This window comes from Desmodus rotundus, chromosome X (assembly GCF_022682495.2).
Source record: "Desmodus rotundus isolate HL8 chromosome X, HLdesRot8A.1, whole genome shotgun sequence".
Taxonomy (NCBI): Eukaryota; Metazoa; Chordata; class Mammalia; order Chiroptera; family Phyllostomidae; genus Desmodus; species Desmodus rotundus.
Genome location: NC_071400.1, coordinates 38,988,238 through 39,060,326, shown reverse-complemented (window position 1 = coordinate 39,060,326; position 72,089 = coordinate 38,988,238).

The following is a 72,089-nucleotide window of genomic DNA, read 5'->3' as shown; positions in this document are numbered from 1 at the left end:
GACAACTCAGGTATGTTCTCTGCTTGGGAAGTGAACCAGTGACCTTTTACGTTTGCAGGATGTTGCCAAACCCACTGAACCATACCAGTCAGGGATACTTTTTAATTTTTGAAAACATATTATAATAGATTTTATTTAGTTAGTTTTAGAGAGAGGGGAAGGGAGGGAGAAAGAGGAGGAGAGAAACAGCAATGTGAGAGAGATAAAGCAATTGGTTGCCTCTCATATGCCCCCAACGGGAGACCTGGCGCACAACTCAGGCATGTACCCTGACCAGAATTGAATGAGTGACCATTTGGTTCACAGACCAGCACACAATCTACTGAGCCACATGAGCCAAGGCTGATTTTTTAAAAATAAAATTGCTTAAACACATATTGCACTGCTGTATAAGATAATATGTCTTATTCTATAAGTATTTTTCTACTTTTATTTTTATTTTTACTTTTTAATCTTTATTGAAAACTAAGACACAAACACATACATTAGTTTAGGCCTATACAGGGTCAGGATTAACAATATCCAAAGACCTCACTAGGTCTCTAGAGGTCTTTGACCTCAACAACTTGTTTAATTGGGTCTTCAGGAGAAAACACATGCATGGAGCTGTTGTCTACTATAATAACAATACTTTTTTTTGGATGACTTCTTGAAGAACCTTACTGAAGGTTATTTGGAGGAGGTATCACTCTTTTCATAAATATGTCCATGTGGCTTGCTTGGCTTGTTGTTGTTGTTTTATCATAGATTTACTTATAAGCAAATAATATACCAGGAACATTCCTCAATATTAATAAAAAATTTTCAGTGTTGGAGTCCATGTTTTCAAAATTTTAAGGAGCTTGTGAGGTCTGTTAAAGATTCTTCTGAACATTTTTCTGTGAATTTTATTTGTTTTTTTTTTCATCTCCTGCAGTTTTCTTTTGCTTCTTCTTCAGCTATGTGTTTCTCTTCCAGTTCTTTTTTATTTTTTAATTTTTGTTTTTTAATTTTTATTTTTTGTGTTGCTTTTTTTATTGTTGTTCAAGTACAGTTTTCTGCATTTTCTATGCACCCCTCCCCACCATCCCAGCCCTCCCTGCCTCCCTTGCCTGTTTCTACCCCCCTCGTTATTATCCATGTGTCCTCTATAGTTGTCCCTGTAAACCCTTCACCCTTTTCTCCCATTATCCCCTCCCCTCTCCCCTCAAACAACTCCTCATTAGTTCATTCCTCAGGAACCACCTCTGGGCCCTCATCAGTTTCATCCTCATCCACACAGTGGTTAAAGTTGTTTGCCATCTTATCAACAGCCTTGCTGATTTCTAAACTTCCTCAACCATGGCAAGCCCTCAAAGTCACAGATAGACCTCTTATGTGTCTTCTTCCTGATGCCATTCATTCTTTGGTGACATAATCCTAAACCCAAGCAAGTTTTTTTTTTTTTTTTTAATGCAGTCATTAATGTTGTAATCCTTTCAGAATAGCATCAATATCTTCCTTAGTCGCAGCAATAGACTGGGGAAAGGTCCTCCTTAGGTAGTTGATCTTTTCTGTTGGTTGAATCAAAGAGGTAGCATTTGGTGGGAAGAATGCTACTTTGGTGTTTGGATGAAAATCACCAATTAAAGAAGGATGTAGAGGAGCATTATCAACAATACTATAAGTCTTGAAAGATATGTTATTCTCCAAACAGCACTTGTCTATTTCACTAAGAGTTTATGAAGGCATCCTCAAAAAAGAAGTGAGTCATCAATGCCTTCTTATTAATTCTGTAATACAGAGGGGATTGTGTGTGTATTGATATGTTTAAAGACCCTGGGATTCCCAGATCACAAAGGATTTTAATTTGCAGCCTGCAACATTGCCCTTAAAGAAGACTGTTATCCAGTATTTAAAAGCCTTGAAACATGGCATTCATTCAGCTTCCTTATAGATGAAAGTCATTCAGGCTTCCACTTCCTGTATAGCAAAGTTCCATCCCCATTAAATATTTACTCTGGCAAGTAATTTTTTTCAGAACCTGCTTATCTAGAGTTTCCAAAATGTGTTCAGTTACCCTCACATCAGCACTTACAGATTCACCGCTCATATTTACATTATGTAATGAATAACATTTCTCGAATCATTTAAACCACCCAGAAAAAAGAAAAACTAATAATTACTTTTGAATTTTCAAGAAAAAGAATAAAATACTTAGAAATAAACTTAAAAGAATAAAGATGTGAAGGATCTATAAACTGAAAACTACAAAGCATGATTAAAATAGATTGAAAAAGATGCAGTGAACTAGAAAGATAATCTGTATTCATAGATAACATACTGGTAGCTAAAATGGCCATGCTGGTAGCTAAAAGCGATATATAGATTTAATGAAATCCCCATAAAAATGCCAATGACATTTGAAAAAAGAAATAGAACAAAAAATATCAAATTTGTATGGACCCACAAAAGACCTCAAACAGCCAAAGCAATCCTGAGAAAAATAACAACGCCAGAGGTATCATACTATCTGACTTCAAATTATACTACAAAGTGACAATAATCAAGACAGTTTGATATTATCAGAAAAACATACACACAGACCAATGGGACAGAATTGAGAGCCCCAATATAAAACCACAGGTATAAGGACAAATAATTTATGACAAAGGAGCCAAAACATACAATGGAGAAAAGAAAGCCTCTTCAATAAATGCTGCTAAGGAAATTGGAAACTCACGTGCAAAAGAATGGAGCTGGACTGTTCTTTGTCCCTATATTAAAAAAAAATAACTAAAAAAATGGATCAAATACCTAAACACAAGACCTGAAACAATAAATTACATAGAATAAAATGTAGGTAGTACACTTATGGACCTTTGTCTTAGAGAGAACTTCATGAATTTGACCCCAAAGATAAAGGAAGTAAAAGCAAATATAAATGAATGGGATTATAACCAACTAAAAGGCTAATGCAGAGCAAAAGAAACCATCAACAAAACAAAAAGACAACCAACCAAATGAAAGAAAATATTTGCAAACAACATTTCTGACAAGGGACTAATATTCAAATTATATAAAAAAAACTTTTACAGCTGAAAAACAAAAAGTCAAATAATACAATTAAAAAATGGGCAGAGGACCTGAATAGACACCTTCCAATAAGACATAAATAGTCAACAGATATATGAAAAAATGCTCAACTTCACTTTAGGGAAATGCAAACTAAAACTGCAATGAGATACCACCTCATTCCTGTTAGAATGGATATTTCAAAAGACAAGTAATAACTAGTGTTGGAGAGGTTGTGGGGGAAAAGGAACCCTCATTTATTGCTGGTGGAAATGTAAACTGATGCAGACACTATGGAAGACAGTATGGGGGTTCCTCAAAAATTTAAGAATATAGTTTCCATATATCCCCCCCCAAAATCTTCTGGTATCTATTTTTTTTTATTTTTGAAAACATTTGTTTGCAAAGATATATGCACTATATGTTCATTGAAGTATCTTCATGGTGGCCAAGACTTGGAAAAAGGCAGAATATTTTTCGATAGATAATTGGATAGAGAATATTTGGTACATATATACAATGGAATACTACTCAGACATAAGAGAAGATGAAATACTGCCATTTGCAACAACATGGATGGTTCTTGAGGATACACTAAGCAAAATAAGTCAGATTGAAAAGGTCAAGGACCATACAATTTCACTGATATGTGTGAAATAAAACTAAAATCAACAAAAAAACAAACAAGACAAACAAACAAACAAAAATCCCTCATAGATACACACAACAGCATAATAGTTACTAGAGGAAAGTGGGGTGGGGAGATAGTAAGGGAAAAGGGGTTCAAATATATGGTGGTGGCAGAAGAACTGACTTTTGGTTCATGGGCATGCAATGCAATATGAACGCAATGATGTATCACAGAATCATACACATAAAACATATAAATATTTACATCTATGTCACTCCAATAAATTTAATAAAAATAAAGTATCAAATCACTACATCATTTTACAATATAAGGAATAAAAAAGTAAAAGTAAACTGTTAAATGTAGGGAAAAAAGTAGTAAAGATTAAAATGAAAGTAAATAAAATAGCCCTGGCTGGTATAGCTCAGTGGATTGAACATGGGCCTGCAAACCAAAGGCTCACTTGTTTGATTCCCAGCCAGGACACATGCCTGTGTTGCAGGCCAGGTTCCCATTTGGGGACACATGAGAGGCAACCACACATTGATGTTTCTCTCCCTCTCTTTCTTGCCTTCCACTCTCTCTAAAACTAACTAAATAAAAATCTTTAAAATACATATATATATAATTTTAAAATTTTTGAAATATTTAAATATACTTAAAAATTTAAAAATATTTATAAAATATTTCAGATATTTACAAATATTTATAAATATATTTATGTTTAAAATATATTTATTTTCATTTTAATCATTACTACTTCTTTCCTGCATTTAGCAGTTTACTTTAAATTTTATATTCTTATATTTAAAGTTATTTACTGAGTTGGTATGAGTGGTAGGGGGAAAATGGAGACAACTGTACTTGAACAACAATAAAAAAGTTTTAAAAATTCAGATTTAAAAAAATAAATTAGAAAGAAATTTAAAAAATGAAAATAGGAAGATGGCGGCAAGATAGGTGGGAGCAGAGTCCACTTCCCCTCGGCACCAGTGAGACACCTAGCTGATCTGAGGAACAGAGTGAACTGCCAATGGTATCCCAGCATATATGAAGATTGGAGACCAAAGATAGAGGACATTGAAAGATCTGATGGTAAGAAGAGTGCTTAAGGACAATAAGGTCCCTGGGATCAGCACAGGGACTGGGGCTGTGGAAGGCCCCAGCTCGGGTGCAGGGTCTGCTGCAGGATTCTTGGGAGAGAGCCAGGCTGGCCTGCGTGAGAGGCCAGGTGTTGTATGGACCAGGGGGGCTTGAATAGGAAGAATTTCTCGAAAAGAAAAACAGAAAATAGAGGCACTCAGTGGCTGTTTAGAGAACTCTCTGCAGCAGCTGTGGCCTATTGCACCCCTACCCCCTCAGCCCCTGTGAACAATAAGCAGCCCCAGCACACACTTGACGCCTGGTTGGCATGCACCCAGATCAATGGAGTGGGTGCCCACACCTGAAACCCGAGTGGGCGCGCACTCTGATCAGTGTCCTGGCTGCCCGGGTGCACAGGCACAAAGCCGGGTATCAGTGTGCACCCAGATCAGCATCCTGGCTACCTGGGCGCAAAGGCCCAAAGCTCCCAGGTGGGTGCGTACCCCAATCAGTGGCCAGGGTGCCCACACCTGAAACCCAGAGTGGGTGCACTCTGATCAGCGGCCGGCAGCCTGGGGCACATGCACAAAGACAGGGATCAGTGTGCACCCAAATAGGTGGCTCGAATGCCCACCTGCGACAACACCTGAAGCACCGGGACAGAACATCTCCCAACTATCCCCTGCACACAGAGCCATGCACGGCCTACTAGCTCTCTAGGAGAAAGGCAGAAAACGCAGCAGAGGGGAGCTTCAGGGCTAGGGGAGACTGAAGTCCCCGGAAAAAACTTGACCCAGTAGGGGGCTAAGCTACCCTGAAGGAGCACCGAGAACCACTAGAATCTAGGACAGCAAACAGCAAGAAGGTGGAGTGTGAGTTGCCCCAAATATGTGCACCTCAAGGACAGCACAACTGGTGGACTAAATGCCTAGGGGGGAGCAGAAAGACTCTGAGGAACTGGACTGGAGGCTGGGCAATAGCAAAGAGTGTGGCTCAGGAAGGGAGAAAAGTAAAACCAATACTTCCTCCCTCCCCCTACCTTATCACAGACAGGAAGACCAGCAGGACTGACCAGACAGGTTTAAAGTCAGAAGAAGAATTTTTTTCCCTTCCCACTAAATTCCTTCTCCCTTTCTGTCCTTCTTTCTTTTTTTATTCCTTCTTCCTTCCTTCCTTTACATATTTATTTATATTGATTAGTGTTGAAATTCCTTCATACTTTTCCTCCGATCTTTTTTTATTCCGTCTTGCTTCTTCCCATCGTTCCTTCCTTTCATTCCTTTTCTCTTCCTTTTTCAATTCGGTCCCTTCATATTTTTTTTCTTCTTTCTCCTTTTCCAACAGATGAGACAATGAAACCTGGAGCTCTGACCAGAGTTAGACCCTGTTAGACCCATAAACATCAGCCCAAGACCAGTGAGCTCATGAGATTAAGGAGACGGCACCACTGAATCCCACTGGCATCCTACCATAGAAGTACATACCATAAACACAGAGAGTCAGAACAGATCAATTTAAGAAGCAGAGGCTAACAAGACGAGACTCACAAACAATGGTAAGACAAAGAAACAAACCCAAAATGAAAGGAAAGGAGGAAGCCTCAGAAGGAATGCTAAATGAAATAGAGGAAAGTCAACATTCAGATACTGACTTCAGAGCAATGGTTATCAGAAAGATTCACTGAGCTCACAGAGAACTATCAGAAACTACAGTGAAAATACAAGGAACTCACTGCAAACTATATTAACATGAAAAAAGAAATAGAAACTATCAACAAGGGCCAAGAGGAAATGAAGAATACAATTTCTGAACTGAAGAACACAGTAGAAGGAATCAAAAGCAGACTTGATGAAGCAGAAGATCGAATCAGCAAGCTGGATGACAAAGTAGAAAAAAAAAAAAAAAACACCCAGAAAGAGCAAGGAAAAGAAAAGAGGCTCAGAAAGAATGAAGAGGGATTAAGGGAAATGCAGAACAACATGAAACGTAATAATATCAATACAATAGGGATTCCAGAAGGAGAAGAAGAAGAGCAAGGGATAGAAAACCTGTTTGAAAAAGTAATGATGGAAAATTTCCCTCATCTAATGAGAGAAAAAGTCACCCAAATCCAGGAAATACAGAGAGTCCCAAGCAAGAGGAACACAAAGAGCCCCACTGCAAGACACAGCATAATTAAAAAGGTAAAATTCCAAGGCAAAGAGAGGATCTTAAACTCAGCAAGGGAGAAACAAGAAGTAACATACACGGGAGCCCCAATAATATTAGCAATTCACTTCTCAATGGAAATGCTCCAAGCCAGAAGAGAATGGCGAAAAATATTCCAGTTATTGAGAACCAGAGGCCTGCAACCAAGGTTACTTTACTCAGCAAGGCTCTCAATCAAGATAGAAGGCCAAATAGTTTCCCAGAAAAAAGAATTCTAAAAGAATACACCTCCACCAAACCAACTCAGCAAGAGATGCTAAAGGGACTGCTTTAAGGAATGGAAGGAAAAGAGAAAGAGAGAGGAACACATGTAGGAAAAAATTGCAATGAATAATTACCTATCAATAATAACCTTAAACGTAAATGGATTAAATGCTCCAATCTAAATACATAGAATAGCTGAATGGATAAGAAACCATGACCCACACATATGCTGCATACAAGAGACCCACCTCAGGGCAAAATACCTACACAAACAGAAAATGAAGGGCTGGAAACAAATATTCGAAGCAAATGCACAGGAAACAAAAGCAGGGGTAGAAATACTCATATCAGATAAAATAGACTTCAAAAAAAGGGCCATAAAGAGAGAACCAAAAGGTCACTTCATAATACTTAAAGGAAGAATCCACCAGAAAGACATAAACATTGTAATTATATATGCACGCAACATAGGAGCACCCAAACACATAAAGAAAATCTTGGGGGACTTCAAGAAAGATATTGACAGCAACACAATTTTAGTAGGAGACATTAACACCACACTGTCAAAAATGGACAGATCTTCCAACAAAAAATCAACAAGCATAGTGGGTCACTGAACAATACCCTAGATGAAATGGACTGAAATAATATATATAGAGCTTTTCATCCCAAATAAGCAAAATACACATTCTTTGCAAGTGTACATGGAATATTTTCAAAGATAGACCACATGATAGGACACACAGCAAGCCTCAAAAATTCAAGAAAAATGAAATCATATCAAGCTTTTTCTCTGAACAAAAGGGACTGAAACTAGAAACCAACCCCAAAGGAAAAAACCCCAAACAGTCAAAATCATGAGACTGAATAGCATGGTATTATACAATGAATGGGTCAAGAACGAGATTAGGGAAGAAATCAAAAACTTTCTGGAAACAAAAGAAAATGAACTCACAACAACCCAAGAGTTGTGGGACACAGCAAAGGCAGTCCTGAGAGGGAAGTTCATAGCAATACAGGCCTACCTTAAAAAGATAGAAACATTTCAAACAAACAATTCAACCCTATGCCTACAAGAACTCAAGAAACAACAACAAAGACAGCCTAGAGCAAGCAGAAGGAGGGAAATAACCAAGATCAGAGCAGAGTTAAATGACATAGAGAATAAAAGCACAATTGTAAGGATCAATGAATCCAAGAGCTGATTCTCTGAAAAGATAAACAAAATTGGCAAGCCTTTAAGTAGGCTCATCAAGAAGAAAAGAGAGAGGATCCAAATAAACAGAATTAGAAATGAAAGAGGAGAGATTACAACTGATACCACAGAAATACAAAGGATTGTAAGAAATTATGATGAAGAACTGTCTGCCAAGAAATTTGAAAACCTAGGTGAAATGGACACATTTGTAGAAAAATGTAATCTTCTGAAACTGAAGGAAGAAGAAGCAGTAAGCCTGAAGAGACCAATAAGGGCAGACAAAATTGATGCTGTAATAAAAAAACTCCCAACACACAAAGGACCTGACCAGATGGATTCAGAGGAGAATTCTGCAAAGTATTTAAGGAAGAGCTAACCCCTATCCTTCACAGACTATTCGAAAAAATCCAAACTGATGGAAGACTCCCAAAGTCTTTTTATGAAGCCACCATCATCCTAATCACAAAACCAGGTAAAGACCCTTCGAAGAAAGAAAACTTCAGGCCAAGTTCGCTGATGAATATAGATGCTAAAATTCTCAACAAAATATTGGCAAACCGCATCCACCAATACATTAAAAAGATAATACTCTGTGACCAAGTGGGATTCATCCCAGGGATGCAAGGATGGTACAATATTCACAAATCAATAAAAATAATAAATGACATAAGAAACAACAAAGAAAAAAATCACTTGATCATAACAATACATGCGGAAAAAGCATTTGATAAGATACAGCACCCATTTCTGATAAAAACACTCAGCAAAGTGGGAATAGAGGGAGATTTCTTCAACATGACAAAGGCCATATATGAGAGACCTACAGCCAACATCATACTCAATGGACAAAAACTTAGAGGTTTCCCAGTAAGATCAGGAACAAGACAAATATGCCCTCTCTCACGCCTCCTATTCAAATAGTATTGGAAGTCCTAGCCACAGCAATCAGACAACAAAAAGCAATAAAAGGCATCCAATTGGAAAGGAGGAAATGAAACTATCACTGTTTGCAGATGACATGATAGTGTACATGGATAATCCTACAGACTCCACCAAAAAACTACTCGACCTAATCAATTAATTTGGCAAAACATCCGGGTACAAGTCAATACTCAGAAATCAAAGGCATTCCTGTACACCAACAACGAAACTGCAGAAACATAAATCAGGAAAAAAGTCCCATTTGATATAGAAACCAGAAAAATATAGTAGCTAGGAATAAACCTAACTAAGGAGGTAAAAGACCTGTACTCACAAAACTACACAACACTAAGGAAAGAAATTAAGGAAGGCACATACTAATGGAAGCATATACCTTGGTCATAAGAATTAACATCATCAAAATGGCCATACTTCACAAAGCCATTTATAGATTCCATGCAATCCCTATTCAAGTACCTATGACATATTCACACATATAGAACAAATATTTCAGAAATTCATATGGAACCGTAAATGAACCCGAATAGCTGCAGCAATTTTGAGAAAGAAGAACAAAGCAGGAGGGATCACAATACCTGATGTCAAACTGTATTACAAGGTCACTGTAATCAAAACAGCCTGGTACTGGCAGAAAAAGAGACACATAGACCAATGGAACAGAAGAGAGAGCTCAGAAATAAACCCAAGTCTTTATGTTCATTAATATTTGGCAAAGTATGCAGGAGCCTAAAATGGAGCAAAAATAGCCTCTTCAACAAATGGTGCTGCGAGATCTGGACAGCTACGTGGAAACAAATGAAATTGATCACCAACTTATGCCATACACAAAAATAAATTCATGGTGGATAAAAGACTTAAATATAAGTCATAACACCATAAAAGTCCTAGAGGAAAACATTGGCTGTAAAATCTCAAACATTCCGTGCAGCAACATCCTCACAGACACATCCCCTAAAGCAAGGGACATAAAGTAAAAAATATACAAATGTACCTCATCAAAATAAAAAGCTTCTGCATGGCTAAATTAAACAGCATTAAAATACAAAGAGAACCAACAGTATGGGAAATCATATTTGCCAATGATACCTCAGACAAGGGCCTGATCTCCAAAATATATAAAGAACTCACACAACTCCACTCCAGAAAGACAAACAACCCAATTAAAAAATGGGCAAAGGACTTGAACAGACACTTCTCCAAGGAAGACATACACAAGGCCCAGAGACATGTGAAAAGATGCTCAGCATCACTAGCCATCAGAGAGATGCAAATTAAAACCACACTTATGTACCATCTCACATAGGTCAGAATGGCCAACATAAACAAATCAACAAACAAATGTTGGAGAGGATGTGGGGAAAAGGAAATCCTAGTGCACTGTTGGTGGGAATGCAGACTGGTGAGGCCACTATGGAAAACAGTATGGAATTTCCTCAGAAAACTAAAAATGGAACTGCCCTTTGACCCAGCAATTCCGCTCCTGGGATTATACCCTAAGAACCCTGAAACACCAATCCAAAAGAACCTATGCACCCCAATGTTCATAGCAGCACAATTTACAATAGCCAAGTACTGGAAGCAACCAAAGTTCCCATCAGCAAAAGAATGGATCCCAAAACTACGTTGTATGTACACAATGGAATTCTACATAGCAGAGAGAAAGAAGGAGCTTATACCCTTTGCAACAGCATGGATGGAACTGGAGAGCATTATGCTAAGTGCAATAAGCCAGGTGGTTAGGAACAAATACCATATGATCTCACCTTTAAGTGGAACATAATCAACAGAAGAAAAAAAGCAAACAATTATCGGTGAGGCCATATTGAATAACAATAATATGTTTTTAATTTAAAGAACAGGAAAAAGGAAACAAAATATAACCAGAGACATTTAAGTTGAGAACATTCTAACAATAACCAGGGAGGGAGTGTGGAGGGGTCAGTGAGGAGAGGGGATTGCAGGAACTACTGTGGGGGACGCATGGAAGGGATCGGTGACGGTGGCGTGGGGGAGGGGTTTGGGTTCAACTGTGGTAGGTGGAGGGATGGGGAGAGAAGGCATACAACTGTAATTGAATAACAATAAAAATTTAAAAGAAAAATAATTGTATAATATAACTGGAACATCATTCAAACATACAATATTTTGAATGAACGTCATAAAAATTATAGTCCATACCTCACATTTCCAGTTGTGTATGAGTCAAGAAAGTGCACAATAAATTTATTTTTTCTCAATGTAAAAAAAAAAGCAATGGTGCATTTACCTGATGGAATACTACACAGAAGAAAGCAAAAAGTATCTCCTACTCTTTGTGATAGCATAGACGCAACTGGAGAGCAAGATGGTAAGTGAAATAAATCATGTGGTGAAATACAAATATCATATGATCTCACCTTTAAGTGGAACCTAATCAAAATAACAAGCAAGCCAAATGTAACCAGAGACTTTGAAATTAAGAACAAACTGACAGTAACCAGATGGGAGGTGGTAGGGAACAATGGGGGGGAAGTGGAAAGGGTTTTCAGAAACAACTATAAAGGACACATGAACAAAAGCAAGGGGGATGGAGTCAGGGGAGGGAGGTGGGGATGGCTGGGGTTAGGAAGTGGTGGGGGGCTAAGGAAGACAAGTGTACTTGAACGACAGTAACATAAAATAATAAAAAATAAAAAAATTATAAAATTTATTTTATTTGAAAATTTAAAAATAAATAAATTTATGTGTGGAATAAAGGAAAGGAATGTAAGAGAAAGTGAAAGAAGATTCCTAGCAGTAGTAAGAAGATTAAATGAAGGAAATATGATTGAACAAATTATTAACAAAGCTTAGGGACTGAAAATGAAGGGGAAAAATATATACATTGGCCACCATGAAGTATAGGTGCTGGAAGAAAGTTAGGAAGATCACTTCACTCAATATAATGTGCATCAGCTAAATAAGGCCATAGCCCAATTATGTAAAAACAAACAGGTGAACAATAACAACACATCCCTCACAGCACAAATACACTACAAAAGATTGATTTTAGCAAACATTTTTGAACTACTAGAAACAAGACACTATAGACTATTAAATGAAACAAACAGCTCCAGTACAGGGACATAATTTATATCAGGTGTGTCCACTGGAATCAGAATATAGCAGTTTTATTTCCAAAGTTTTGCAGAAGTACAGTGTCATCTAGTACTGCAAGGTGAACTGATGCTAAAAAAAGAGTGTGTATGCTAAAATTTGCCATCAAAATAGTATTCACGGTTTACCATGGAAATGTGTCTCTTAAGAGAACTTCAGTAAGATTGGATCCTTTTGTAAGATAAGTATATTGTTATGATGGGTCCCCTGCCTCATGGACATAATTAGAGTTTGGAGCTTTTCTTCAAAGTGGGTTGACTAATTATCCATGGTTAAAAACTTTTTTATTGTGTGCATATTTCTACTCTGCAATATCAACTGAAGCTTTCCCTTTTTCAAAAAATAAGCATCTTTACCTATAAACTTAAAAAGAAAACAACTATGCAGCACACAACCTGAGTAATGATATAAGTGTTCAACCTTGTTGTTTCTTGAGAAAAGGCAATGTTGGAATTGAACTAATTAAGTAACCTTAAATTAAAAACAGGAAAACCCACCAACAGAGATTGTGAATGGGCAAGATATTTTAGAACCCAATAAAGGAAAAAAAACAAAATCCAATTGGATTCTTTCAAAAGAATTCAATTTCAACTTGGATAACATCTATCTAAAGATTTTCTCCTCTACAAATTAATAGTATAAAAGTTCCAGGCTGTGATAACTCTTTCAGAACTCTTCTGTGTTTGTTATATGGAATTTGACAGGGATCTTAAAGAGTGCTATACTACAGAAAATAATTAGTTGAGAACTAACTTGATATTTTTACCACTTAGAAGAAAGAAATGAAATCAACCTTCACTATCATTATGTGTAAAGAATAAGTGTAATTACCTGCATAGGTAGTAATTAGGAAAAATTATAATACATTTCTCCGTTATCTGCTAGATAGCAGGGCTATCTTGTTTAATCTGCTCACCTCTTGTATGGTAAAGATATATTAGTTACTGTAATTTCATCAAAATGTCAAAGCACTGTAAAATGTCAGGAAAAGTAATGAACTTTTTTTCCTAATGTAATACTACTTTTCTCTTTTGGTATTCAGGCTAATGAGGCCAATTTAGGGAATTTCCTTGTGAGTATATTATCTTAATATCCTTCCTAGGATATTAAGATAACAGTATCATGGCAAAGTCACAAACTACTAGTGGCTCCTTTTCTAAAAAACCCCAAAAAACAACATTTTTTCAATTACAGTTTATATTCAATATTATTATATGTTAGGTTTTTTTTACTTATATGTAGAATCTAAAAAATGAAACATATACAGACTCACAGATACATAGAACACACTGATGGTAGCCAGTGGGGAGGGGGGCTGGGAGACTGGATGTAAAAGGTGAAAAGATTAAGAAATACAAATAGGTAGTTGCAAAATAGTCTCAGGAGTGTAAAGTATAGCATAGGTAATATAGTCATTAATATTGTAATAACTATGTATGGTGCCAGTTTGTTAATGGGAATATTAGGGGAACACTATGCTATACACCTGAAACTAATATAAAATAATAATGAATTAAGCTGTAATCGAAAAGCATACAGAGAAGCCAAAGAACTTATATGTACAACTGATGAACATGAACTAAGGGGAGTGGAGAAGACTGGAGGACTGGGGGGTGCAGAGCGGAGTGGGGATAAATGGGAGAAAAAATTGGGAAACCTGTAATAGCATAATCAATAATACATATTTAAAAAAAAGAAAAGTATAGAGGCTTCTTTCTAGGCACAAAGCATTAGAGCCATTGCAGTAATATTATGCTTTTTCATCCTGATTTAAATTCATTTCAGGTATCAAATATCTATCATAGACATTTAGATTGTGCCTACACACTCAACAGCAATATTGCATTCACAGAAATTTGGGTTGACCCAAATCACCTGCAGCATACATACACAGTGTCGGAATTGGCAGGCACCCAGGGCTCTCAGCTATTCCTATCACAGGCTGGTCTGTGGAGCTGCAAATTAAGCAGGGTGACATGTAGGCCACTGCCAGAGGCCTTTTTGTGAGTTCAAGATTCTAATTGTCTAACCACTGGTACCTATTTCACTCAGTCTACCTAAGGTGCTAGATGGCTATATCAAGTTTACATATCTGTTAAGCCTGTTCTTTAACTCAGAGTAGTCAAGAGCATGATGGTCTACTTGTACAGTAAAGATGTCCTAAACATCATGCTATTTTAATTTGTCTTTCACAAATGTCCCTAATCCCTCTAGATTATGAGAGATGACAGATCCGTAGTTTGAGAAGAACTATTTTTAATTAGATGAACTGCTATGTATTATTTAATTCATCCCAATTCCTTATGATTTTCCTTATATGACAACTACTACACAAAATAAAGCTGCATCACATGATGAAAATATCTGAGACTTAGAGTCACTGACAGAAATGAACTAGCACTTAAGACTCCATTAGGTATTCATAGCAATTAGGTGACTTGACAGTTGTATTAATCCACTTCCCAATTAACACCAAAAGGACTGTCATGGGGAAAAATAGGAATTCTACAAACCTATTAGGGGTAAGGAAATAACTTCCTTTTCTTGATACAATCTCTTTTCTATGGCATTTTAAAAAGCGTGCAAAGAGGAAAAATAAAATGATAGTGTTAGAACAGTGGATGACATGAGAGAACAAAAATAAACAGGAGGGCAATGCAGGTGGCTAGAGTCAGTAAAAACCACAGTGGATAATATCCTCTGGCTGATGGTGTTATAACCACCTACAATGTTAAAAGAGATGATAGGGAAGATTATTGCTTTAATCATGGAAATGTAGAGTTTCTAAATGACTCCTTGGAGAAAGGGGAAGTATTCATTGCCATAAGAGGCAAGTTTAAACAACAAAGGAAGATGAAAAGAAAAACTAAGAAATCTAAAGTTATGCACCATTTTTCCCTCTAGGTGGTAGAAAAAATCCTAGAGGTTTAATAAAGAATGAAATCACAGAAGTTTTAGGAAACTAGAAACTTATCAAAGAAGCCAATGAGTATTCAGGAAGGTCACTTAGTCAAATAGAATTGTGTAGACTCAAGCTTGAAACAAAGGCATTTTGGGATGAAGCAGGCAACAGTGAAAACAACCCTCTCAACACATAAAATATCATATATTTCCCAGAATTCCAGGCAGATTGGGCAGTTTGAGAAAGAAAAGTTTGGCTGGAGAAGATTTCAAGTATAGAAAGTGAATAGAGGGACTCAAGTGGTCTGATATTATGAGTTTTATTATGCTCCACACAAATGTGTTAGCACAGCACCTGGTAGTCTAAGGGAAAGAAAGAGGGAGGAGCAAACATAAATTTTAGCAAACAACTTTTTCTTTGGCATGTCATATAAGAATGATGCATTTGCACAGACCATGAAACAAATCAGTGTATTGAAGGTTCAAGGTCATGTGCCTTTATATGTACTTACTCATTTACAACTCATTCTCTGCTGCTTACACTTTTGCTTTCTTAATTCTGAATCTTGTTCACCAATGTATAATATTGATCACTAACTCATATTAAATTGATAATCTACCACCTCAGATAGGTGAATGGTCTAATGAGATATTTGGAGAAAAGCCAAAGGTATTTATGTAGTGAAAAACACGTTTAAAATTTCATGTATAAACCAGATAGAGAATACAACCAACTGTGCTTGCTGAATTCTAGACAAAAGTTTAAGTTTTCAAAAGTAATGTGACAGTTTAAATGTAGGATGATGTTACAAATCACTCCAAATCTAAGTATATAAAAAAAACATTAAAATAGAGAAGTTAATTCATTACATTCTTGCTAAAAAGGAGGGTGTCAAGAAAACATAATTATGAGAAAATGTGAAATTAATGAGAACATTAATTTTACATTTTGAGATCCAAGAGAACCCTTGTTTGCACCTGGATTTGTGTCAACTAAAGAGTGAAGCAAATTATACTCTGATTTCTCTTCAGATTGTATAAATCTTTTGCCTTTTACACAGTGAAGCAAATATATATTTCTATTGCAGGAGTGTTATAAGGAAAAATAAAAATGATTGTGTAAAATTCACATAAGAAACCTAAGCATTATACACAAAAATATTACTGATTATGAAAGTTCATTATTAATATGCATAGATGCTTGCATCACAGATTGTTTTTTAAAACAATCTAATTAGAGAGGGTGGAGGGAAGAAAATTGTTTCTGTGCTGTGTAAACATATCTGTTTTTGATACTTTATTTTAAAATATAGAATAGTTATTTATTGAAGTGGCTATTGCTTAGATTAAATTGTGTCATCCATATGAGAATCTTTCCAGTTTATTGAGAAAAAATTGTCATATAAAATTTTAAGGTGTACAACCTATTAATTTGGTACACTTATATATGGCAAAATGATTGTTGCCCTAAAGTTAGCTAGTACCTGTATCATGTCACATGATTACCATTTCTTTTTTCCTGATGAGAGCATTTAAGACCTACTTTCTTATACACTTTTTAAATTGAATTTATTGGGGTGACAGTGGTTAATAAAATTATATAGGTTCCAGGTGTACAATTCTATAATACATCATGTATATATTGTATTGTGTGTTCATCATCCAAAGTCAAATCTTCTTCCATCACTATATAACCCCCATTATAACTCCCCCAGCCCCATTTCCCTGTGGTAATCATCATTATGCTGTTTGTGTCTATGAGTTTTTTTCTTAATCCTTTCACCTTTTTCACCCTGTCCCCCAATCTCCATCCTATCTGACTGTTGTCAATCTGTTCTCTGTATTTATGAGTCTATTTCTATTTTGTTTGTCAGTTTATTTTGTTCAGTAGATTCCACATATAAGTGGAATCATATGGTACTTGTCTTTCTCTGACTGGCTTATTTCACTTAGCATAATATTCTCCAGGTTCATCCATGCTGTCACAAAGGGTAAGATGTCCTTATTTTTTACAGCCAAGTAGTATTTCCTTGTGTAAATGTACCAGATCTTTTTTATTCATTAATCTACTGATGGACACTTAGGCAGTTTCCAAATCTTGGCTATTGTAAATAATGCTGCAATGAACAAAAGGGTGTCTGAAGTTTATAAAGAACTTATAAAACTCAACACCAAAAAAATCCAATTAAAAAAATGGGCAAAGGACCTGAATTAACACTGCTCCAAGAAGACATGCAGAGGACCAATAGGCAAATGAAATGATGCTCAAGGTCAATAATCATCAGAGAAATACAAGTTAAAACCACAATGAGATATCACCTCATGCTTGTGAGAATGGCTATCATCAATAAATCAACAAACAACAAACACTTGTGAGGATATGGAGAGAAGGGACCTTTGTACACTGTTGGTGGGAATGCAGACTGTTGCAGCCACTGTAGAAAGCCTACGGAGTTACCTCAAAAAATTAAAAAATGGAACTGCCTCATGACCCAGCACTTCCACTTCTGAGAATATATCCAAAGAAGCCTGAAAAACTAATTTGAAAAAAACATTAACTTTTTTTGAAATAATTCCAAAATTACATAAATATATCAAGAATAGTACAGATAATCCTACATATTTTATCTAGATCAGCAAATGAGTGGATCCAAAAACTATGGTATATTTACACAATGGAATTCTACGCAGCAGAGAGAAAGAAGAAGCTTATACCCTTTGCAAACAGCATGGATGCAACTGGAGAGCATTATGCTAAGTGGAATAAGCCAGGCGGTGAGGGACAAATACCGCATGATCTCACCTTTAACTGGAACATAATCAATAGAAGAAAAAAGCAAACAAAATATAACCAGAGACATTGAAGTTAAGGACAATCTAACAATAGCTGGGGGGGGGGACAGTGGGAAGAGGGGATTACAGGAACTACTATAAAGGACACATGGACAAAATCAAGGGGGAGGGTGAAGGTGGGGGAGGGAGTTGGGTTCAGCTGGGGTGGGGTGGAGGGATGGGGAGAAAAGGCATACAACTGTAATTGAATAACAATAAAATTTTTTAAAAAATGCTTCATTTAAATATAACCCAAGACATTGAAATAAAGAACAAATTAACAGTAACCAGAGGGGAGACGGGGACAATGGGGGAAAAAAAGAGGAAGGGTCATCAAGGAACATGTATAAAGGACACATGGGTGAAGCCAAAGAAGGGTGGGATCCAGGGTGGGAGGTAGGGATCGGTGGGGCAGCAAGGGTAATGGTGTGGGCAAAACGGAGACAACTGTACTTGAATAAGAATAAAAGTTTGCTTCATTTGCATCCTCCTTTTATTATCTACTACTTATCTATTTGCATTCACAGCAAAAATAATATAAACTGTTCTTTTATGTCTGTCATGAAGGGAGACACATGATAAAAGTTTGTGATTTATTAATGATGTTAATTTTGGTCCCCTGGTAAAGGTGTAGCCAGGTTTTTGTTTTTTTTTTTTCATTTTATAGTTACTAGTTTTTACCTTGAAAGTAGAAATCTCTCTTTGTAGAGACATTTTCAGCTCATCCCATTATTCTGCTCCTCATTAGTCTTTCAACTCTCCTCCTCAGAGTTTGTATCCACCTATGACTCTTGCCAGAACCAATCTTTATGGTAATTGTTATGATAATAAAAGTGTTCCCCCTCATCACCACCATTTCCTTTATATTTATTAGTCTGCATTCTACTGTAAGAAAGAATTTTCCCACACCTCTTAATTTATGTATTTATTAATCATCTACATATTTACAATCAGCATGAACTCATAGATTTATTTTTTTAGTCTTTATATTTTGTCCTGTTTATTTATTTATTCAATTGCAGTTTGCATTCAATATTATTTTATGTTAGTGTCAGGTGTACAGCAAAGTGGTTAGACATTTATATAGCTTACAAAGTGAGCCACTAACAAATCTATTAACCACTTGGCATCATACGTATTTATTATGATATTTTTATAATAACTCAGCCTCAATTGGTTAATTACTATTATTTTTATTTAAAATATTTATTTATTTATTTTTAGACAGAGGAGAAGGGGAGGAGAAAGAAAGGGAGAGAAACATCAATATGAGTTTGCATTCATGAGCCCCCTACTGGGGACTTGGCCTGTAACCCAAGGCATGTGCCCCAACTGGGAGTCGAACCAGCAGCCCCGTGGTTCACAGGCCAGCATTCAATCCACTGAGCCACACCAGCCAGGGCTTAGTTATAATATTATTGACTATTTTCCCTGTGCTATACTTTACATCTCCATGGCTATTTTGTAACTACAAATTTATACTTCTTAATCCTTTCATCTTTTTCACCCAGGACCTCAACACCCTTCCAATCTTGCAACCATCAGTTTGTTCTTATATCTATGAGTCTATTTCTCCTTTCATTGTTCATTTATCTTGTTTTTTTGCATTCCACATATAATTGAGCAAAAGTGAAATTATATGGTATTTTTCTTTGTCTTAATTCTAGTAGCATAATATGGTCTATTATCCATCCATGTTGTTGCAAATAATAAAATTTAATTCTATTTTTATTAGTAAAAAGTTCCTTTAATGTATTTTCATTACAATTTAGTGCCCTTATACTCCCCTTCCCCAGCAATCACCACAGTGTTGTTCATGTCCATTAGTCATTTTTCCTTTTTGCTTAATCTCTCCACAACCTAACCTCCCCACTCCTCCAATACCTGTCATCTCTTCTCCATCTATGAGTCTATCTCTGTTTTGCTTGTTAGTTTAGTTTGTTCATTAGATTCCACATATAAGTGAAATCATATGGTATTTGTCTTTCTCTTACTGGATTAGTTCACTTAGCATAATGTTCTCCAGGTCCATCCATACTGTTGCAAAGGGTAAATTTTTCTTCTTTTTTATGGCTGAGTAGAATTTCATTGTGTACAACCCCAAAGTTGTTTTATCCACTCATATATCAATGGACACTTTTGGGATGCTTTCATAACTTGGTGATTGTCAATACCACTGCAATAAACATAGGGGTGCTTATGTTTTTTTGAATTAGAGTTTTGTCTTCCTTGATATATAGTCCTAGAACTGTGATTGCTGGGTCAAGAGGAAGATGCATTTTTAATTTTTTTGAGGATCTCAATACAGTTTTCCATAGTGGCTGCACCAATCTGCATTCCCACCGACTGTGCAAAAGTGTTCCCCTTTCTCCACATCCTCACCAGCACATGCTGTTTCTTGATTTGTTGATGGTAGCCATTCTGACAAGTGTGAAATTATATCTCATTGTGGTTTTTATTTGCATTTCTCTGATGATTAGTGACATTGAACATTCTTTCATATGATCATTGGCCATCTGTATTTCTGTTTTGGAGAAGTGTATATTTAGGACTTTTGCCCTGTTTTTCATTGGGTTGTTTGTTTCTTTCATGTTGAGTTTTGTAAGTATTTTATAAATTTTGGATATTGACTCTTATTAGATGTATCAGCGAATATATTCTCCTATTCAGTGGGTTGTCTTTTTTTTTAAAGATTTTATTATTTTTAGAGAGAGGGGGAGGGAGAGAGAAATAGAGGGAGAGAAACATGAATGTGTGGTTTCCGCTCTCACACCCGCTGCTGTGGACCTGGCCCGCAACCCAGGCATGTGCCCTCACTAGGAATCAAACAGGCAAACCTTTGGTTCTCAGTCAAGTGCTCAATCCACTGAGCTACACCAACCAGGGCAATGAGCTGTCTTTTTATTTTGTTGATGATTTCCTTTGCTGTGCAAAAATTATTTACTTTGTTGAAATCCCATTTGTTTATTTTTTCTTTTGTTTCCCTGGCCTGGGGAGATATATCCAATAAAAGATTTCTACAATCAATGTCCGAGACATTGCTACCTATGTTTTCTTCTAGGATTTTTATGGTTTTGGGCCTAACATTTAACTCTTAGATCCATTTTGAAATTATTCTTTTGTGTGGTTTAAGAAGGTGGTCTACTTTCTCTTTTCTGCATGTATCTGTACAATTTTACCAATGCCATATATTGAAAAAAATATCTTCAACTCATTGTATGTGCTTCCTTGCTCTGTCAAATATTAATTGACTATGAAGATGTAGGTTTATTTCTGGCCTTTCTGTTCTGTTCCATTGATGTACATGTCTGTTTTTATGCCAACATCAGGCTGTTTTGATTACTGTGCCCTTTCAGTATAGATTGATATTAGGTAGCGTGATTCCTCCAACCTTGTTCTTCTTTCTCAAAAATGATGTTGCTGTGTGGGGTCTTTTGCGGTTCCATATAAATTTTTTGAAATATTTGTTCCAGTTCTATGAAATACATCATGGGAATCTTAATAGGAATTGCATTGATTCTATAGATTGCTTTGGGTAGTATGGCCATTTTAATGATGTTAATTCTTCCTATCCATGAACACAGCATGTACTTTGACTTATTTGTATCTTCTTCAAATTCTTTCTTCAGTGTCTTATAAATTTCTGAATACACTTCCTTTACATCCTCGATTAGGTTTATTCCTAGGTATTTTATTCTTGTTGAGGCAGTTGTGAATGGGATTGTTTCCTTAACTTCCCCTTCAGATAGTTTGTTATTGGAATATAAAAACAACAACAACAACAACTAGATAGTGGGAGAGAAGATGGTGGAGGAGTGAATGGAAGTCATACTGACCTCCTCCCAGGGTCAATCTGGAAATACAACTCAATTGTGCAGAAACCACCTGGAACAAACAACTGAGCAAGAGCTAGAGAGAAGCTATAACCTCAAACAGACAGAAGAATCAGATGCAGCACAACGTGTCTGGAAAGGAGTGTAGTAGAAACTCAAGAGGACTGGCTGGGTGCCCATAGGCAGCAGTGTCCAAGGAATTATTAAGTGGCCAGTTGGATCCCCAAGAGAAGAATGGGGTCTAAACCCTAGGCTAGAATCCCCAGCCTAGAGCACCAGAGCTCCAAAAGTACACAGATAACAACCAACAGTGAAAAGTAGTAAGGTTGCTCCCTGCCAGAGATGGACTTCTGGAGATGAAAGATCCTTTTAAAGGGCCAAAACACAAATATTAATTTGTAGCCACATACCCTGGCTTCTGGCAAAGGTGAGGGCAGAGTGGGGTGGTGACACCTGAGCAGAGACTGAGGATTGAAGTTTTGCGGAGGGAACTGAGAGAGTAGAGGCTGGGATCCTGGTGCTGAGTCATCTTCCATACTGCAGCACCCATTCTTCTCAGGCAGACCACTCCCATCTGAGCATCAGAAGCAGCCTGAGGGAAAATAATAGCCCTGATCCCAGGAGGGATTCTACCTCTTCCTGTGGTGCTTAAACCTGATTGCTGAGTGCAGAGTGACTAGATTAACAATGGAAAGAGACAGCCAGGGTAAGCAGATCCCTGGAAGTATGAAGCAGGTTGCCTAAGGTCAAACAGGGTCAACATTCTGACATCCCCAGAGGCATATCCAGAAAGAAAAAAAAACTGGTGAATGCAAGAGGTTACTGAGATGAAAGCCACTGTGGTCTTCTCTGTGATTTGAGATATTTTCTTTCCTGTATAGCTCATTAACATTCATTTCTTGTCCAGCAAGTTTGTACATATTAAGCCACTAGATTTTATACTATAGAATATTTCAATTCACATATTTTGCCCTTTACTTCGCTTAGTCCATTTTACCATCCTCTTTCCTTGCATTATTTTCATTTCAATTTTTGTTTTCTCTCTAGCTACAACTTGTGTTCATTCTGCGCCCTTAAAATTTCTCCCCTTTCCAGACACACAAAACCAATTTTCTTGACAAAGGTCATCTCACATCCTTTTACCCTGCTCTTAAAATACCTGAGTTCTCTCTCCACCTTTACCAATCTTTGCTAGTTGGTTGTGGTTAGGGTAGTTGTTGTTGCATTGTTTTTTGTTTTTTTTTTTTTCAATCTTGTCAGTAAAGATTCTCTAATTCTGTATTTCAAATATAAACTTTTTCTAGTCCCCTCTTGTACACTTTTTTTCATATGAAATTTAAATTTTGCCCTCTTAGCCTGTTTTTTTGTCTTTATTCTATTTCTCTTTCATCCTGCCCTTTTATTTTTCATTACTTGCCTCTTTTTTTCTTATTTTTCCTTACATAGCAAATTTCAATTTTTCCCTGTCTTAGCCTAGTTTTTATTCCTCATTCTTAGCATTCCCTCTCCCTCTATTATTTCAAAAATCACTTCCCATTCCCCTAAACATCTCTTACACTTTTATTTGTTTCCTTTTCCCCTCTTTTCACTATACCACCTACATAAATCTTAGCTTGTTTTCTGTTGATAGTGCTGTGGTGAATCTTTTTCTCTAATCTGATTCCTATGTTTTTATTAGTTATTTACTATTTTCCTACCTTTTTTTCTTTCTCTCACTTAATTTTATATTATTTTAATTTCTATTTAGACATAATTCAATAGCTTCCCTTCTCATACTCTATTCCATATTCATTCATTTTTGTACATGATGTAAATTTTTCCTTCTCTCTTTCCATTACTCCAAATCCCACCTCTTATTAGTGCTCCTCCCTCTACAGTCTTAAAATCATTTTTCTTTCAGTAGGTCATCTCAGATCCACTCTCCTTTCTTATAAAAGTCTTAATCTCTTTACACCCTTATTAATTCCAGTTCATGTGCTGTTGATAGTGGGATTGTGGAGAGGAGTTATTTTTGCGAGTGTGGTTTTCTTTCCTGGGCTTTGTGGTTTTGTTCTGGCAGCACCTGCACAACAGCACATAAGACATGGCGGTCAGAGTGACTCTAAGTCAACAAGATCAAGGGGAGAATCCACCAAAAATACCTAACAACATTCAAAACCCAATTTCATCCACAGAACCAGCATAAAAGTCATAAATGACTTCCCAAGACCATTAAGTTCAGGTGATAAAAGAGACTTCACCACTGAATCTCATGGGCCTCCTACCATAGAAGTTCAACACCACATACTTAGGGAGTCATATCAGATCAATTTAAGAAGCAGAAGTAAACAACAAGAGCCTCACAAATAATGGGAAGACAAAGAAACAAGCCCTGATTGAAAAGAAAAGAGGATTCTATAGAAAGAATGCTAAATAAAATAGAGGCAAATCAACTATCAGATATTGAGTTCAAAACAATGGTTATAAGAAAGCTCGATGAGTTCAGTGCTAATTACCAAAAATTACAGGTAACCTATGAGGAAGTTACTGCAAAGTATATTAACATAAAAAAGGACATAGATACAATCAACAAGGGCCAAGAGGAAATGAAGAATACAATTTCTGAACTGAAGAACACAGTAGAAGGAATCAAACACAGGCTAGATGAAGAACAGAATCAAATCAGTGAACTGGAGGACAAGGTGAAAAAAAAAAACACCCAAAAAGAGAAATAAAAGGAAAAAAAAACTCAAAAAGAACGGATAGGGAATAAGGGAAACACAAGACAACATGAAACATAATAATATCCATACAATAGGGATACCAGAAAGAGAAGAAGAGGAGCAAGGAGTAGAAAACCTATTTTAAAAAGTAATGATGGAACATTTCCCAAATTTGATGAGAAAAAAATGCTAGAAGCCCAGGAAGCAGAGAGGGTCCCAATCAAGAGGAACCCAAAGAGACCCTCTCAAAGAAACATCATAATTAAAATGGCAAAATTCCAAGACAAAGAGAGAATCTGAAAGACAGCAAGGGATTAAAAAGTAGTAACGTGCAAGGGAGCCTCAAAAACACTAGCAGCTGACTTCTCAACAGAAACACTACAAGCCAGAAGGGAATGGCAAGTAATATTCCAAGTAATGAAAAGGAAAGGTCTGAAACCAAGACTCCTCTATCTAGCAAGGCTCTCAATTAAAATGGAAGGCCAAATAAGGAGCTTCCCAGACAAAAGAAGTCTAAAAGAATACACCTCCACCCACCCAGCATTGCCAGATATGCTAAAGGGATGGCTTTGAGAAGAGGAAGAAAAACAGTGAGAGAGAGAGGAACACAGGTACAAAGGGAGTAAAATGGCAATGAATGATGTTAATTCTTCCAATGCATGAACATAGTACATGCTTCCATTTATTTGTGTCTTCCTTAATTTCTTCAGTGTTGTGCAGTTTTCTGCATACAGGTCTTTTACCTCCTTAGGTAGGTTTATTACTTGTTACTTTATTTTCTAGTTGCTACAGCAAATAGGATTTTATTCTTGATTTCTGTTTCTGATTTTTTTATTGTTGATGTACAAAATGCCTTTGATTTCTGAATACTGACTTTGATCCATCTTTTCTGCCAAATTCACTTATTACATCGAATAGAAATTTGGTGGAGTCTACAGGGTTTCTCTGTGCACTATCATGTCAACAGTTACAGTTACTCTTCCTCCTTTCCAGTTTGGACGCCTTTTATTTCTTTTACTTCACTGATAGTTGTGGATGTAACTTCCAATATTATGTTGAATGGAAGTGGTGAAAACTGACATTCTTGTCTTGTTTCCTATCTTACTGGGAAAGCTTTTAGTTTTGACTGTTGAGTATGATGTTTTCTGTAGGTTTTTCATATGTGACCTTTGTTGTGCTGAGGTATCCTCCCTCTACTCCCAGTTTGAGAGTGTTTTTGTCATAAATGGGTGCTGTACCTTGTCAGATACTTTCCATCTACTGATATGACGTATTTTGTTGTCTTTCCTTTTGTTTATATGATGCATTTTGTTTATTGATTTGTACATATTGAACCATCTTTGCACCCCTGGCATGAATCCCATTTGATCATGGTGTATGATCTTTTCAATGTATTGCTGGATGGGTTTGCCAATATTTTGTTGAGGATTTCAGTGTCTATGTTTGTCAGTGATATTAGTCTAAAATTTTCTCTTTGTTGTGTCTTTATCTGGTTTTGGAATTAGGCTGAAGCTGGCCTCATAAAAAGAGTTTGGTAGTGTTTCTGCTTTTTGGATATTTTGAAATAGTCTGTGAAGGATAGCAGTTAGTTCTTCCTTAAATATTTTGCTAAATTCTCCTGAGAAGCCATCTGGTCCATGGCTTTTGTGTGACAGGAGGTTTTTGATTACTGTTTCGATTTCTTCAGTTGTTATTGGTCTGTTCAGGCTTGCTGCTTCTTCTTCATTCATTTATGGAATATAATATTTTTCTAGAAATTTGTCTATTTAATCCTGGTTTTCAAATTTCTTGGCATATATTTTTAATAGAAATTTGTTACAATCCTTTTTATCTGTATGGTATCAGTTGCAATCTGCCTCTTTTATTTCTGATTTTATTTATTTGGTCTTCTCTCTTGTTTTCTTGATGAATCTGCTTAAGTTCTTGTCAATTTTGTTTAACTTTTCAAAGAACCAGTCTCTGAATTTATTGATACTTTACACTCTTATTTTAGTTTCTGTATCATTTTATTCTCCTCTGATCTGATTATTTCCTTCCTTCTACTCACTCTGGACTTTCAATGTTGTTTTTCCTCCAGTTCTTGTACATGTAGCTTTAGGTGGTTTATTGATATGTTTGTATCTTTTTTCATGTAGGCCTGTATTGCTATGAAGTTCCCTCTCAGGACTGCCTTCACTGTGTCCCATAGGTTTTGGACTGTTGTGTTTTCATTTTCATTTGTTTCCAGAAAGTTTTTGATTTCTTCCCTAATCTCGTTCTTGACCCATTCATTGTTTAATAGCATGCTATTCAGTCTCCATGTTTTTTGGGTTTTGGCTTTTTTTCCTTGAAGTTGGTTTCTAGTTTCAGTCCCTTGTGGTCAGATAAAATGCTTGATATGATTGCAATTTTCTTGAATTTGTTCAGACTTGTTTTATCCTGTGGTTTATCTTTGAAAATGTTCCATGTTGCATTTGAAAAGATTGTGCATTTTGCTTCTTTGGGATGAATGACTCTCTATATATCAGTTAAGTCAATTTCATCTAGGGCATTGTTCAATGCCACAATATATTTGTTGATATTTTGTTTGGAAGATCTGTCCATTTTTGACAGTGGGGTGTTAAAATCTCTTACTATGATTGTGTTGCTGTCAATATCTTTCTTGAAGTCCTCCAAGATTTTCTTTATATATTTGGGTGCTCCCATGCTGAGTGCATATATATTCACAATGCTGATGTTTTCTTGATGGATTCTTCCCTTGAGTATTATGAAGTGACCTTCTGGGTCTCTCTTTATGGCCCTTCTTTTGAAGTCTATTTTGTCTGATATGAGTGTTGGTACTCCAGCTTTTTTTTCCTGTCCATTTGATTGGAATATTTGTTTCCAGCCCTTCACTTTCAATCTCAGTTGGTCTTTTGCCCTGAGGTGGGTCACTTGTAGGCAGCATATGTGTGGGTCATATTTTCTTATCCATTCATCTATACTGTGTCTTTTGATTGGGACATTTAATCCATTTACACTTAAGGTTATCATTGATAGGTACTTATTCATTGCCATTTTTTCATACCTGTCCTCTCTCTCTCACTGTTTTTCTTCCTGTTCTTACAGCAGAACCTTCAGTATCTCTTGCAGAGATGGTTTGGAGGAGGTATATTCTTTGAGGCTTCTTTTGTCAGGGAAGATCCTTGTTTGGCCTTCCATTTTAATTGAGAGCCTTCCTGGGTAGAGTAGTCTTGGTTACAGGTCTTTGCTTTTCATTGGTTGGAGTATTTCTTCCCATTCCCTTATGGCTTGTAATGTTTCTGTTGAGAAATAAGCTGCTACCCTTGTTGGAGTTCCATTATATGTTGCTTTTTGTTTCTTCATTGCTGCTTCTAAAGTTCTCTCCTTGTCTTTTAAGCTTAACATTTTAATTATGAAGTATCTTGGGGTAGGCCTGTTTGGATTCATCCTGATTGGAATCTTTTGTTCTTTCTTAACTTGCATGGCTATTCCCCTCCCCAGGTTCGGGATATTTTTCTGTCATCTTTTCAAACAGGATTTCTATCCTTTGATCCTTTCTTCTTCTTTAGCATTCCTATGATTCGAATGTTGTGGTGTTTCATGTTATCTTACAGTTGCCTTAAGCAATCATTACATTTTTAGAGTCTTTTTTTTTTTTTTTTTTTTTTTTGTGCAACTGCTCTACCTGGGTGTTTCTTCCTACCTTGCCTTCCAGACCACTAATTTGGTCCTCTGCTTCATCCAGCCTCCTTCTAATTCCTTCTAATGTATTTTTTATTTCAGAAATTCTATTCTTCATTTCTTCCTGGTTTTTGTTTATAGTTTCTATTTCCTTTTTCATACTCTTGTAGTTCTCACTCAGTTCCCTGTAGTTGTCTGTGAGTTCCTTGAGCATCTTTATCACCATTCTTTTGAATTCTATATCTGATAATTTTCTAACCTTTATTTCATTTATCTATTTTACTGGGGAGTTTTCCATTCCTTTTGATTGCAGGTTCTTTTTGTCTCCCGATTTATGTGACTCTTTTTGTTTGTTTATGCAATTCCCAATGCTCAGCTTTGCCAGTGCTTTTCATAGGGTGAATTTCTGTGGTGAGAGTTCTTTGGGACTCTGAAGTGCTGTGTCTTTTATTTCCTTGTCTGTATGCTGTAGGTTTGCTCTTTATTCCATTTGTGTGGGCTCTCTTCTTGTACTTGGGTTTTATCTGTTGGTGGCACCTTTGTTGTTGGGTTCTACCTTCCAGCAGGTTTTCTGGTATTCACAACTCCCACTTTTTCTTGTATGTGATCAGGGCAGGGTGAAGGTGAAATGGAATAAGACAGTATTAAATTATTATTTTTTAATTAATTAATTATTTATTTATTTAATTCAGTTACAATTGTCTGCATTTTCTCCCCATCCCTCCACCCCACCCCAGCCAGTCCCACCTCCCCCCCACCTCTACCCTCCCCCTTGATTTTGTCCTTGAGTCCTTTATAGTAGCTCCTATAGACCCCTCTCCCCACTATCCCCTCCCCACTCCCCTCTGGCTATTGTTACATTGTTCTTAATTTCAATGTCTCTGGTTATATTTTGATTGCTTTTTTCTTTTGTTGATTATGTACCAGTTAAACTTTGGGATTTTTAGTTCTAACAAGTAGAATACAGATAGGAGGTCTTTTGAAAAAGTACAGCAATAATCATGATATTTCACTAAACTAGCTCCTTTTTGTAATAGGTGAAAAATAGTTGACTCTTATTAGAATGGAAAAATAATGTGAGATGATTTTAGAAGGCAGAGCCCTTATGTGAGGTTAAATGATGAGATATAGTGAGAGTAAGGTATAGAAACTTGGCGTAGTGTTTGAGAGTATAAAGTTAACCGCAAGAGTAATAAAGCTCAGGAAGATGGCATAATGGATTATGATCAGGGTAGGGTGCTGTGTGGGATTTGGAATAATAATATGATAAGAAATATATAATGAGAATTAAAAGATTAAAAATAAAACATCAAGATTAGTGTGTTATTTGAATATGAGTGAAGGGAAAAAAGAAAAATTAAAATACAATATGAAAGGGGGAGTAAAGGAATACAATCAAACAATGAAATCAAACAAACAGAACTGAAAAAGAAAACCTAAATGGAAAGAAGAGAAAAAATAAAAACAAAAAAAAGTAAAAATAACAAAAAAATTAAAATGCAAGTTCTGAAGGCTAACAAAGTGAAATTTGTCTGAACTGTTGGTGTTAGCATTGTGTCTGCTTTCTGGGTCTGTCATTTTCTTACAGCTCTAGGTCATTTTGTCTTACACTCAGAAAAAAAAACAAAAACATCCTACTGACTTTAAACCTGTTTTGCTGTTCTTCCTGGGTACTGCAGGGGCGGGAGGGGGGGGGCTGGGCTCTGGGTTTGTTTTGTTTTTTTTCCTAACCTTTCTTGTCTTTCTACTAGGATGGGTGCTCAGTCTGGGCTACAGTATTCACAAAGCCCAGTTTCAGGCCTATGCCCTCAGAGCTTTGTGTGTCCCACACTGTCCACTGAGTATATGTGTCAGGCAGGCACCTGTAATTCACTTCATTGTGTAACCCTTTGATTAGTCTGTGGGATGCACTGAATTGGAGCAAGTCATAGTCCTCATTGTTCCTCTTTGTTAGCCTGAGCCTCTGGTCATGCAAAGTCCCTTCAGGGCAATAAAGTTCCCCTACTGAACTGAGTCTCTCTGGGCACTGCTACCTCTCTGAGCCCCTGGTGCCCAACTTTGATCAACCCATGAGGCACCCTGAGTGGGAGCAAATTTTGCCCCTCGCCCATCTTCGCTGGCCTGGCTGCTGCATGGGAGAGGTCCTTGCACAGTGGCTTGAGAGCCTTTTATTGAGCAAATCTGTATTTTTTGCAGCAAGTGGTTCTTAACAAATGATAGGCTTTACACTCAGACCGAACCTCTCACCACTCCAGAGACTCTCTGGATCATGGCCAGCCTCAGCCCTTCCCTTTTCCCATCTTCAAGTGTTACCTGTCTCCTCAATTTGTCTGGTACTGTCCCAGGTGGTGATCACAGTCCCAGTTGGTACACACCATCATCCCTGTGTCTATTACTTTGTCTTTATCCCCTCCTGACCTCGAGAGACTTTAAGCATCCAGGTATCACCTGGTGCTGCTCTGTGAACTCAAAGATTTGGGAGGGGAGGGAGCTGCAAAGTCAGAGTCACTGATCCAGCTCTCCAAAGTTGCCAGGGCAGCCGCAATCTCTGGGTCAGGACCCTGGCACCCTCCCAACAGCCTACAAAATCACCTTACTGCCCTTCTTTTTTTTTTTTCCACTTTCCTTCTTTTTTTTTAAATTTTTTTATTTTTTGAAATTCTTTTTTTTTTAATTTTTATTGTTATTCAATTACAGTTGTATGCCTTTTCTCCCCTTCCCTCCACCCCACCCCAGCTGAACCCAACTCCCTCCCCAAGCTCCACCCTCCCTCTTGGTTTTGTCCAAGTGTCCTTTATAGTAGTTCCTGTAATCCCCTCTTCCAAATGTCCCCGCCCCCTCCCCCCCCCCCCCCCCCGCCGCCCTGGCTATTGTTAGATTATTCTTAACTTCAATGTCTCTGGTTATATTTTGTTTGCTTTTTTCTTCTATTGATTATGTTCCAGTTAAAAGTGAGATCATATGATATTTGTCCCTCACCGCCTGGCTTATTTCACTTAGCATAATGCTCTCCAGTTTCATCCATGCTGTTGCAAAGGGTATAAGCTCCTTCTTTCTCTCTGCTGCGTAGAATTCCATTGTGTAAATATACCATAGTTTTTGGATCCACTCGTTTGCTGATGGGCACTTAGGTGGCTTCCAGTACTTGCCTATTGTAAATTGTGCTGCTATGAACATTGGGGTGCACAGGTTCTTTTGGACTGGTGTTTCAGTGTTCTTAGGGTATAATCCCAGCAGCGGAATTACTGGGTCAAAGGGCAGTTCCATTTTTAGTTTTCTGAGGAAATTCCATATTGTTTTCCACAGTGGGCTCACCAGTCTGCATTCCCACCAACAGTGCACTAGGGTTCCCTTTTCTTTGCAACCTCTCCAATATTTGTTTGTGGATTTGTTTATGTTGGCCACTCTGACTGGTGTGAGATGATACCTCATTGTGGTTTTAATTTGCATCTCTCTGATGGCTAGTGATACTGAGCATCTTTTCATATGTCTCAGGGCCCTCTGTATGTCTTCCTTGGAGAAGTGTCTGTTCAAGTCCTTTGCCCATTTTTTAATTTGGTTGTTTGCCTTCCTGGAGTGCAGTCATGTGAGTTCTTTATATATTTTGGAGATCAGGCCCTTGTCTGAGGTATCATTGGCAAATAAGTTTTCCCATACTGTTGGTTCTCTTTGTAATTTGGTGCTGTTTTCTTTAGCCATGCAGAAGCTTTTTATTTTGATGAGGTCCCATTTGTTTATTCTTTCCTTTATGTCCCTTGCTTGAGGGGATGTGTCTGTGAGGATGTTGCTGCGTGGAATGTCTGAGATTTTCCTGCCAATGTTTTCCTAAATGACTTTTATGGTGTTACAACTTATATTTAAGTCTTTTATCCATCTTGAGTTTATTTCTGTGTATGGCGTAAGTTGGTGATCGAGTTTCATTTTTTTGCACGTAGCTGTCCAGATCTCCCAACACCATCTGTTGAAGAGGCTGTTTTTGCTCCATTTTATGCTCCTGCCCCCTTTTTCAAATATTAATTGACCGTATAGACTTGAGTTTATTTCTGGGCTCTCTGTTCTGTTCCATTGGTCTATGTGCCTGTTTTTATGCCAGTACCAGGCTGTTTTGATTACCGTGGCCTTGTAATACAGTTTGATATCAGGTATTGTGATCCCTCCTGCTTTGTTCCTCTTTCTCAAAATTGCTGCAGCTATTCGGGGTCGTTTATGGTTCCATATGAATTTCTGCAATGTTTGTTCTATATCTGGGAAATATGTCATGGGTACTCTAATAGGGATTGCATTGAATCTATAAATTGCTTTGTGTAGTATGGCCATTTTGATGATGTTAATTCTTCCAATCCATGAACATGGTACATGCTTCCATTTGTTTGTGTCTTCCTTAATTTCTTTCTTCAGGGTTGTGTAGTTTTGTGAGTACAGGTCTTTTACCTCCTTGGTTAGGTTTATTCCTAGGTACTTTATGTTTCTTGCTGCTATATCAAATGGGATTTTTTTCCTGATTTCTGTTTCTGCAGTTTTGTTGTTGGTGTACAGGAATGCCTTTCATTTCTGAGTATTGACTTTGTATCCAGCTGTTTTGCCAAATTCATTTATTAGGTTGAGTAGTTTTTTGGTGGAGTCTATAGGGTTTTCCAATTACACTATCATGTCACCTGCAAACAATGACAGTTTCCTTTCCTCCTTTCCAATTTGGATGCCTTGTAGTGCTTTTTCTTTTCTGATTACTGTGGCTAGGACTTCGAATACTATGTTGAATAGGAGTGTTGAGAGAGGGCATCCTTGTCTTTTTCCTGATTTTACTGGGAAAGCTCTAAATTTTTGTCCATTGAGTATGATGTTGGCTGTAGATCTCTCATATATGGCCTTTATTATGTTGAGGAATGCTCCCTCTATTCCCACTTTGCTCAGTTTTTTTATCAGAAATGGATGCTGTAGCTTATCAAATGCTTTCTCTGCATCTATTGATATGATCATGTGATTTTTGTCTTTGCTGTTATTGATGTGATGTATTATGTTTATTGATTTGCGAATATTGTACCATCCTTGCATCCCTGGGATGAATCACACTTGGTCATGGTGGATGATCTTTTTAATGTATTTCTGGATGCGGTTTGCCAATATTTTGTTGAGAATTTTAGCATCTATGTTCATCAGCCATATTGGCCTGAAGTTTTCTTTCTTCGTGTGTCTTTATCTGGTTTTGGGATTAGGACGATGTTGGGTTCATAAAGAGAGTTTGGGAGTCTTCCATCAGTTTGGATTATTTTGAATAGTCTGTGAAGGATAGGTGTTAGCTCTTCCTTAAATGCTTTGTAGAAATCTCCTGTGAAACCATCTGGTCGAGGGCTTTTGTGTGATGGGAGTTTTTTGATGACTGCTTCAATTTCCTTTGCTGTTATTTATCTGTTCAGGTTTTCTGCTTCTTCTTCATTTAGTTTTGGAAGATTATATTTTTCTAGAAATGTGTACGTTTCACCTAGGTTTTCAAATTTCTTAGCATACAGTTCTTCATAGTAATTTCTTACAATCCTTTGTATTTCTGTGGTATCAGTTGTAATCTCTCCTCTTTCATTTCTAATTCTGTTTATTTCGATCCTCTCTCTTTTCTTCTTGATGAGCCTACTTAAAGGCTTGTCGATTTCATTTATCTTTTCAAAGAACCAGCTCCTGGATTCATTGATCCTTACAATTGTGCTTTTAGTCTCTATGTGATTTAACTCTGCTCTGATCTTGGTTATTTCCTTCCTTCTGCTTTCTGTGGGCTGTCTTTGTTGTTGTTCCTCCAGTTCTTGTAGGCGTAGGGTTAGGTTGTTTGTTTGAAATGTTTCTATCTCCTTAAGGTAGGCCTGTATTGCTATGAACTTCCCTCTCAGGACTGCCTTTGCTGTGTCCCATAGGTTTTGGGTTGTTGTGAGTTCATTTTCATTTGTTTCCAGGAAGTTTTTGATTTCTTCCCTAATCTCTTTCTTGACCCATTCATTGTTTAATAGCATGGTATTCAGTCTACATCATTTTGAGTGCTTTGGGTTTATTCCTTTGGGGTTGGTTTCTAGTTTCAGTCCCTTGTGGTCAGAGAAAATGCTTGATATGATTGCAATTTTCTTGAATTTGTTGAGGCTTGCTTTGTGTCCTATCATGTGGTCTATCTTTGAAAAAGTTCCATGGACACTTGAAAAGAATGTGTATTTTGCTTCTTTGGGATGAAAAGCTCTGTATATATTTGTTAAGTCCATTTCCTCTAGGGTATTGTTAAGTGACACAATATCTTTTTTTATATTTTGTTTGGAAGACCTGTCCATTTTTGATAGTGGGGTATTAAAGTCCCCTACTATAATTGTGTTGCTGTCAATATCTTTCTTGAAATCCTCCAATATTTTCTTTATGTATTTGGGTGCTCCTATGTTGGGTGCATATATATTTACAATGTTTATGTCTTCTTGGTGGATTCTTCCTTTGAGTATTATGAAGTGACCTTCTGGGTCTCTCTTTATGGCCCTTCTTTGGAAGTCTATTTTGTCTGATATGAGTATTGCTACCCCTGCTTTTTTTTCCTGTCCCTTTGCTTGGAAAATTTGTTTTCAGCCCTTCACTTTCAGTCTGTGCAAGTCTTTTGTCCTGAGATGGGTCTCTTATAGGCAGCATATGTGTGGGTCATGTTTTCTTATCCATTCAGTTATTCTATGTCTTTTGATTGGAGCATTTAATCCATTTACGTTAAGGTTATTATCGATAGGTAGCTATTCATTGCCATTTTTTCCTACCTGTGTTCCTCTCTCTTTCTCTTTTCCTTCCCTTCCTTAAAGCAGTCCCTTTAGCATCTCTTGCTGAGTTGGTTTGGTGGAGATGTATTTTTTTAGAATTCTTTTTTCTGGGAAACTATTTGGCCTTCTATCTTGATTGAGAGCCTTGCTGAGTAAAGTAACCTTGGTTGCAGGCCTCTGGTTCTCAATAACTGGAATATTTTTTGCCATTCTCTTCTGGCTTGGAGCATTTCCGTTGAGAAGTGAATTGCTAATCTTATTGCGGCTCCCGTGTATGTTACTTCTTGTTTCTCCCTTGCTGAGTTTAAGATCCTCTCTTTGCCTTGGAATTTTACCTTTTTAATTATGCTGTGTCTTGCAGTGGGGCTCTTTGTGTTCCTCTTGCTTGGGACTCTCTGTGTTTCCTGGATTTGGGTGACTTTTTCTCTCATCAGATGAGGGAAATTTTCCATCATTACTTTTTCAAACAGGTTTTCTATCCCTTGCTCTTCTTCTTCTCCTTCTGGTATTCCTATTATACGGATATTGTTACGTTTCATGTTGTCCTGCATTTTCCTTATTGCCTCTTCATTCTTTCTGAACCTCTTTTCCTTTTCTTGCTCTTTCTGGGTGTTTTTTTCTACTTTGTCCTCCAGCTCGCTGATCCGATCCTCTGCTTCATCAAGTCTGCTTTTTATTCCTTCTACTGTGTTCTTGAATTCAGAAATTGTATTCTTCATTTCCTCTTGGCTCTTGTTGATAGTTTCTATTTCCTTTTTCATGTTGATATAGTTTGCAGTGAGTTCATTGTAGTTTCCTTGTAGTTTCTGGTAGTTCTCTTTGAGCTCAGTGAGCTCAGTGAGCTTCCTGATGACCATTGCTTTGAACTCAGTATCTGATAGTTGACTTGCCTCTTTTTCAGTTAGCATTCTTTTTGAGACTATCTCCTTTCCTTTCATTTGGGTATTGTTCCTTTGTCTTCCCATTGTTTGTGAGGTTCTTCTTGTTGGCCTCTGCTTCTTAAATTGCTCTATTCTGACTCCCTGGGTTTATGGTATGAACTTCTATGGTAGAATGCCAGTGGGATTCGGTGGTGCTGTCTCCTTAATCTCCTGTGCTCACTGTTCTTCAGCTGACATTTATGGGTTTAACACGGTCTAACTCTAGTCTTTTCAGCACTCCAGGTTTTGTTGTGTCACCTGTGGGAAAAAGAGATAGGGGGGAAGAAAGAAAACAAAAAAAGAAGGGAAGGAGGGAAAAAGGAAATAGAAAAGGAGGAAAGGAAGGAAGGAGGGAAGAAGGAATAAGGAAAGATCGGAGGGAAGGTAGGAAGGAATTTTAACAAAAATTAAAACATAGAAATAGATAAAAGAAGGCAGGAAGAAGACATAAAAATCGTAAACGATGGGAGGAAGAAGGAAGGAAAAAAAAAGAGAGAGGAAGAACGTATTCAGGGGGAAAGGAGGAAAGAAAAAAAGAAATCTTCTGCTGGCTTTAAACCAGTCAGGTTAGTTCTGCTGGTGTCCTGTCTGTGCTAGGGGAGGGGGTGGTTGGAAGGATTGGTTTCACTTTTCTCCCTTCCTGGGCCACACTCTTCGCTGTTGTTCAGCCTGCAGTCTCCACTAGCCCTGCAGCTCCCCTCTGCTGGGTGTTCTGCCTTTGTCCTAGAGAGCTAGTAGGCCCTGCAGGGCTCTATGTGCTGGTGTTAGATAGGCATTGTAGGTGTGGTCCCTGGCAGGCAATCAGGCCATTGATCAGCCAAACCAGCAGCTTTGTTCTTGGGACTCGCAAGCAGTGGATCCAGCCACTTGGGCTTGGGATCTGTGTGCGCGCTCCGCCGGGGGATCCAGCTGCTTTGGGTTTGGGAAGCTCTCAAGAGGCTTTGTGCTTGGAGCGCCTGCAGCGGGCCAATCCAGCTGCCCTGGGCTTGAGTCTCTTGGGTGGGCGGGGCCGCCCTGGGACTGAATCACCTGGCACTCCGGTCGGAGGTTTTGGGCCTGTGGGTGGAGCAGCTAGCCTCTGCTGCAGACGCTCTCAGAGGTTTCAGGTGTGGGCGCCCCTCCGGGGTTTCATGTGTATGCCCCCAGTTCGCTAATCTGCGTGTGCGCAACCGGGCCTCAGATGAGCGCCGGGGCTCCGGGGCTGCTTATCCTGCGCTTGCAGTCCAGGGGCGGAGGGGGGAGCGGTGCCAGGGGCTGCGGCTGCTGCAGAGAGTTCTCTAACTAGCCCCTGAGTGTCTCTATTTTCTTTTTCTTTTTGAGAAATTCCTCCTATTCAAGCCCCCCTGGTCCAATCAAGCACCTGGCTGCTCACAGCTCAGCCTTGCCCTCTCCCAAGACTCCTGCAGCAGCCCCTGCGCCTGGGCTGGCGCTTCTGCCGCCCTTGTGCCACGTGGTCCCGGTCCTGGGGACCTTATTGTCCTTAAGCACTCTTCTTACTGTCAGATCTTTCAATGTCCTCTATCTTTGGTCTCTGATCTTCATATATGCTGGAATACTGTTGGCTGTTCGCTCTGCTCCTCAGATCAGCTAGGTATTTCCCTGGCATTGAGGGGAAGTGGACTCCACTCCCACCTATGTTGCCGCCATCTTCCTTACTGCCCATTTTTAAACTCCTCTGCAAACCTTAGCTAACAAACTTCATATAAGCTGGGATTCTATTGGCTGTTCACTCTGTTCATCGGAAGATAGGCTAGATGTCTTAGTTGGGTTCAGGAGCAAGTGGATTCAGCTCCCACTTACCTTGCCATGATCTTCTGGACTGAAGTATTTTTTTTTATCTTCTTAGTTTGACAGTATATAGTCAAAGGACTGTTGTGAAATGTTGAATGTGTCATTTATTTAAAATACAGCTGTGTACATTTTTTCCATATGCATTCAGTTTTAGGGAGTTTTCTCCCCATTCTGATTTATTTGATTTTATTTTTATATACATAGAATATCTCAATGATTATCTTTTCCCATTAATTTCACACTGTCCAACTCCCACACGCATGGTTTGTGGTGACCATTTTCATAGATTATGATTTAACCACTTATGAATATTTTGAAAATATATGTATGCTTTCAATTTCACCTTCTTCCTTATAAAAAGTAGCATATTGTACAGAATGACAGAAACTTTTAACCTACCCTAAGTTTTCTGTAAGCAATCTGTAATGATGATAATCAATGTGACATTACTTTCTGTCTATGGTTAACATTATTAGATGTGGTTTAAGAAGTTTTTTGACTATAACTATTGGTGCACATAATAATGTCAAATCACACATGGAATAGTGTAATAAGTTAGATCTCTGATAAGAAAAACTGTTGAAGATGGCGGCAACATAGGTGGGAGCGGAGTCCACTTCCCCTCAACACCAGGGAAATACCTAGCTGATCTGAGGAGCAGAGCGAACAGCCAACAGTATTCCAGCATATACGAAGATCAGAGACCAAAGATAGAGGACACTGAAAGATCTGACGGTAAGAAGAGTGCTCAAGGACAATAAGGTCCCCGGGAACCGGGACCGCGCGGTACAAGGGCGGCAGAAGCGCCAGCCCTGGCGCAGGGGCTGCGGCAGGAGTCTTGGGAGAGGGCCAGGCTGCGCTGTGAGCAGCCAGGTGCTTGATTAGACCAGGGGGGCTTGAAAAGGAGGAATTTCTCAAAAAGAAAAAGAAAATAGAGACACTCAGGGGCTAGTTAGAGAACTCTCGGTAGTAGCCGAGGCCCCTGGCGCCCCTCCCCCTCCACCCCTGGACTGCTACGCTCACCTGAGGTCCGGTCGCGCGAGCGCGCAGATTAGCGAACGGGACCCACACTTGAAACCCCGGAGGGGCGCCCACACCTGAAACCTCCGAGATAATTTGGACCAGAGTCTAGCTGCTCCACCCACAGGCCCAAAACCTCGGAACCGAGTGCCGCGTGATTCAGTCCCAGGGCGGCCCCGCCCGCCCGAGAGACTCAAGCCCAGGGCGGCTGGATCGGGCCCCCAAGCACAGAGCCTGTGGCTCAGCGGGCTGCGCGCGCTCACCAAGCACAGGGCCGGCTGGGTGCCTGTTTTCTAAATACAAAGCTGCTGGCGAGTGTCCTAACCCCAAGGCGGCTGAATCCGCCACCTGCGCGCCAGCGTTCCAAGCCCTGGCGGCTCTATTGGTCCGCCGGCTGCGCGCTCAGGGCACAGAATAACGTCACAGACCCAAAGCAGCTGGATTCCCCTGCTGCGTGAGCAGGCGTCACAAGCCAAAGCAGCTGGATTGGCTGATCAACGGACTGATTGACTGCCAGGGACCACACTTACAAAACGGCGAAGAGTGTGACCCAGGAAGAGAGAAAAGTGAAACCAATCCTTCCAAACACCCCCTCCCGTTGCACAGACAGGACACCAGCAGAAATAACCTGACCGGTTTAAAGCCAACAGAAGGTTTTTTTTTTTTTTTTTTTTTTTTTTTTTTTTTTTTTTTTTTTTTTTTTTTTTTTATCCTTTTTCTTTTTTTTTCCTTTCCCCCTGAATTCCTTCTTCCTCTCTCTTTTTTTCTTTTTTTTCATTCCTTCTTCCTCCCATCCTTTACCATTTTTATGTCTTCTTCCTGCCTTCTTTTATCTATTTCTATGTTTTAATTTTTGCTAAAATTCCTTCTTATCTTGCCTCCGATCTTTCTTTATTCCTTCTTCCCTCCTTCCTTCCTTTCCTCCTTTCCTATTTCCTTTTTCCCTCCTTCCCATCTTTCTTTTGGTTTGTTTTCTGTGTGTGTGTGTGTTTTTTTTTTTCTTTTCTTTCGCCCCCCCTTTCTCTTTTTCCCACAGGTGAGACAACAAAACCTAGAGTGCTGAAAAGACTAGAGTTATACCGTGTTAAACACATAAACGTCAGCTCAAGACCAGTGAGCACAGGAGAGTAAGGAGACAGCACCACCGAATCCCATTGGCATTCTACCATAGAAGTTCATATCATAAATCCAGGGAGTCAGAACAAAGCAATTTAAGACGCAGAGGCCAACAAGAAGAACCTCACAAACAATGGGAAGACAAAGAAACAATTCCCAAATGAAAGGAAAGGAGGAAGTCTCAGAAAGAATACTAACCGAAAAAGAGGCAAGTCAACTATCAGATACTGAGTTCAAAGCAATGGTCATCAGGAAACTCACTGAGCTCTCTGAGCTCAAAGAGAACTACCAGAAACTACAAGGAAACTACAATGAACTCACTGCAAACTATATCAACATGAAAAAGGAAATAGAAAATATCAACAAGAGCCAAGCGGAAATGAAGAATACAATTTCTGAATTGAAGAACACAGTAGAAGGAATTAAAAGCAGACTTGATGAAGCAGAGGATCGGATCAGCGAGCTGGAGGATAAAGTAGAAAAAAACACCAAGAAGGAGCAAGAAAAGGAAAAGAGGCTCAGAAAGAATGAAGAGGCAATAAGGGAAATGCAGGACAACATGAAACGTAACAATATCCGTATAATAGGAATACCAGAAGGAGAAGAAGAAGAGCAAGGGATAGAAAACCTGTTTGAAAAAGTCATGATGGAAAATTTCCCTAATCTGAGGAGAGAAAAAGTCACCCAAATCCAGGAAACACAGAGAGTCCCAAGCAAGAGGAACCCAAAGAGACCCACTGCAAGACACATCATAATTAAAATGGCAAATTTCCAAGACAAAGAGAGGATCTTAAAGGCAGCAAGGGAGAAAAAGGAAGTAACATACAAGGGAGCCCCAATAAGGTTAGCAACTGACTTCTCAATGGAAACGCTCCAAGCCAGAAGAGAATGGCAAAAAATATTCCAAGTACTGAGAACCAGAGGCCTGCAACCAAGACTACTTTACCCAGCAAGGCTCTCAATCAAGATAGAAGACCAAATAAAGAGTTTCCCAGACAAAAAAAGTCTAAAAGAATACAGCTCCATCAAACCAGCTCTGCAAGAGATGCTAAAGGGACTGCTTTAAGGAAAGAAAGGAAAAGAGAAAGACAGAGGAACACAGGTAGGAAAAAATGGCAATGAATAACTACCTATCGATAATAACCTTAAACGTAAATGGATTAAATGCTCCAATCAAAAGACATAGAACAGCTGAATGGATAAGAAAACATGACCCACACATATGCTGCCTACAAGAGACCCATCTCAGGACAAAAGACTTACACAGACTGAAAGTGAAGGGCTGGAAACAAATTTTCCAAGCAAATGGACAGGAAAAAAAAGCAGGGGTAGCAATACTCATATCTGACAAAATAGACTTCCAAAGAAGGGCCATAAAGAGAGACCCAGAAGGTCACTTCATAATACTCAAAGGAAGAATCCACCAAGAAGACATAAACATTGTAAATATATATGCACCCAACATAGGAGCACCCAAATACATAAAGAAAATATTGGAGGATTTCAAGAAAGATATTGACAGCAACACAATTATAGTAGGGGATTTTAACACCCCACTATCAAAAATGGACAGGTCTTCCAAACAAAAGATCAACAAAGATATTGTGTCACTTAACAATACCTTAGAGGAAATGGACTTAACTGATATATACAGAGCTTTTCATCCCAAAGAAGCAAAATACACGTTCTTTTCAAGTGTCCATGGAACTTTTTCAAAGATAGACCACATGATAGGACACAAAGCAAGCCTCAACAAATTCAAGAAAATTGCAATCATATCAAGCATTTTCTCTGACCACAAGGGACTGAAACTAGAAACCAACCCCAAAGGAATAAACCCAAAGCACTCAAAATGATGTAGACTGAATACCATGCTATTATACAATGAATGGGTCAAGAAAGAGATTAGGGAAGAAATCAAAAACTTCCTGGAAACAAATGAAAATGAACTCACAACAACCCAAAACCTATGGGACACAGCAAAGGCAGTCCTGAGAGGGAAGTTCATAGCAATACAGGCCTACCTTAAGGAGATAGAAACATTTCAAACAAACAACCTAACCCTACGCCTACAAGAACTGGAGGAACAACAACAAAGACAGCCCACAGAAAGCAGAAGGAAGGAAATAACCAAGATCAGAGCAGAACTAAATGACATAGAGACTAAAAGCACAATTGTAAGGATCAATGAATCCAGGAGCTGGTTCTTTGAAAAGATAAACAAAATCGACAAGCCTTTAAGTAGGCTCATCAAAAAGAAAAGAGAGAGGATCCAAATAAACAGAATTAGAAATGAAAGTGGAGAGATTACAACTGATACCACAGAAATACAAAGGATCGTAAGAAATTACTATGAAGACCTGTATGCTAAGAAATTTGAAAACCTAGATGAAATGGATACATTTCTAGAAAAATATAATCTTCCAAAACTGAATGAAGAAGAAGCAGAAAACCTGAACAGACCAATATCAGCAAAGGAAATTGAAGCAGTCATCAAGAAACTCCCATCACACAAAAGCCCTGGACCAGATGGTTTCACAGGAGATTTCTACAAAGCATTTAAGGAAGAACTAACCCCTATCCTTCACAGACTATTCGAAAAAATCCAAACTGATGGAAGACTCCCAAACTCTTTTTATGAAGCCAACATCATCCTAATCCCAAAACCAGATAAAGACACAACGAAGAAAGAAAACTTCAGGCCAATATCGCTGATGAACATAGACGCTAAAATTCTCAACAAAATATTAGCAAACCGCATCCAGCAATATATTAAAAAGATCATCCACCATGACCAAGTGGGATTCATCCCAGGGATGCAAGGATGGTACAATATTCGCAAATCAATAAACATAATACATCACATCAACAACAGCAAAGACAAAAATCACATGATCATATCAATAGATGCGGAAAAAGCATTTGATAATTTACAGCACCCATTTCTGATAAAAACACTCAGCAAAGTGGGAATAAAGGGAGCAGTCCTCAACATAATTAAGGCCATATATGAGAGACCTACAGCCAACATCACACTCAATGGACAAAAACTTAGAGCTTTCCCACTAAGATCAGGAACTAGACAAGGATGCCCTCTCTCACCACTCCTATTCAACATAGTATTGGAAGTCCTAGCCACAGCAATCAGACAAGTAAAAGCAATAAAAGGCATCCAAATTGGAAAGGAGGAAATGAAACTGTCACTGTTTGCAGACGACATGATAGTGTACATGGAAAACCCTATAGACTCCACTCAAAAACTACTCGACCTAATAAATGAATTTGGCAAAACAGCTGGATACAGAGTCAATACCCAGAAATCAAAGGCATTCCTGTACACCAGCAACGAAACTGCAGAAACAGAAATCAGGAAAAAAATCCCATTCGATATAGCAACAAGAAAAATAAAGTACCTAGGAATAAACCTAACCAAGGAGGTAAAAGACCTGTACTCAGAAAACTACACAACACTGAGGAAAGAAATTAAGGAAGACACAAACAAATGGAAGCATGTACCATGTTCATGGATTGGAAGAATCAACATTATCAAAATGGCCATACTACCCAAAGCAATTTATAGATTCAATGCAATCCCTATTAGAGTACCCATGACATATTTCACAGATATAGAACAAACATTGCAGAAATTCATATGGAACCATAAACGACCTCGAATAGCTGCAGCAATTTTGAGAAAGAAAAACAAAGCAGGAGGGATCACAATACCTGATATCAAACTGTATTACTAGGCCACTGTAATCAAAACAGCCTGGTACTGGCATAAAAACAGGCACATAGACCAATGGAACAGAATAGAGAGCCCAGAAATAAACTCAAGTCTATACGATCAATTAATATTTGACAAAGGAGGCAGGAGCATAAAATGGAGCAAAAACAGCCTCTTCAACAGATGGTGTTGGGAGATCTGGACAGCTACGTGCAAAAAAATGAAACTCGATCACCAACTTACGCCATACACGAAAATAAACTCAAGATGGATAAAAGACTTAAATATAAGCCGTAACACCATAAAAGTCCTTGAGGAAAACATTGGCAGGAAAATCTCAGACATTCCACGTAGCAACATCCTCACAGACACATCCCCTAAAGCAAGGGACATAAAGGAAAGAATAAACAAATGGGACCTCATCAAAATAAAAAGCTTCTGCATGGCTAAAGAAAACAGCACCAAATTACAAAGAGTACCAACAGTATGGGAAAACATATTTGCCAACGATACAACAGACAAGGGCCTGATCTCCAAAATATATAAAGAACTCACTCGACTCCACTCCAGGAAGACAAACAACCCAATTAAAAAATGGGCAAAGGACTTGAACAGACACTTCTCCAAGGAAGACATACAGAGGGCCCAGAGACATATGAAAAGATGCTCAGCATCACTAGCCATCAGAGAGATGCAAATTAAAACCACAATGAGGTATCATCTCACACCAGTCAGAATGGCCAACATAAACAAATCCACAAACAAATGTTGGAGAGGATGTGGAGAAAAGGGAACCCTTGTGCACTGTTGGTGGGAATGCAGACTGGTGAGGCCACTGTGGAAAACAATATGGAATTTCCTCAGAAAACTAAAAATGGAACTGCCCTTTGACCCAGTAATTCCGCTGCTGGGATTATACCCTAAGAACACTGAAACACCAATCCAAAAGAATCTGTGCACCCCAATGTTCATAGCCGCACAATTTACAATAGCCAAGTACTGGAAGCAACCGAAGTGCCCATCAGCAAACGAGTGGATCCAAAAACTATGGTATATTTACACAATGGAATTCTACGCAGCAGAGAGAAAGAAGGAGCTTATACCCTTTGCAACAGCATGGATGAAACTGGAGAGCATTATGCTAAGTGAAATAAGCCAGGAAGTGAGGGACAAGTACCATATGATCTCACCTTTAACTGGAACATAAGCAATAGAAGAAAAAAGCAAACAAAATATAACCAGAGACATTGAAGTTAAGAACAATCTAACAATAGCCAGGGCGGGGGTGGGGGGGTGGGGGCGGGGATAGTGGGAAGAGGGTATTACAGGAACTACTATAAAGGACACATGGACAAAACCAAGGGGGAGGGTTGAGAGGGGGGAGGGAGGTGGGTTCACCCGGGGTGGGGTAGAGGGATGGGGAGAAAAGGCATACAACTGTAATTGCATAACAATAAAAAAAAAAAAAGAAAAAAAAATAATAAGTTAGATCTAGGCATCATTTGGCCTTGTTTATTTAATTTTAAAAATTATGTTCTAATCAGAATATAAGCTAAAGGTACTTTGTTGTAACAAAATCATATACTGTATTTCATCACAGTGATATAGAAAATTTATGACTCAATTGTCATAACTAATATACATAGATACATAGAACTAATATACATAGAACTAGATATATAGAACTAATATACATAGATACATAGACATAAGTCCTTCTGCAAATTACAGTAGAAAATTTGAATTGAAACTAATATTATTTTATAACAAAAGGAATCTCAAATTGACTTCATAAGGTTTCTGTGTATTTTGGGAGTAACAACTTTAAAAACCTTTCTTACGATTATTGAGTATCATCCAGAAAAATTGTACATATGCCATAAAAAATATGCTTCCAATTTTATAGGTCTAACTAATATCCCAGGGTAGGAACTATTTGTGTTTTTTACTACTATTATTAACTGGTGTGAATTTCTTTAGAACTTGTTTTTAAGTCTGGCTAGAGGATCCCTGTATGGCATGCAGCAGGCAAGAGTGAGCTTGTATCTAGATTACCCAATAGGTAATAACAAAGTAGAGCATCATTTTTTTTTCATGAAATGATCTGTATTTTAAGTGACCTCTATGTCTCTCTAATTGAAATTTCTGTTAGAAACTGGATGAAACCAAATTCAGTAAGAAAATGCCAAATTGTAGCTACATATAGAGATATGGGAAGTAATTTTTAAAAGAGCTCCTTGGTTCTTGTACCACTTTAGAAAAAAGAAAATATTGAGAATCTAAATTCAAAAAGTGTTCAAGTTTTCATAACCAATGTTTTTTCTTCTTCAGCTTAACATTCTTAAATTATACTCTGTCATATTAAGGCAGAGTTGAAATTTCTTATGATAGCATACAACATTCTATTACAAGATGCTGACTACTGAAGCAACTTTCATCTCCTATCACTAACCTACAAAAATTCTAGAATTAAAGCAATATTGATAATCTTAATAAATACAGCATGATCATAATGACTCCAAGTCATTGCACATGCTTTCCCTGGAATGCAAGTTCTCTCTTAACCGTGGCCCAATTCTAACTTCCTTTAAGAGACAACTCATATTTATTTTCATTAGGAAATTTCCATGAATTTTAGTTTTCACATCTGTAAAATTGAAGTTCTTAGTGTCTACCTAATAGTGTCTACCTAATAGTGTCTATCTATCCAGTAAATATGCAATAGAATTTCATTTGTCTTCACTCATTTTTCTCTCTCACCTCCTACATTGTAAATTACTATAGGCTGTAAAAAAATCCTTTGCTTGTCTTTCCATACACAAAACCTGGAACATATTAAATGCTTAATAAATATATACTATATGAAATTTTGCAGAGGCATACCTAATGCTCAATAATCATAAAATTATTTTGTATTAAACTTACACTCATTTGACTGTACTCCATGGATATCAACAATATAAGCTTAAAAGATTTTTTTTAAATACACAATGAAATGTGAGAAAATTCCAAAAGATGGAAGACTCCCAAACTCGTTTCATGAAGCCAAGATCATCCTAATCCCAAACCAGATAAATACATAACAAAGAAAGAAAACATCAGGACAATATCACTGATGAACATAGATGCTAATATCCTCAACAAAATATTAGCAAACCTCATCCAGCAAAAGATCATACATCATGATGAAGTAGGATTCATCCCAGGGATATGAGGATGGTCCAAAAGTGAATTATTTACAAATCAATAAACATAATACACCACATAAACAAAAGCAAAGATGAAAACCACATGATCATATCAATAGATGTGCAAAAAGCATTTGATAAGGTACAGCACCAATTTATGATAAAAACATTCGGCAAAGTGGGAATAGAGGGAGAATTCCTGAACATAATAAAGGCTATATATCATAGACATAGAGGCAACATCATATTGAATGGGCAAAAAATTAGAGCGTTCCCACTAAGATCAGGAACAAGACAAGGATGTCCTCTCTCACTACTCCTATTCAACATAGTATTGGAAGTCCTAGACACAGCAATCAGACAAGAAAAAGAAATAAAAAGGCATCTGAACTGGAAAGGAGGAAATGAAACTGTCACTGTTTGCAGATGGCATGATAGCGCACATGGAAAATCTTATAGACTCTACCAGAAAACTACTTGATCTAATAAATGAATGTGGCAAAACATTGGGACACAAAGACAATACTAAGAAATCAAAGGCATTGCTGTATACCAACAATGAAACAGCAGAAACAGAAATCAGGGAAAAAATGTCCCATTTGATATAGCAACAAGAAAAATAAAGTACCTAGGAATAAACCTAACCAAGGAGGTAAAATACCTGTACTCAGAAAACTACACAACACTGAAGAAAGAAATTAAGGAGGACACAAACAAATGGAAGCAAGTACAGTACTCATGAATTGGAAGAATTGACATCATCAAAATGGCCATATTACCTGAAGTGATCTATAGATTCAATGCAATCCCTATTAAAGTACCAATGGCATATTTCACAGATATAGAACAAAAATTCAGAAATTCATATGGAACCATAAATGACCCCGAATAGCTGCAGCAATTTTGAGAAAGAAGAACAAAGCAGGAAAGATCATAATACCTGATATCAAACTGTATTACAAGGCCACTGTAATCAAAAGAGCCTGGTACTGGCATAAAAAAAGCACATAGACCAATGGAACAGAACAGAGAGACCAGAAATGAACTGAAGTCTTTACGGTCAATTAATATTTGACAAAGGCGCAAGAGTGTAAAATGGAGCAAAAATAGCCTCTTCAACAAATGGTTTGGGAGATCTGGACAGCTACATGCAAAAAAATGAAACTCAATCACCAACTTACACCATACACAAAAATAAATTCAAGGTGGATAAAGGACTGAAATACAAGTCATAACACCATAAAAGTACTGGAGGAAAACATTTCCAGGAAAATCTCAGACATTCCATGCAGCAACATCCTCACAGACACGTCCCCTAAAGCAAGGGGCATAAAGGGAAAAATAAACAAATGGGACCTCATAAAACAAAAAGCTTCTGCATGGCTAAAGAAAGCAGCATTAAAATACAAAGAGAACCCACAGTATGGGAAAACATATTTGCCAATGATACCTCAGACAAGGGCCTGATCTCCAAAATATATAAAGAACTCACACAACTCCACTCCAGGAAGGCAAACAACCCAATTAAGAAATGGGCAAAGGATTTGAACAGACACTTCTCCAAAGAAGACATACAGAGGGCCCAGAGACATATGAAAAGATGCTCAGCATCACTAGCCATCAGAGAGATGCAAATTAAAACCACAATGAGGTACCATCTCACATAGGTCAGAGTGGCCAACATAAACAAATCAACAAACAAATGTTGGAAATGATATGGAGAAAAGGTGACCCTAGTACATTGTTGGTGGGAATGCAGACTGGTGCGGCCACTGTGGAAAACAGTATGGAATTTCCTCAGAAAACTAAAAATGTAACTGCCTTTTGACCCAGTAATTCTGCTGCTGGGATTATACCCTAAGAACCCTGAAACACCAATGCAAAAGAACCTATGCACCCCAATGTTCATAGCAGCACAATTTACAATAGTCAAATACTGGAAGCAACCTAAGTGCCCATCAGCAAATGAGTGGATCCGAAAACTATGGTACATTTACACAATGGAATTCTACACAGCAGAGAGAAAGAAGAAGCTTATATCCTTTGCAATGGCATGGATGGAACTGGAGAGCATTATGCTAAGTGAAATAAGCCAGATGGTGAGGGACAAACACCATATGATCTCAAGTTTAAGTGGAACATAATCAACAAAAGAAAATTGCAAACAAAATATAACCAGAGATATTGAAGTTATGAGCAATCTAACAATAACCAGAGGGGAGTGGGGAGAGGATATTGGGGAGAGGGGTTTTCAGGAACTACTATAAGGGAGACATGGACAAAACCAAGGGGGATGGTGAAGGCGTGGGAAGGTGGTGGGTTTGGCTGGGGTGGGGTGGAGGGGTGGGGAGAAAATGCAGACAACTGTAACTGAACAAGAAAAAAAATGTTTAATTAGAAATGTATATATTACAAATGAGAAAAATCAATAAAAATACATAAAACTTAAAGAAAAATAAATGTGAGATATAAAGATTGTTATTCTGCAGAGATATTATAAAACACTCATTACAGCTTGGAAAATATAGACTTCAGATAGGAAATGATCAAGGAAAACAGATAATTATTTTTTTCAAGATTGTGACACAAACCAAGTGTCAAAATCACAAAATTACAATTTTCCAACAAACATCTTTCAAGGAATATTTGAAGTAACATAGTATTTTTTGAATATTTTATTATTGCACTCTTTAATATTTAACTTTCTATTTTATAATATTTGGGGACTTTCAAAATTTGCAAAATAGTACAATGATCCCTGTATACCCTCTATTCATTTTCCACAGACTTCACTATCTTACATAAATACAGTATACTTATTAAAATCAGCAGATTAATACAAATACAATACTGTTCACTAATCTAAAACATTTAACTATGGCCAATTAGGCCACTAATGTATATTTTATGTTTCAGTATCCAATCCATTATTTCAAATTGCTTTTACTTATCATGTTTTTAGTTTCCTACAATAGGGGACAATTTCTCAATCTCAATTTGTGTTTCATGACTGTGTTAATTTTCAAATGCTGCCATAACAAAGTACCACAGGCTACATGGCTTATACAAGTGGCATTTAATTTCTGATGATTCTAGAGCCTAGAAGTCTGAGATAAAAATGTTGTTAGGATAGGTTTCTACTGAGCCATCTACCCTAAGTTTGTATTTGACCATCCTTTTTCAGTGTCTTCACATGGTTTTCCCCCTGTGCCCTTTCTGTGTTCTATCTCCTCTTTTAAGGACATAAGTTATATTAAATAAGAACCTACCAGTAAAATATAATTACCACTCTAAAACACTCACAATATGAGCTACTTGGGCTTAAAACATCAAATCTGAATTTGGGATGGGAGGTTACAATTCAGCCCATAATAACAACTTTAACATTTTTAAGGAAACTGTCCAGTTATTTCATAAAATATGCCTTTATATGGGTTTGTTGAATATTTCCTTATCTTTATAGTAAGGATATGGCTTTTCAGTAATACCACAAGAGTTAAGACAGTGTTCTTATCCATGCATCATAGCAGAAGGCATATGATATTGATATGTCTTAATATGGTAATTTTAACTTTGATTACTTGTTTAAGGTGGTGTCTCAGATTTCTCGACTGTAAAGTTACTATTTTACTCTTTGTAATTCATAAGTATTACACAAATATCTTTTCTCAATGTATTTTTCTCTACTAATTTTAACATACATTGATAATTCTGGTCTATGGTAATCATGACAAACCAAATGACAGTTTGTAGTTCCATTATACCTTTTCCACTTATCAATTAGAATACATGAAAAGAGGTTTCTTTTCTTTCCCATTTATTTTTATTTCATTGATCACATTTATTTGTATGGACTCCTGGATATATATATATATATATGTTTTAATTTTTACTGTTATTCAATTACAGTTGTATGCCTTTTTTCCCCATCCCTCCACCCCACCCCAGCTGAATCCACCTCCATCCCCGGCCTCCACCTTCCCCCTTGATTTTGTCCATGTGTCCTTTATAGTAGTTCCTGTAATCCCCTCTCCTCACTGTCCCCTCCCCACTTGCCCCTGACTATTGTTCTTAACTTCAATTTATCTAGTTATATTTTGTTTCCTTTTTTCTTCTGTTGATTATGTTCCAGTTAAACGTGAGTTCATATGATATTTGTCCCTCACCATCTGGCTTATTTCACTTAGCATAATGCTCTCCAGTTCCATCCGTGCTGTTGCAAAGGGTATAAGATCCTTCTTTCTCTCTGCTGCATAGAATTCCATTGTGTAAATATACCATAGTTTTTGGATCCATTCACTTGCTGATGGGCACTTATGTTTCTTCCAGTACATGGCTATTGTAAATTGTGCTGCTGTGAACATTGGGGTGCACAGGTCTTTTGGATTGGTGTTTCAGGGTTCTTAGGGTGTAATCCCAACAGCGGAATTGCTGGGTCAAAGGGCAGTTCCATTTTTAGTTTTCTGAGGAAATTCCATACTGTTTTTCACAGTGGCTTCATCAGTTTACATTCCCACCAACAGTGCACTAGGGTTCCTTTTTCTCCGCATCCTCTCCAACATTTGTTGATTTGTTTATGTTGGCCACTCAAACCGGTGTGAGATGGTACCTCATTGTGGTTTTAATTTGCATCTCTCTGATGGCTAGTGATGCTGAGCATCTTTTCACATGTCTCTGGGCCCTCTGTATGTCTTCCTTGGAGAAGTGTCTGTTCAAGTCCTTTGCCCATTTCTTAATTGGGTTGTTTGCCTTCCTGGAGTGGAGTTGTGTGAGTTCTTTATATATTTTGGAAATCAGGCCCTTGTCTGAGGTATCATTGGCAAATATGTTTTCCCATACTGTGGGTTCTCTGTGTATTTTAATGCTGTTTTCTTTAGCCATGCAGAAGCTTTTTGTTTTATGAGGTCCCATTTGTTTATTCTTTCCTTTATGCCCCTTGCTTTAGGGGACGTGTCTGTGAGGATGTTGCTGCATGGAATGTCTGAGATTTTCCTGGAAATGTTTTCCTCTAGGACTTTTATGGTGTTATGACTTATATTTAAGTCTTTTATCTACCTTGAATTTATTTTTCTGTATGGAATAAGTTGGTGATTCTGTTCCTTTTTTTTTTTTTTTTTGTGCATGTACCTGGCCAGATCACACACCATTTGCTGAATAGGATATTTTTGTTCCATTTTATGCTAATGACCCCTTTGTAAAATATTAATTTGCCATAGAGGCCTGGCTTTATTTTTGTGCTGTCTTTTCTGTTGCATTGGTCAATGTTCCTGTTTTTATGCCAGTACCAGGTGGTTTTGATGACAGTGGCCTTGTAGTACAGTTTGATATTTGGTATTGTGATCCCTCCTGCTTGGTTCTTCTTTCTCAAAATGGCTCCAGCTATTGGGGGTTCATTATGGTTCCATATAAATTTCTGAAATGTTTGTTCTATATCTGTGAAATATGACATAGGTGCTGTAGTAAGGATTGCATTGAATCTATAAATTGCTTTAGGTAGTGTGTACATTTTGATGATGCTAATTCTTCCAATCCTTGAGCATGGTACATGTTTCCATTTGCTTGTTTCTTTCTTATTTTCTTTCTTAAGTGTTGTGTAATTTTCTGAGTACAGGTCTTTCACCTCCTTGGTTAGGTTTATTCCTAGGGACATTATTTTAATTGTTGCTACTTCAAATAGGATTTTTTCCTGATTTCTTCTTCTGGTATTGCATTGTTGATGGACAAAAAATTCCTTTGATTTCTTAGTATTGACTTCTTGTCCCAATGTTTTGCCAAATTCATTTATTAGTTTGAATAGATTTTTTAGTAGAGTCTATAGGATTTTCTATGTACACTATCATGTCATGTGCAAGCAATGACAGAGTTACCTTCTCTCTTGCAATTTGGATGACTTTTATTTCCTCTGCTTGTCTTATTGCTGTGCTTAAGATTTCCAGTACTATGTTGAATAGAAGTGGCGAAAGGGGAAAACCTTGTCTTGTTCCTGATCTTAGTGGGAAAGTTTTTAGTTTTTTTCCCATTGAGTATGATGTTGGCTGTTGGCCTCTCGTATATGGCCTTTACTATGTTGAGGAATACTCCCTTTATTCCCACTTTGCTGAGTGTTTTTTTATCATAAGTGGTAAATTATTAAATACAGTACATTATCAAATGTTTTTCTGCATTTATGAATATGATCATATTCATGGAATAAATGGTAAATTATCAACTGCTGTACATTATCAAATGCTTTTTCCACATCTGTGAATATGATCATGTGATTTTTGTCTTTCCTTTTGTTTAGGTGATGTATTACATTTATTGATTTGTGAATATTGTGCCGTCCTTTGATCCCTATGATGTATCCCACTTTAAGGTATTTTTGGATCCAGTTTGCCATTTTTTTTTCTGGAGGATTTCAGCATCTATGTTCATCAGTGATATTGTCCTGATGTTTTCTTTCTTTGTTATGTCTTTATCTGATTTAGGATTAATAAAAAGAGTTTGGGATTCTTCCATCTTCTTGATTTTTAAAAAATAATGTGTGGAGGATGAGGGTTAGCTCTCCATTAAATGTTTTGTAGAATTCTCCTCTGAAACCATCTGGTCCAGTGCTGTTGTGTGTCAGCAACTTTTTGATTACTGTTTCAATTTCGTCTGCTGTTATTGTCAGTTCAGGCTTCCTGCTTCTTCTTCACTGAGTTTTGTAAAATTATATTTTTCTAGAAATTTGTTCATTTCATCTAGACTTTCAAATTTCTTGGCATATAGTTCTTTGTAGTAATTTCTTACTGTTGTTTGTATTTCTGTAGTATCAGTTATAATCTCTTCTCTTTCATTTCTGACTGTGTTTATTTGAGTCCTCTTTCTTTTTCTCTTGATGAGCCTTCTTAAAGGCTTGTTGATTTTGTTTATCTTTTCAAAGAACCAGCTCCTGGATTCACTGATCTTTAGAGTTCTGCTTTTAGTCTCTATGTCATTTAATTCTGCTGTAATCTTGGTTATTTTCTCCTTCAATTTGCTCTGAGCTGTTTGTTGTTGTCACTTGAGTTCTTGTAGGCATAAAGTTAGGTTGTTTACTTGAAATGTTTCCACCTTTTTTAGGTAGGCCTGTATTGCCATGAATTTCCCTTTCAGGACTCCCTTCAATGTGTCCCATAAGTTTTGGGTTGTTGTGAGTTTATTTTCATTTGTTTCTAGAATTTTTTTATTTCTTCCTTAATCTCATTCTTGTCCGATTTATTGTTTAATAGCATCTATTCAATCTCCATGTGTTTGAATGTTTTGGGGTTTTTTCCTTGAGGATTGTTTCTAGTTTCAGTCCCTTATGGTCAGAGAAAATGCTTGATATAGTTTCTATTTATTTGAATTTGTTGGGCCTTATTTTGTGTCCTATCATGTGCTCTATCTTTGAAAATGTTCCATGTGCATTTGAAAAGAATGTGTATTTTGCTTCTCTGTGGTGAAGGGCTGTATATATATTGTTTAAGTCCATTTAATCTAGGGCCTTGTTCAATTCCACAGTATTTTTGTTGATATTTTGTTTGGAAGATCTGTCTGTTTTTGACAGTGGATGTTAAAATCTCCTACTATATAATTGTGTGCTATCAATATCTTCCTTGAAGTCCTCAAAAAAAATTTTTTTACGTATTTGGTTGATCCTATGTTGAGTGTGTATATATTTACTATGTTTATGTCTTCTTGCTGCATTCTTCCCTTGAGTATTATGAAGTGACCTTCTAGTTATGAAGTGACCTTCTAGGTGTCTTTTTATGGCTCTTTTTTTGAAGTCTATTTTGTCTGGTATGGGTATTGCTACCCCGGTTTACTTTTTCCTGTCTATTTGCTTGGAATATTTGTTTCTAGATCTTCACTTTCAGTAGCAGTTGGTCTTTTGTTCTGAGGTGGGTATCTTGTAGGTAGCATATGTGTGGGTCATGTTTTCTTATCCTTTCAGCTATTCTGTGTCTTTTGATTGGGGAATTTAATCCATTTACATTTAAGGTTATTATTGATATATATTTATTCATTGCCAGTTTTTGTACCTGTGTTCTTCTCTTTCAATGTTTTTCTTCTGTTCTTAAAGCAAACCCTTTAGCATCTCCTGCAGTGCTGGATTGGAGAAGGTATATTCTTTGAGGGTTCTTTTGTCTGGGAAGCTCCTTATTTGGCCTTCCATTTTAATTGAGAGCCTTGCTGAATAAAGTAGTCTTGGTTGCAGGTCTCTGGTTTTCATTGCTTGGAATATTTCTTGCCATTAGCTTCTTGCTTTGAACGTTTCCATTGAGAAGTCAGCTGCTAGTCTTCTCAGGGCTCCCTTGTATGTTACTTCTTGTTTTTCCCTCGCTGCCTTTAAGATTCTCTCTTTATCATGGAATTTTGCCATTTTAATTATAACATGTCTTGAAGTCAGCTTCTTTGGGTTCCTCTTGTTTGGGAATCTCTGAGTTTCCTGGATTTGTGTGACTTTTTCTCTCATTACATTAGGAAAGTTTTCCATCATTACTTTTTCAAACAGGTTTTCTATTCATTTTTCTTCTTCTTCTCCTGTTATTCCTATTGTATGGATATTATTACATTTCGTGTTCTCTTTCAGCTCCCTTACCACCTGTTTGTTCTTTCTGTGTCTCTTTTTGTTTTCTTGCTCTTTCTGGTTTTTTTTATTTCTTTCTACCTTCTCCTCCAGCTCGCTGACCCGATCCTCTGCTTCATCAATTCGGCTTTTGATTCCTTCTACTGTGTTCTTCAGTTCCAAAATTGTATTCTTTATTTCCTCTTGGCCCTTGTTGATAGTTTCTATTTCCTTTTTCATGTTGATATAGTTTGCAGTGAGTTCATTGTCGTTTCCCTGTAGTTTCTGGTAGTTCTCTGTGAGCTCAGTGAGCTTCCTGATGACCATTGCTTTGAGCTCAGTATCTGATATTTGACTTGCCTCTATTTCCTTTAGCATTCTTTCTGAGGCTTCCTCCTTTCCTTTAATTTGGGGATTGTTTCTTTGTCTTCCTATTGTTTGTGAGACTCTTCCTGTTAGCCTGTGCTTCTTAAATTTATCTGTTCTGACTCCCTGGGTTTATGGTATAAACTTCTATGGTAGAATACCTTTGAGATTCAGTGTACAGTCTCCTTGATCTCCAGAGTTCACTGATATTGGGCTGTCATTTATGTTGGTTCTGTGTGTCTTTGGGTTTTGATTGTTTTTGGGTCTTTCTTTGGTCGGTCCTTCCCACTAGCTGGTTAACTGAGGGTCACTTTGTCCACCACATCTTGTATTCTGTTGTGCAGGTGTGGGCAGTTTGTGTTCAAGCTGGTTCTTCAATGTGTACATGATTTTGAGGATTTTCTCTTGTTCTTGTTCAGTAGTTTGTTTTGAGTAATTTCTCCACTGTTTAGTTGTATTTCCAAGTAGGTCCTGGCTTGAATTATTGTGGCTTCCACTCCCTCCTTCACCTTATTTTGTCGTTATTTATTGGTGGTTCCTTCATTGGTGGGTTTCCTCTTCCAGCAGGTATCCTCATGTTCACAGCTTCTACCTGCTCCTTTTTGTGATTGGATGGAGAGGAACACAAAATTGTTTAAGACAGCAGGAGTGTATTCTATGATATTTAAAGTATCAGCCTGTAGAGAAGAGATATGTGATCCTTTGGATATGTATAGGGTTAACTGTGATATTTCACCCAATTAGCCACTTTTTAGAAAGGGTGTGTTGGGAACCGCCCTGCCTGGTTTCAGAAGCTGTAACACCCCCCCCCCATGTTTAAGGCTGAGTCAGAGTTGGGACCATAAGCCACTAAGGAGACAAAGCTTATCTCCCTGGTAGGTGTGCCATCTCTTCCCACTTCACCCTGCTTGGCCCTGAGCTTGACCAGTCAGCCAATGAAGGGTAAGATTCCTCAAGGGAGGATCAGCCTAATACAGGCTTTGGGCACCAGGAATAAGCCCACAGGGAAGGACTTGGGGGAGCTATAGAAAAAGGGGGTGATGGATCTTCACCCCTTGGCTTTGAAATAGCCTGAGTCCTCATTCTGTCTGCAAGAAGTCTCCTAATCTCTTGGCTGCCTTACTTCCCTTGCCTGACTTAAGCCTGAAGCAATAACAGAGGGCAGTGCAGTCCTGTGCTGGGAGGGGCGGATTCCCTGGGGAATAAGGCCTAAGAAAAAATACATACATTCCTGTGAAACCTACTTAATTTATACCCTCAGCTTAAAAGATAAGGGTCCAGACCTGAGATGAGTCTGGTGCCCAAGGTTTTATAGCCCTTTAACTAATTGGCTGTAACTCAGAATAAGCCCTCAAAGTTCTCTGTAAGCTATGTATTGTTTAACCCTTACTGCCTGACAATGATTGATGAGCTTTATCTGTATCCCTATGCGAATGAACCTAATAAAAGCCCATAGAGGAAGAGGCTCAAGGCTCTTCTCCTTTGAGAGATCGGCCACCTTTCCTCCCCAAGCAAATCATGTCTTGGTAGACTTATTCTTCATCCATGGCAGATGGGGGGCTATGGCAAAGCTCCCCAACAAGGGTGGAAAGAAGATAAGACTCTTGTTGCGGGGAGAAAGATTGTGAGTTGCACCTAGAAAACAGTAAGCTTGCGGGAGATCAGATTGTGAGGTAAAGTGAGAGTAAAGGATAGAAAACAGGTGTAATGTGTGAGAGAATAGGTTTAACCCCACCAGTAATAAAGTTCAGGAAACAGTGAAGTAAGCTAAGATTCTGGAGATGTATTGTGTAGTGTTTACAAATGTTTGGAACAGCTATTATTTACAGTAATAATGGAGCAACTATCATATGACAGAATCTATATGATCTGGATAACAAGACTAGGAAGTATATGATCTTGAGTAGTGTGCTAATGGAACACAAGTGAAGTGAAAGACAGTAGATTAGCAATACACTATGAAAGAGAGAACAAGGGAAACCAGTCAAACAATGCAATTTAACCAGCCAAGTGAAGAAGACTAAACAGAAAGGAGAGAAATACAAAAATACTAATAAAATGAGAGATGTAAGAATAATGAAAAAATAATAATACAAATATACAAAAACTTGCAAGTTCTTTGGAGTAGCAAAGTGGAATTTGTCTCACTGTCTCAGCTGTTGGGATGCCCTCTCTTTGGGTCCAACTCTGGTCTTTTCACAGTTCCAGGTTTTATTGTCTCACTTGTGGGAATTAAAAAGAAGGAAGGGAGAAGAGATAAAAAGGGGAAGAAAGGAAGAAGGAATAAATAAAAGGAAAGAGATGACGAAGGAGTTAAAAGAAAAAAATTTTAAAAATAAACAATTACTTAAAAAATATATACAAAAAGCCTCCTGCTGGCTTCAAACTGGCCAACCCAGTTTTGCTGGTCTTCCTGGCTCAGATCAGTTTCCCTCTTCTCCCTTCCAGATTGGCACTTGGCCAACCTCCAGCCCAGTTCCCCAGCAGCCTCAGTCCTGTAGGTTCAGGCACCCACTCTCCCTGGGGCTTCAGGAGTGAGCGCGGGGACTTCCATGCCACCCTGGGAGCACCTCTGGCTAGGTGGGGAGGAGACCAGAGCAGCTGCTGCAAGAGAATTCCACAATCAGCCCCTGAGTGTCTCTTTTTTTCACTTTTTCGTTTTGAGAAATTCCTCCTGCTCAAGCCTGCCACTCCATACAAGGAATGGCCTCACACAGCCTACCTCTCCAACTAGACCAGGGAGTATCCTGGTCAGGGTCCTTCACAGCCCAACTCTCAGATCTCCCCAGCTGGTGCACACAGTCTCTGTGGGTGCTCACAGCCCCTATGTGTTTGCCACTTTGTCTTTATTCCCCTCCCTGTGACTTCAAGCAACCAGGTCTCTCCCAGTGCTGCTCAAACCTTGTTTGGCAGGGGAGGGAGCCATTGACCTGGCTGTCAACCAAGAGTCCTGTGGCAGACCCAGTGGACACCAGGCCTGGGGCTGCAGTTGCCCTGCTCCCCACGCTGATCCCAGGGACCTTATTTTCCTGAAGCACTCTCCTTACCGTCTGATTTTTCAGTGTTGTCTACAATTATTGGCCTCTTATCTTCATATATGCTGGGGTACTATTGGCTGCTCGCTCTGTTCCTCAGTAGATCGGCTAAGTGATTCACCCATGTGCAGGGGGAGGTGGAATCTGCTCCCATCTTAGAATCTCCATCCATTAATTTCTTGATGAATAAAATGTGTCAGTTATAAATACTTCCAGAAATTCCCCAATAGTTGTCAGGGAGTATTTGTTAGTTATTCAAATAAAGACAGATTACTTGGAAAGCAAAGGCACTCTGGCTTTCAACACAAATATCTGGCCACTTACTAATATATCTTCCTGAAATCTTAAAATTAAAGTTATCCAGGTGCTCTTTTTGTAGACTAGCCCAGATTACAGCCCCTCATTGTACAGCCCAGGTTGCTACAGAGAAAAGTGGTTTCTGTGTTCATCATAGTTCACTGGGCATTCTCACAGATAGATGTTTTCTCAACCAAGCATAAATCTCCAATTTTTTGTTAAATTTAACCTACCTCCTTTTTGGTAAAAGAATTAAGGACATCATTTTTAATAATAGTACAGTATGTGGCTTCCACAGAGGCTACAAAAAAATTCTCTAAAGCTTTAATTAAAGGTTTTATTTTTCTTGCAGGCCATGTGTAGGTAAATCATGTTTCTCTTTCATACAGCTGTATGGAGTACAGTAGTGTTTTGGACTCAGTCTGATTGTATCTGAAATGGAAACTTGACTTTTAAAAGAATCTTGAGGGCTCTTAGAAGATTTCTAATTTTTCTCAATTTCATTTCCTCCTTTTTTTCTAAGTCTAAGAAAGTGTGATTTTTATGACAATAAATTTAGGAATGGTGGAGGAGAATAGGAGAGGTGAACTATGGTCTTTGGCTACATTGAAATTTGATTTTTAACTTATTGCCTTCTCATCTTTCTCTGTATCAGTGGAGTTCTGCTTCTATCAGTATGTCTTTTTCTCTCACACATAATTGTCTTAATATATACATATGTCTGTACTAGCTGACCAAATCTTCTTTAATTGTTCATATATTTTCAAATGTTACCTAGAGTATAAGAGTGAACCATAAAAAGATTAAAAGAATGAGAATATAGACCATTATTCCATGTGTTAGGAATGTTACTTGCATAGTAACATGATATTTAGACTTCAGTAAATTCCATTATGACCCTGAGCTTGCAAATAGTGTTGTTTTGTATAGTTAATAATAATGAACGTATCTATTTCTAAAGATGATGTGGAAGATGTGAGTAGTAGTTGAGATTGTATTGCTGTTAAAAATGATTTATGAAAACTTTTCATTGGATTTGGAAGGATGGGAAGAATCCAATTACCTCTCTGTTTTTCTTCACCCTGCAAAAGGTCAAATATTAAGAGTAATCAGGTACGTCCAATAGTGTAGTACAAAAGCCTGAGGCAGTAGTGCCAAATACAAGAAACCATTTGTTTAGAAACCCTCAGAGATGGTTGAAAACGAAGGTAAGATTGTGAATCCAGACTAAAGGAGGTTGTTTACTGTCAGTTACAGTCTGCTTTTCTCAAAGAGAAAAGATAAGTAAAAATGGCCTGTGAAGACAGTTAACTGTTCAGTATGTCAGAAGAGAAGCAGGGGTTCTTCTTTAACTTAGCTCTCCCCTAGAGTTAGTTATTTTATGGTAAATCCTCTGTGCTGGCTATAATTTACATCACAACTTCTAGGAAGAGCACAGAGGATTTAAGGCAGTGAAAATACTCTGTGATACTGTAATGATGGATGCATGCCATTATTAATTTGTTCAAATCCATAATGTACAACACAAAGAGTGAAGCCTGATGTAAAGCATGGACTTGGGGTGATAATGTGTCAATGTAGATTCATTGACTGTAATGAATGTACAACTCTGGTAGTGAATGTTGATAATGGATAAAGCCATGCATGTGTGAAGGTAGGGAATATATGGGAAATCTCTGAACATTCTGTTCAATTTTGCTGTGATACTAAAACTTCTCTAAAATATAAAATCTATTAAAATTTTTTTGATTAGTTCATAATTTAAACTACAGTATACTCCTCTTTTGTACATGTTACCCCTAAAGGATACCCTACTAGTGTGCCCTTGTCTCTTAATATTTAAAAATATCAAAAAATATAGAACTAAAGCAAAATATTAGGTTTCACAATCATCTATGTAAGTAGAGCTAAAATAATTAAAAAGGAATGTCCCTTCTGGTTCCTGCTTTACTAAGTGAGGAAAAGAATAAATAAATTTCCTGGTAAAACTTGACACTTTCTCTTATGGAATGAGTAATTAAATAATAGTTCTCCAAATAGAAAACAGCTAATGTGTAACATACCTTTGTGGGAAACAAACAAACACACAAACAAAAACACTTCACCTTACAAAAGATAAAGAAAATGCTCAGACCTTGTTAGTAACAAGAAAATCCATAAAATGTCTGTCTTATGTCACTTGACATTCATCACAAGCATATTCTTAGCATTAGAAAACACTCTGTTACCACTTTTGGAGGCTTTAAAGTTTTGGGGAGGTAGGCTCTACTGAGCTTCTCTCATTTACAATAACACTACTTATTAGATTGATTTCTTCTTTTCATCCTTCTTCCTTTCCCACTTCTCTTTATTTCTTTCCTTCCTATTGTTCTTTTTCCCAGATGAATATATGCTTATAAAACCATTAAGCTAATAATGAAGAAAAAACAAATATATTAGCTGATATATAAGTGCATTCCTGCATGAATAAATTACACCAGTCCCAAGGAGCTGGACCAGAAGTGTTACATTTCAGGATTGTAAAAGAGAGTAATTGCCTCATTGCCTCATCGCCTCATCTTTCTAAGGGCTGAAAGCTTGAAAGAGAACACCAAATCAAGTACCACTCGTGTTGTTACTCAATGAATTTTGCTAATATTATGATTTACTGCCCTTTCTTTCTATAGAACCTGATTTGAGCTTCTTATTTTGTTTTGCAACAACATTTCTCTTTCTTCAGTGAAATTTTTTGATGGGGTTGCTTTTTAAAGCACAGTGTTATTTAACCATTTTGATCCTTTCCATTTTATAAGGGTTATTGAAAGAAAATTGTGTGAAAGCTCAAAGGGTGTGGTGGCTCATATAAATACCTGAATCCAATTCCTTACAAAGTAGCCTATATTGAAAAAAGTTACTCATTTCAAATTTTTAATCTATGCCAGCTCATTAGTCTCTGTGATCTCTATTTATCATTCTAGATGCATTATTTATTTTGTGCATGTATGTGGGTATGTGCATGTGAGAGAAGGATATAAGCATACGCATGTTCAAAATAAATATACTAATAATATGTGAGGGAGATATTGTGTGGGAGACATCTGTCCATTGATATAGTAAAACCAATGGATAGGCAATTCTTCCTGGTTCCATACCATAAACAGATGGAAAAATGTTAAATATGGATATTATAATGCTGTCATTAAAAAAGAAGATAATCACACTAGAATGTAGAATCTATCAGCAAAAAAATATATACAGAAGTTAAGAAGTGTACAGAGACACAGAATTTGACTGTGGTGGATGTCATAATTTTCTGCTGTTTTTATTTGCTTTTCTAGAACTAAATGTTCTCATATTTAACAAATTTTCTGACCTGAAATAACTTAACAATATAAATAATAATCTTTTTTAAAAGAGTTTATTTATTTATTTATTTATTTATTTATTTTAGAGAGGGAGGAAGGTAGGGAGAAAGAGAGGGAGAGAAACATCAATGTGTGGTTGCCTCTTGCATGCCCCCTGTTGGGGACCTGGCCCACAACCCAGGCATGTGCCCTGACTGGGAATCGAACAAGTGACCCTTTGGTTTTCAGGCCAGCACTCAGTCCACTGAGCTACCCCAGTCAGATCTGGAAGAGCAGAATTTTTATTTAAAAAATCTATATTCAAATTACAAGACTAACATATACTTGCTGTATAACTATGTGCAAGTTTCTTAGTCTGTCTGAACCTGGTTCTCTCTCTCCTTTTAATTTTATATGTCAAGGACAGTTTACATTCAATAACATTTTGTATTAGTTTCTGGTGTATAGCATAGTGGTTAGATAATCATATATTTTACCAAGTAATCTGCCCAATATTACCAGTACCCACCTGGTACCATACAGTTATTATAGTGTTATTGACTATATTTTCTATGCTGTTCTTTACATCCTTGTAACTATTTTGCAACTACCAATTTGTATTTCTTCAGCCCTTCACCTTTATCACCTAGACTTCTAATCCCCAGCCCTCTGACAATCATCAGTATCTGTAAATCTATTTCAATTTTGTTTGTTGGTTTATATTGTTATTTAGATTCCACATAAAAGTGAAATCATATGTTATTTGTCTCCGCATTTCTGACTTATTTCACTGAGTATAATGCCCTCTATGTCCACTTATGCCAGGGGTCCCCAACCTTCTGTTCATAGATTAGCATGGTCCATGGCCTGTTAGGAACTGGGCCACACAGCAACAGGTGCATGGCTGGAGAGCAAGTGAAGCTTTGTTCACATTATTGCCTGAGCTCCACACTCCTGTCTCCAGTCCCTGCCCATCCTGGAACGTGGAAAAATTGTCTGAAATGAACAGAGAGGTGCATATATATATTTTTGAAAGTGTTTTGTATTTCTTCAGATATATACCCAGAATTAGAACTGCTAGGTCATAAGGCAATTCCATTTTTAATTTTTTGAGGAACCTCCATACTGTTTTCTGTAGTGGTACCACGAATCTGCATTTCCACCAACAGTGCACTAAGGCAGGGATACCAAACTCCTGGGCCACGTACTGGTACAGCAAGAGGAACCAGACTGCACAGCAAGAGGTCAGTCGTCGGGAAGCAAGTGAAGCTTCATCCGTATTTACAGCCACTCCCCATTGCTCACATTACCACCTGAGCCCCACCTCCTGTCAGATCAGCAGCAGCATTAGATTCTCACAGAAGCTTGAACCCTACCGTGAACTACACATGTGAGGGATCTAGGTTGCATGCTCCTTATGAAAATCTAATGCTTGATCATCTGAGGTGGAGTTGAGGCAGTGATGCTAGCACTTGGTAGTGTCTGCAAATACAGAGTGTCATTTGCAAAGAGGTTTGACTGTATAGAAACCATAATAAATCAATTACTTGCAGACTCATATCAAAACTCTATCAGTGAGTGGCAGGTGACAATTAAGCCACATGTGGTGGCAGGCTTTGATCAGAATCCAACACCTATTTCAGTCTGTGCATGGCACATGCATTATTTTGTTTACCATTTCCATCTGTGCCTCTTTCTTGCACTGTGCACTTGTCTTGGTCACAGTTCTGGTAAGCCCAAAAGCTAACCTTAGTCAAAATGAGTAAAAAACAAACATTGCCAGAGAACTTCTTTGAAAATGGGGAGAGACTCAATGATGAGACAGCAGAAGACTCTAAGACTGCCAACAAAGAGAAAGCTGCATTTAAAAGAAAATACCAAGAGTCCTACTTAAATTATGGGTTCATTGCAAAAGGTGATTCACATTCTCCAAGTCTGCTTTATAGAACATGTGGTGACTGGCTCTGCAACAAAGCCATGAAAACTTCAAAACTGCTTCACTACATGGAGACCAGGCACCCTACACTAGAAGGCATGCCTTTGGAGTTTTTCAAAAGAAACAAAAAAGTAAACATGAACAGAAGCAATTATTGAAGACCACCACTTTGTCAAACGTGTCTGCACTGAGAGCACCTTTCTTAGTGACTAACCACATTGCTAAAGCTGAGGAATCCTTTACTGTTGCTGAAGAGTTGATCCTGCATGCTCTAAGGATATTTGTCATGAAGTTTTAGGAGAAGTTGCAGTTCAAAAGTTGGCATGTATTCCTCTTTTAGCTAGCACCATAACTACAAGTATAAATGAAATACCAGAGGATATTGAGGCACAATTGTTAGAAAAGATTAATGAGTAACTGTGGTGTGCAATCCAGGTTGATGAATTTACCACTGTTGACAACAAGGCAACAATGCTTGTTTTTGTGCGATATATTTTTCAGGAGGATGTGCATGAGGGTATGTTATCTTCAATTATGTTGCCAATCAACACTGCAGCTGCAGAACTATTCAAGTTGAATGATTACATGTCAGGAAAACTGAATTGGTCATTTTGTGTTAGTATAGGCATGGATGGAGAGGCTGCCATGACTAGCTGGCTTTCTGGTTTCGGAACTTGGGTCAAAGAAGTCACTTCTGAACTTGAATCTACACACTATGTCATCCATAGAGAAATACTGGCTAGCTGAAGAATGTCACCTGAGCTTAAGAACATTTTTCAGGGTGTGTTTAAAATTATCAACCACATTAAAGTACATACCTTAACTCACATGTGTTCACGCAGCTCTGTGAGGAGATGGAAGCAGAGCATACATGTCTTCTCTTATACACAGATGTAAGATGGCTTTCTAAAGATAGATCACTGGCCAGAGTTTCTGAGTTACAAGAGCCACTCCAGGGATTTCTTTGAAAAAAACAGTCACCACTGGTAGCACATTTCAGTGACATAGAATGGGTCACAAAATTTTATTTTATTTTAATGTTTTACAATGCTTAGCTTTATTGTTTCAAAGCTCTTCTTTAAATTGTTATTCAAGTACAGTTTTCTGCCTTTCCTCACCACCCTGGCCCTCCCTACCTCCTTCCCCTGTTTCCACTCCCCCTTGTTACTGTCCATGTACCCTTTATAGTTGTTCCTGTAAACTCTTCACCCTTCTCCCCTATTAGCCCATCCCCTCTCCTCTCTGCTCACTATGAGCCTGTTCTCAATTCCAGTGTCTTTGGTTATATTTTGCTTGCTTTTTCTTGATTAGCTTCCAGTTAAACATGAGATCACATGGTATTAGTCTTTCACCGCCTGGCTTATTTCACTTAGCATAATGCTCTCCAGTTCCATCCATGCTGTTGCAAAGGGTATAAGCTCCTTCTTTCTGCTGTGTAGAATTCCATTGTGTAAATGTAACATGTTTTTTTTTTTTTTTATCCATTCATTTACTGATGGGCACTAGGTTGTTTCCAATACTTGGCTATTGTAAATTGTGCTGCTATGAACATTGAGGTTCATAGGTTCTTATGGGTTGCAGAATCAGGGTTCTTAGGATATAATCCTAGCAGTGGAAATGCCGGGTCAAAAGGCAGTTCCAATTTTAGTTTTTGAGGAAATTCCATACTGTTTTCCATAGCAGTTGCACCAGTCTGCAATCCCACCAACAGTGCACAGGGTTCCCTTTTCTCTTCATCCTCTCCAATACTTCTTGTTTGTTGCTTTGTTTACGATGGCCATTCTGACCTATTTAAGGTGGTATCTCATTGTGGTTTTAATTTGCATCTCTCTGATGGCTAGCGATACTGAGGATCTTTTCATATGTCTCAGGACCCACTGAATGTCCAGGTTGGAGAAGGGTCTGTTCAAGAGCTTTGCCCATTTTTTAATTGGGTTTCTGGTCTTCTTAGAGTGGAGTCATTTGAGTTCTGTATATATTTTGGAGATCAAATCCTTGTCTGACTTATCATTGGCAAATGAGTTTTCCCATGTGGTTGGTTCTTTTTCATTTTAATGCTGTTTTCTTTAGCTGTGCAGAAGCTTTTTATTTTGATGAGATCCCATTTGTTTATTCTTTCCTTTATGTCCCTGGCTCTATGGGACATATCAGTGAAAATATTGTTACGTGGAATATCTAAGATTTTCCTGCCTATGTTGTCCTCTAGGACTTTTATGGAGTCACGTCTTATATTTAAGTCTTTTACCCACATTGAATTTATTTTTGTGTATGGTGTAAGTTGGTGATCAAGTTTCATTTTTTTGCATGTAGCTCTCCAGATCTCCCAACACCATTTGTTCAAGAGGCTATTTTTGGTCCATTTTATGCTTCTTCCCCCTTTGTCAAATATTAATTGACCATAAAGACTTGGGTTTATTTCTGGGCTATCTATTCTGTTCCATTGGTCTATGTGCCTGTTTTGATTACAGTGGCCATGTAGTACAGTTTGATATCGGGTATTGTTATCCCTCCTATTTTGTTCTTCTTTCTCAAAATTGTTGCAGCTATATGGGGTTGTTTATGGTTCCATATAATTTTCTGAAATGTTTGTTCTATATCTGTGAAATATGTCATTGGTAATTTAATAGGGATTGCATTGAATCTATAAATTGCTTTGGGTAGTGTGGATATTTTGATGATGTTCATTCTTCCAATCCATGAGCATGGTACATGTTTGTGTCTTCCTTAATTTCTTTCTTCAGTGTTGTGTAGTTTTCTGAGTACAGGTCTTTTACCTCCTTGGTTAGATTTATTCCTAGGTACATTATTTTAATTGTTGCTACTTCAAATGGGATTTTTTTCCTCATTTATGTTTCTGATATTTCATTGTTGGTGGACAAAAATGCCTTTGGTTTCTGAATATTCACTTTGTGTCCCGATGTTTTGCCAAATTAATTTACTAGGTCAAATAATATTTTTGGTGGAGTTTAAAGATTTTATATGTACACTATCATGTCATATGCAAACAGTGACAGATTTGTTTCCTCTTTTGCAATTTGAATGCCTTTTATTTCCTCTTCTTGTATGATTGCTGTGGCTAGGACTTCCAATAGTGTGTTGAGTGAAAGTGGTGAAAGTGGACAACCTTGTCTTGTTCCTGATCTTAGTGGGAAAGTTTTTAGTTTTTGCCCATTGAGTACGGTGTTGGCTGTTCATCTCTTGTTTATGGACTTTACTATGTTGAGGAATGCTCCCTCTGTTCCCACATTGCTGAGTGTTTTGATCATAAATGGGTGTTGTACCTTATGAAATGCTTTTTCCTCACCTATTGGTATGATCATGTGATTTTTGTCTTTCCTTTTGTTTATGTGATATATCACATTCATTAATTTGTGAATATTGTGCCATCCTTTGATTCCTGGGATGAATCCCACTTGGTCATGGTGTATGATCCTTTTGATGTATTTCTGGATCCAGTTTGCCAATATTTTCTGGAGGATTTCAGCGTCTATGTTCATCAGCGATATTGTCCTGACGTTTTCTTTCTTTGTTATGTCTTTATCTGGTTTTGGGATTAGGATGATGTTAGCTTCATAAAAAGTGTTTGGGAGTCTTCCATCTTCTTGAAATTTTTAAAATAACCTGTGGAGGATAGGGGTTATCTCTTCATTAAATGCTTTGTATAATTCTCCTCTGAAACCATCTGGTTTAGGGCTTTTTGTGGGTCAGCAGCTTTTTGATTACTGTTTCAATTTCATCTGCAGTTATTGGTCTGCTCAGGCTTTCTGCTTCTTCTTCACTGAGTTTTGTAAGATTATATTTTTCTAGAAATTTGTCCATTTCTTCTAGACTTTCAAATTTATTGGCATATAGTTCTTTGTAGTAAATTCTTACAATCCTTTGTATTTCGGTGGTATCAGTTGTAATCTCTACTCTTTCATTCCTGACTATGTTTATTTGGGTTCTCTCTCTTTTTTCTTGATGTCTGTGCTTAAAGGCTTGTCGATTTTGTTTATCTTTTCAAAGAACCAGCTCCTGGATTCGTTAATCCTTAGAACTGTGTTTTTAGTCTCCACGTCATTTAATTCTGCTTTGATCTTGTTCATTTATTTCCTTCTACTTGCTCTGGGCTGCCTTAGTTTTTGTTCCTCAAGTTCTTGTTGGTCTAGGGTTAGGTTGTTTACTTGAAATGTTTCTACCCTTTTTAGGTAAACCTTTATCGCCATGAACTTCCCTTTCAGGACTCCCTTCAATATGTCCCATAAGTTTTGAGTTGCTGTGAGTTCATTTTCATTTGCTACCAGAAACTTTTTGATTTTTTCCTTGATCTCATTCTTGACCCGTTCATTGTTTAACAGCATACTGTGCAATCTGCATGAGTTTGAGTGTTCTGGGTTTTTTTCCTTGAGGTTAGTTCCTAGTTTCAGTCCCTTGTGGTCAGAGAAAAAGCTTGATATGATTTCAATTTTCTTGAACTTGTTGAGGCTTGTTTTGTGTCCTATCATGTGATCTATCTTTGAAAATGTCCCATGTACATTTGAAAAGAATATGTATTTTGCTTCTTTGGGATGAAAAGCTGTATGTATGTGTATGTTAACTTTATATATATATATATAAAGTTAATTTCATTTGATCTAAGATGTTGTTAAATGCCACAATATCTTTCCTGATAATTTGTTTGGAAGATCTATCCATTTTTGACAGTGAGTTGTTGAAATCCCCTAGTATAAATGTGTTGCTGTCTACATCTTTTTTGAAGTCCCCCAACATTTTTTTATGTATTTGGGTGATTCTATGTTGGCTGCATATATATTTACAATGTTTATGTTTTCTTGATGGATTATTCCCTTGATTATTATGTAGTGTCCTTCTGGGTCTCTTTTTATGTCCCTCTTTTCGAAGTCTGTATTGTCTGACATGAGTATTCTTACACTGGCTCTTTTTTGCTATCCATTTGCTTGGAACATGTGTTTCCAGCCCTTCAGTTTCATTCTGTGTAGGTCTTTTGTCCTGAGGTGGGTCTCTTGTAGGCAGCATATGTGTGGGTCATGCTTTCGTATCCATTCAGCTATTCTATGTCTTTTGATTGGAGCACTTAATCCATTTACATTTAAGGTTATTATTGATAGGTATTTATTTATTGATGATTCTTTGTACCTGTGTTCTTCCCTCTTTCTCTCTTTTCCTTCCTTTTCTTACAGCAGCCCCTTTAGCAACTCTCGCAGAGCTGGTTTGGTGGAGGTGTATTCTTTTATACTCCTTTTGTCTGGGAAACTCCTTATTTGGCCTTCCATTTTAATTGAGAGCATTGCAATATAAAGTAGTCTTGGTTACAGGTCTCTGGTTCTTTTACTTGTAATATTGGTTGAAATTTTCATCTGGTTTGGAGCATTTCCTTTGAGAATTCAGCAGATAGTATTATCGGGATTCCTTGTATGTTACTTCTGTTTGTCCTTTGCTTCTTTATGATTCTCTTTGTCTTGGAATTTTGCCATTTTAATTATTATGTATCTTGAAGTGGGCCTCTTTGTGTTCCTCTTTATTGGGACTCTCTGTGTTTCCTGGATTTCTGTGACTTTTTTCTCTGATCAAATTAGGGAAGTTTTCCATCATTACTTTTTCAAACAGGTTTTCTATCCCTTGTTCTTCTTCTCCTTCTGATATCCTTATTACATAGATATTATTACATTTCATGTTGGCTTTCAGCTCCCAGAGCACTGCTCTTTTTTTCTGAGTCTCTTTTCCTTTTCTTGCTCTGTTTTTTTTTTTCCTACCTTGTCCTCCATCTTGCTGATTCAAACCTCTGCTTTATCCAGCCTACTTGTAATTCTTTCTAGTATTTTTTTGAGATATTATTTCTTTTTGCTCTGGTGTTTGTTTATAATTTCTTTTTCCTTGTTCATACTCTTGTAGTTCTCACTCAGTTCCTTGTAGTTTTCTGTCAATTCCTTTAGCATTTTTGTAACCATCGTTTTGAATTCTATATCTGATAGTTTGGTTACCTCCATTTCTTTTAGCTTTTTTAGTGGAGAGTGTTCCATTCCTTTTGATTGGATGTTCTTTTTTTGTCTCTCCATTTTAGGTGACTCTTCTTGTTTGTTTCTGTACTTCCTGATGTTTCGCTCTGCTAGCTCTCTTTGTAAGGAGAACTTCTATGTTAGGAATTCTATGGGGTTCAGTGTTGTGGTCTCTTTGATCTCCTTGTCTGGGTGCTCTATGTTTGCCCTTTCTTCTGTTTGTGTGCTAGCTCTCTTTTTGTACTTGGGTTTTTACCTTTGGTGGTTCTTTTGTTGGTGGTTTCTCTCCTCCAGCAAGTATACTGATGTTCACAGCTCCCACCTACTCTTGTATGTGATCAGTGGTAGGAAGTAGTTAAAATGGATTAAGACAGCAAGAGGGTGTTTTATGGGATTTAAAGTACCAGCAAATAGAGAAGAGATAGGAGATTCTTTGGATAAGTATAGTGTTAACTGTGATATTTCACCCAATTTTCCACTTTTTATAAAAGGTGAAAGAGAGAAAAGACTCTTGTTAGAGGGGAGGATGATTGTGAGTTGAATCCAGAAAACTCAGCTTGTGAAAAGTTAGATGATGAGATATAGTGAGAGTAAAGGGTTGATAGTAGGTGTAGTGTGAGATAGAATAGAGTGAACCACAACAGTAATAATGCTCAGGATAAAGTGAAGTGGGGTAAGATCAGGGAGAGTTGCTGTGTGGTATGTATAATTGTATGGAACAACAATTATTTATAATAGTACTGGGAGAGCAATAACATGCCAAGAAATAAATGATTTGGATAACCAGAATAGAAAGTACCCAATCAAGAGTTGTGTGTTATTGGAACAGGGGTGAAGTGAAAGAAGGAAAATTAAAATACAATAAAGAGAGAAAAAGGAAAACCAGTCAATGAAGTTAAACAGAGAAATAAAATGAGGAAAACTAAACATAAGGAAGAAAAAAAAATACTAATAAAATAAATGCCAGCTCTATAGGATAGCAAAGTGACATTTGTCTCAGTTTCTCAGTTTTGGGGGTTAGCCTTGTGCTCCCTCTTTGGATCTGTCTCTGGACCCTTCGTAACTCCACATCTTATTGTCTCACTTGGGAGAAAAGAAAAGAAGGAAAAAGTGAGAGGGACAAAAAGAAAAAAAAATAAGCCTCCTGACTCTCAACCTCTTTAGCGAGTTCTGCTGGTCTTCTTAGATGCCACAGGAAGAGAGTGGCTGGGCTTCACTTTATTCCCTTACTATGGTTTTGAGAGGATGTGGACTAGGACTGGGCCACAATACTCACAGTTTCCCAGCCTGTAGCCCAGGGCCTCCATGAGTTGCAAGGCTCAAATCAGCCACTCAGTCTCTAGGCGAGGAGAGTGAGTCAATCTCGGGCAAGCTGTTCCATTGTGCTACTCAGCCCCTGGGTGCACAGAGCGAGACAAGCTCAAGGGTGTGGTTCTGCACAGCCACTCAGCCTCTGGGTGTGTGCAGCTGAAATCAGCCTCAGGGCGAGCCAGCCGCTGATGCTTGAGAGTTCCTTACAAAGCAGTTGTCCACCGTTCTTAACCAGTGCATGGCTTTTCACACAGCCCAACTTTCCGACCAGTCTGGAGACTATCTTAGTCGGGGTTTGACACAGGCCAACCCCTCCCTTCTCCAGATGTCACCTGGCACCTCAATTTCTCTGTTGCCACTGTCCATAGTCCCAGTGGATGTGT